Genomic DNA, 60,948 nt, shown 5'->3' on the forward strand with positions numbered 1-60,948 from the left:
AAGGCATGGAATCTAAATAAGAGATTACTGATAAAGAATTTATCTGGGTAAATTGAGATGTTGATTGAAAACCTTACCTTCGTTCCAGGAAATTCATAGTCTTGGATACCAATTCTTTGCAATGAGAATAGAAAAGTGCCCTTATTTGCATTTGACCAAAAGTTGGGTTCGTATTTGTTAGTATAGGAACTTGTATGTTGGCATTCCCTTTATACAAAACTAGAGAGTTCTAGCTTAAGAGTGTGTTTGAGAAGAATGATCTTAATAATTGGAATTAAAGTTCAAGGTGTGAAACGTATGACAAGATCCTACTGACTCGTATGGAAGTTTTCAGGTAAGATTCATTCATTACATTGTGCATGATTGAGTTCTAGGATTGTTAACTACGTTTCAATCCTGAGGTCGTCCGTTCAGTATTCTCTCTGTGTACGTTGTATATGTGTCATGTGTTTAAGGAAAGTCATCAAGTTTTTATTTCAGTCTTTAAGTCACTGATTTGGTCGTAAAGCTTGTATATGTTTTATCTAGGATAAAAATCGTTTTGTTATCTTTTAGGGGATTAGTTTCCTATTAGATATCAATCTACTTTAATTAGTTTTTATCATACCCTAATGGTTTTAGGGGAGTCGGCTCTCATTGCATATATAGGTTTTGCATTAGGTTTCATGGGTGTAGCTTTTACACGATAGAAAAATTCTTTTGTTTCATAAGGCAAAGCTGTGTCTTGATCATTAATTCATTTGCTCCATGTCTAAGTGAATTAGTGAGTCAAGAATTCATTCATACATCATCCATATCATTCGTATGTCTTGGAAGTCCTACGAGTTCAGTTAGGAGACAAGCATATTCAAGAATTGAAGATTGACGAGTTGATACGTGTGAAGTGCATCTAGAGGCAGTGAGCAAATTGGTGTGAAGTAGTTCAACCGGCTTGAATGAGTTTAGCTAGAGGTAACCGCGTCCAGAGTTATCCGAGAGGTTGTAAGTCTACTTTGTAATTTGACTACTATCTTATAGTGTGTGCTTGAGCACTTGGCCTTCAAGAGTTAAGGCCACGCAGTTGTTTACCTCACCTTGAGGATTTTTACTGCGCAAACATCTTCTGTGTTTTTGGTTCTTATATGTGTGTTTGCTTGACACGTTGATTTCTGCTTGATCTATTTTTCATTGTCTTGGGATAGCAGTCTTATTACAATCCTAGAGATCAGTTTAGGTTTTGTGCGTACATCCCAGTGTGTTGCCTATTCACCCCCCCTCTAGGCCATCCTAGTACTTTCATTTGGCATCAGAGCAGTCACTAGTTCTTCTAGTGAGATCCGTGGGTTGTCTAGGATGGATCGTGATAGAGAGCGTTCAGGGTCTATAAATTGTCCACCTTTCTTTGATGGGGAGGATTATTCTCAGTGGAAAGTTATGATGCAGGCTTTCTTGCATTCACAAGATGAACATATCTGGAATATCGTTGAAACTGGGTGGGAACTTCCCACAAAGGAATCTAAGTCTAAAGCTGCTGAGAGTTCTGAGACTGTAAAAGAACTTAAGCCGAGGGATGAGTGGTCAGTAACTGAAGTGCGTGACTATAACAATGATGTTAAAGCACGACACAGCTTGTATACGGCTCTTTCTAAGAAAGAAAAGAAACGTATTGGAACTTGTAAGACTGCAAAGAAGGCATGGGACCTTCTTCAAATGACTTATGAAGGAAACAAAAGGGTTAGGATTCAGAAACTTCAGAAACTAATCACTGAGTTTGAAACCATGACCATGGGAGATGATGAATCCATTGATGATTTTCATTCTAGGCTCATAAATGTGACAAATGAATGTGATAGCCTAGGTGATCCTATTGCTGAGAATAGGATTGTTAAGAAATTCCTTAGGTCCTTGCCTTTGAGCTTTCAAAACAAACAAACTGCCATTGAAGAGGTCCATGATCTAGATACCTATACCTTAGATGAACTTCTTGGGAATCTTCAAACTTTTGAAATGAAAATCAAGCCAGATAGGAAAGTGAAAACCATTGCTTTGAATATTGTTAGGAAAGAGGATGAAAAGCTAAAAGAAATAGTAAAGGATAGTGATTCTGAATTTACTGCTGAAGATTTTGCTCTTTTGTCTAGACAGTATAAAAAATTTCTCAGGTCTGGTAAGTCTTTTCAAGATGCCAAGAACTCCTCTGGGTCTAATTCTAGGAAAAATCTGAGTCGTGACTATTTATCAGAAAAAGACACTATTGCTAGGTTCACTCATAAGAAATCTTCTAATGATAGACCTAAGTGTTTTGAGTGTCAGGGTTTCGGTCATCTTGCAGCTGATTGTGGAAATAAGAGATTCAAGGCTCGGTCAAACAAGGCCATGAACACTACTTGGAGTGACTCTGAGTCTGACTCTCATTCTGAGTATGGAGAAGAAAATGTTGCCTTGACTGCTGCTCTGCATCATCCACCCTCAAGCGAGTCTGAAGGAGAGGATCTTGATGGAGAAGATACAGGTGATCATGCCTTGGCAGACAAATATCAAGAGATGTGCAGAGCCTCAACCAAAATGATGAAGCTCAATAAGTCTTTGAGCGATAAACTGAGTCTGGCAGAACAAGAGAAGGTGGGGATTGCTGGGCGTCTGCAATCCTGTACTGAAAACTGGGAGATTGAGAAAATTGCTTATGTTGATCGTATAAAGAATCTACAAGAAAATTTGAATATTCAAATTAGTCTTGTTAACTCTCTGTCCTCTGAAAAACTGAGTCTAGAGCTTTCCTTGAAAGAATCACAAGAAAGGTTCTCCAAGTTTTCCATAGGTTCTGAAAAAGTTTCAAAAATGATTGGCATTGGAAAAACTGAAGGGGACAAGAAGGGATTAGGATATTCTGCAGGCACTACCTCTAAAGAGCCAAAGCCCATCAGGTTTGTGAAGGGAAATATGACTCCCAACACTGAAAACTTTTCAACGTTTAGAAGGTTTATCCCTGTTTGTCACTACTGTGGCGTATCTGGTCACATTCGACCTAGGTGTAATCTTCTCAGAAAAACCGTCCAGGGGTTGAGTGTGTCTAAGAGGTCAGTTCAAAATCTGTCCTTGCAAGTGAAACTGAAAGAACATTTGAAAGAGGTTAACAGGATTGCTAAGCTTGTTTCAATCCCGAAGTCCTTGACTCCTAAATTGAGACAAATCTGGGTAGAAAAAGGATCAATTTCTTGTCATGTTGCTTCTGTGAATTTTCCTTGTTCTGATTCATTTGTCACTAATAATACTTGCTTGCATACATCTGTGAATTGTAATGATTCGAACTTCATAGAAGCTACGTGTCTTGTTGCCTTAACTGTTTTAGAAGCAAGAAGGGCAGACACTTGGTACATTGATAGTGGTTGCTCTAGACACATGACAGGTGACAAAAGCTGGTTCACTTCATTCTCAAATGAGTTCACATGTGGCTCTGTCACTTTTGGAGATGGGAGGAAAGCAAAGGTAATGGGAAAAGGGAGTGTTTGCACACCCGGCATCCCTAACTTGCAAAATGTTCTGTATGTGGAAGGTTTGCATTCTAACTTGATCAGTGTAAGTCAAATGTGTGATGATTATGAAGGTGTCTATTTCAACAAGAAAAATTGTGTTGTGCTTGATGATGTTGGTAAAAGTATCATGGGAGGAAAGCGCTCCAAAGATAATTGCTTTTGCATTCATGCAAATGAAACTAACATGTCACAGGTATGCATGAAGATCAAAACCTCAGATGATATTTTGGAACTCTGGCACCAGCGGTTGGGACACGTAAACTTTCAAGATCTTGTGAAGTTGTCCAACAAGGAAGGTGTCCGTGGCTTACCAAAATTGAGTGGACAAACATATATTGTTTGTGAAGGGTGCAAGCTAGGTAAGCAGACAAGGAGCTCACACCATGCAATCAATGAAGTCACAACCTCTCAACCATTGGATTTGATGCACATGGATTTAGTTGGGCCCATTCAGATTGAGAGTATAGGAGGTAAGAAGTACATTCTTGTTGTGGTTGATGATTTTACACGATTCACATGGGTAAACTTCTTGAGAGAAAAATCTGATGCCTTTACTAGTTTTAAAGGACTATGCAAAAGAATCTTAAATGAGAAATTCTCTTCCAATACCTGCATTGTTAGGCTTAGAACAGATCATGGTACTGAGTTTAAAAATGCATCTTTTGCTAACTTTTGTGATGAGCTTGGTATTATGCATGAATATTCTGCACCCATCACACCACAGCAAAATGGTATAGTTGAAAGGAAGAACAGGGTTTTGATTGAAATGGCAAGAGTATTGCTGTGTGGTTCTGGAGTAGCACACATGTTTTGGGCAGAGGCTGTCAACACTGCTTGCTACACCACAAACCGTGTTTTTCTTCGTCCAGGTACTGAGAAAACTCCCTATGAATTGTGGAAAGGTAAGAAACCAAATGTGAGTCATCTAAAAACCTTTGGTAGTCCTTGTTTCATTTTTCGTGATCGAGAACATCTTGCAAAGTTTGATGCTCGTAGTGACAATGGTATTTTTCTTGGATATTCTTCAAATAGTCGAGCTTATAGGGTGTACAATAAAAGAACTAAAGCTGTTCTTGAAACGATCAATGTAACTATTGATGACTCTATTGTTCGTTCAGTGCCTTTCTTTGCAGATGAAGATTATCCTCCACTTAACAAGGATCAGGTACAACTTGGGGGAGAAGGTGATAATGACATAAATGAGACACTATTTGGTGATCCTCCAGTACACAGACAAGGACATAAGCAAGTTCAAAAGGATCACTCTGCTTCAGACATCATTGGAGACTTGAATGACGGATTGAAAACTAGGAGTCGAGCAGCCCATGAGGTAAGAGAATCTGCCTTGGTATGCTTTGTGGAAAATAATCTTGAGAAAATTAATGAAGTCTCACACTTTGGTTTTATTTCAATGATTGAACCTAAAAATGTCAAAGAAGCCTTGTGTGATGATGATTGGATTAATGCAATGCATGATGAGCTTAATCAATTCAGTAGGAATGATGTGTGGTTTCTTGTTCCTAGACCAAAAATTGCAATGTTATTGGCACAAAATGGATTTTCAAAAACAAGACTGATGAAAAAGGGGTTGTCACTAGGAACAAAGCTAGACTTGTAGCTCAAGGGTATACACAAGTTGAGGGATTAGATTTTGATGAGACTTTTGCCCCGGTTGCAAGACTCGAATCTATTCGACTTTTGCTTGCTGTTGCTTGTCATCTTAGGTTCAAAGTCTATCAAATGGATGTTAAAAGTGCTTTTTTAAATGGTGTTTTACATGAAGAAGTTTATGTAGAACAGCCACAGGGATTCACAGACCCTCACAATCCCGATCATGTGTATCGACTTAAGAAAGCTTTGTATGGTTTGAAACAAGCCCCTAGGGCTTGGTATGAGCGTTTGTCTGCTCATTTGCTGAGCAAAGGATATGAGCGTGGGACAGTAGATAAAACACTCTTTGTTAAGAGAATTCATAAGCACATAATGATAGCTCAAGTATATGTGGATGACATAATATTTGGGGCTACCTCTGATACTCTTGTGAAAGAGTTCACTAAAGTGATGGAAAGTGAGTTTGAAATGAGCATGTGTGGGGAATTAAATTACTTTCTGGGTCTCCAAGTTCAACAATTGGCAGAAGGTATGTTCTTGTCACAATCCAAGTATGCAAAAAACTTGGTGAAAAAGTTTGGGATGGAAACAGCAACTGCAGTCCCCACACCCATGAGCACTAGCACAAAAATTAGTGAAGATCCTTCTGGAAAGAATGTTGACCAAACACTATATCGAAGCATGATAGGGAGTCTACTATACCTTTCTGCAAGTAGACCAGACATTTCTTTCAGTGTTGGTGTATGTGCTCGACATCAGGCAAATCCCAAGGTATCTCATCTTGAGGCAGTTAAGCGCATCATCAAATATGTCTCAGGTACGTCAGAATTTGGTATCTTTTATACCTTTGAGACTAATGTGGAAGTTGCAGGTTACTCGGACTCAGATTGGGCAGGAAACTTGGATGATCGACGTAGCACCTCTGGTGGCTGTTTCTTTGTGGGCAACAACCTGGTGTCATGGCATAGCATGAAGCAGAATTGTATTTCTCTGTCCACTGCCGAAGCGGAATACGTTGCAGCTGGAAGTTGTTGTACACAGATGTTATGGATGAAGCAGATGCTTATGGATTATGGTTTTTACCAAGGTAAGCTTGCTATTTTTTGTGACAATACAAGTGCCATCAATATATCAAAGAATCCAGTTCAACATTCTCGCACTAAACACATTGATATTAGATATCACTTCATTCGTGATTTGGTTGAAAAAGGCATACTTGAACTTGACTTTGTACCCACTGAACATCAGTTAGCTGATCTGCTTACAAAACCCCTAGATCACACTCGTTTTGCGTCACTTCGTAAAGCTATAGGGGTGTGTGCTAAACTCTGATCTTCTCCCTCCATTCCTGAGCCTAGTTACATTTGCTTGCATGTACTGTGTGTTACATTCAATTAGTATAGGTGCATGTTTTGTCTCGTTATATTGTTTCTTCATTCTAGTATAAGGATTGCATGCATGTCTGCAATCCCTGTGATGGTTATGTGAAAAATTTTGACGTGTGGTTGAGGCATGTGATTTCTGATTTCATGCTCACTGGAAATCCAATGACAAGTGTTCCAACCTTGCTCCACCTGCCAACCTAGGAGTCTAGCCTGGACCAAGGTCTGTGGTCACTCTTGCCCCTTGATCTCATCACATGCACACTTGAATCTCTTGTGGGGATCACACTTTATCCAAAGTTTGTCTAAACTTGAGGTTTCTCAATTACTGGGTTCGTTTCTTTTGTGTATTATCTTGTTCCTTCCAAAATAAAATATACTCTTGAAGGAGTTTGGCCAGGCTATTCCCAAAGTAAACAGGTCTCGGTCGTGACGAACGATATGAGGTTTGGGAAGAAACAGGAATGGTTTGGTCCCCCGGTGGTTGTTTGATATCATACCTAGTGATTCGAGTTGATAAGTCCTTGGGGTATCCTTGATATACTTAGTGCCTTAAGACCACCTGGTCTGAGAGCCACTGATGTAAAACTCGCTACATGGGTCACTAAGGTTGTGCTTAAATGTCAAAAAAAAAAAAAAAAAAAAAAAAAAAAAAAGAGAAGGGTGTTATAAGGATGCGGATTCCATTAAAAACAAAAATGATATGGATCCTTGCATGTGGACATATTTTTGAGGCCTCCGTTTGGCTACTTCGGTAGAGTTCCACCCCACATTGGTTCTTGTTCACTATTCATTCAAGTTGAGTGATCACATATTTTTTGTTCGTGTCTACATTCTCTAGGTTGGCTGGTTGCTCTCGGTTCTCGCTTCTTTTTGTCTAACGTCGTAAGTGAGTAAATTGTTAAAATCTTCGCTTTTGCCCACTTCATTGAGATTCACTACTCTCACAGGGATCTAGTCATGTCTCATTGCTTGCTTCATCATCGGGTTAGTGTTTTGCATCTTATCTTTTGGCTCAGGTTGAGGGGGAGTTGCTCACTACACCATGTTCGCCTATGGTTTGATCCATTCTTCATGTTCCCTCTAGGGTTCTTGGTTGTGTTTGCAGCTTACCGGGTACAATATATCAAATGCACCATTTGACATTGGTCTTCATATTGGGCCTTGATTGTACAATGTCATCTCAGTGCTACATTTTCTTGACGGTCCCTTCGCACCGTTTTCTGTGGCCATGGGCGGCTATCCCTTTGCCATTCCTAGACAAAAAGGGGGAGAGATAGTGTTTCTCTAGCTGATTGCCTTGAACTTTTGCTTAATACACTTTCAGTTGCTTTTCACTTGGTATGTTGGTTCAATGTTTCAGGTGCATGGAAGTGTCAGATATGATGGAAGACGGTTGTGTTGGTTTTAGGATTAGTAGAGTATAGTTTTGTATAGGAATGCCAAAGGGGGAGATTGTTAGTATAGGAACTTGTATGTTGGCATTCCCTTTATACAAAACTAGAGAGTTCTAGCTTAAGAGTGTGTTTGAGAAGAATGATCTTAATAATTGGAATTAAAGTTCAAGGTGTGAAACGTATGACAAGATCCTACTGACTCGTATGGAAGTTTTCAGGTAAGATTCATTCATTACATTGTGCATGATTGAGTTCTAGGATTGTTAACTACGTTTCAATCCTGAGGTCGTCCGTTCAGTATTCTCTCTGTGTACGTTGTATATGTGTCATGTGTTTAAGGAAAGTCATCAAGTTTTTATTTCAGTCTTTAAGTCACTGATTTGGTCGTAAAGCTTGTATATGTTTTATCTAGGATAAAAATCGTTTTGTTATCTTTTAGGGGATTAGTTTCCTATTAGATATCAATCTACTTTAATTAGTTTTTATCATACCCTAATGGTTTTAGGGGGAGTCGGCTCTCATTGCATATATAGGTTTTGCATTAGGTTTCATGGGTGTAGCTTTTACACGATAGAAAAATTCTTTTGTTTCATAAGGCAAAGCTGTGTCTTGATCATTAATTCATTTGCTCCATGTCTAAGTGAATTAGTGAGTCAAGAATTCATTCATACATCATCCATATCATTCGTATGTCTTGGAAGTCCTACGAGTTCAGTTAGGAGACAAGCATATTCAAGAATTGAAGATTGACGAGTTGATACGTGTGAAGTGCATCTAGAGGCAGTGAGCAAATTGGTGTGAAGTAGTTCAACCGGCTTGAATGAGTTTAGCTAGAGGTAACCGCGTCCAGAGTTATCCGAGAGGTTGTAAGTCTACTTTGTAATTTGACTACTATCTTATAGTGTGTGCTTGAGCACTTGGCCTTCAAGAGTTAAGGCCACGCAGTTGTTTACCTCACCTTGAGGATTTTTACTGCGCAAACATCTTCTGTGTTTTTGGTTCTTATATGTGTGTTTGCTTGACACGTTGATTTCTGCTTGATCTATTTTTCATTGTCTTGGGATAGCAGTCTTATTACAATCCTAGAGATCAGTTTAGGTTTTGTGCGTACATCCCAGTGTGTTGCCTATTCACCCCCCCTCTAGGCCATCCTAGTACTTTCAGTATTTAGGAAGCGGCAACTTCTGCCGGAGATGATAAGGCATAGATTCGATAGGACCTATACCAGCAGATAACTTGGCATCTAGGAATGGGATTTTAGGGTTTCACAAAGAGAGATCGAAGGGCTCAAGCTTGGGTTTTTAATTTGCCAAAACCCGAGCAACATGTAACCTCAGCTGACGATAGATCGGGGCCTCGAGATTAAGCGGCTATGAATCAGATCCAGAATGAAAAAGATCAAAGCTGAAGGCTACAGAGAGAGAGAGAGAGAGAGAGAGAGAGTTACATATAAGTGCATCTTTGAATGTTTTTTTAGCCATAAGGCCACCAACAAGTTTTTTCCCTCATAAGGCCACTAGATTAAAAAATGTGTTATATTTTGGATATTAAAAACCAACATATTTACATAAATGCCACTGGAGTAAAAAGTCAACAATCATTCTCTCTCTCCTCTCCGGCAAGGTCTCCGGCCAACTCCGGCGGGTCTCCGGTCGACCTCCGGCCAACTCCGGCGAGTCTCTGATCGACCTCCGGCTAACTCCGGCGGGTCTCCGGCCGACCTCCGGCGACTACAAAACCTACTGTCACTAATACCAAAAGCTACTGTCGCCAGCAATAAAAGCTACTATGGTGAGATTTCCGGCAATCTCTGGCGATGTCACAAAAGCTACTGTCGCCAGCAACAAAAGCTACTATTACCAACAAAATCTACTGTCATTAGCAACAAAAGCTACTCCGGTGAGATTTCCCGCAATGTCACAAAAACTACTATCACCAGCAACAAAAGCTATTGTCACAAACAAAAACTACGCTGGTGAGATTTTCAACGAGGTCAGAAAAGCTACTGTCACTAGCAACAAAAACTACTATTACCACAAAAAAATCTACTGTCACTAGGAACAAAAACTACTGGTGAGATTTCTGGCGAGGTCATAAAAGACTAGTGTTACCAGCAATAAAAGCTACTATGACAAACAAAAGCTACACTCCTCAAAACCAAAATCTACTATCCCCACCAACAAAAGCTACTGTTACAAATACTAAAAGCTACTGTCATCAACAATAATAACTACTGTTATCAACACCAGAAAACTACTATCACCAGTAACAAAAACTACTCTCACCATCACCAAAAGCTACTCTCATAAATGTCAAAAGCTATAACCAAGCAGAGTCCATAAATCAACCACAAAATCTAGTGACAAAAGCCAACAATGCATCAAATCAGGCACATGGAACAAATGAGTTTCTACCTTCTCCAACAACAGTAACAATACAAAATTAAAACCACAAATCTATACCAAAGTAAAAAAACTCAGCAAAATGAATGGCATTGAGGACAACTCGTCACCGGAAAGAAGCCGAACGAAATCGAATCAGGGACCGGTGCCGGAATCTCATTTTCAGATGCGAAGGACGGCGGCGTCAGCCACAATTCTCCCAGGTACACGCTCAATTTCGAGGACGCCACCACATGCGTCGATGACATCCTTCTCCGGTTGCAGCTATCGGCCTTCGCCTCCTGGAGTTTGACCCCGCCGGAGAAGTCGACCACGATCTGGCGTATTCTGGACGACTTTCTAAAGGAAGATGAGGACAACCGGAGCTGGAGGTCACCGATGAGGAACAAAGCAGGAGGTCACCAAAACAGAGGATTCTAGGGCTCCGAAATGAGAATCAGAAGCAAACATAGCCGGAATTGAAGAAAAAGCGAGAAGGAGAGAGGTACTACCTGAGTCAGCTTTTGGTGAACAGAGTCCGAGTTGGCATCGTTGAGGCTTTGTAGGAGGAACTGATAGAATCTGGTTCGCAGTAGTCTTCGAAAACTTCAGCATCGCGGAGACGACGAAGCCTGGTAGAGGGAGATAGGGTTTGCTGAGAGAGCGAGCGAGATTGGGGAAGGCGCCGTGCCCGTGGTCGCCGGAATCGGAGGCGGAGATCACGAGGTGATCTGTGATCAAGGAAAGAGAGAGAGCGCCGTGCCGGTGGTCTCCGGAATCGGAGGCGGAGATCAAGACGTGATCTGTGATCGAACGTTGACGATCAGGTGTTTTTCCGGCGAGCTTGTGAGGTCTAAGGTCTGCAACGGTGAAGGGGAGAGAGAGAGGCAACGACGTCGTGTGGGTTTGTGAAGGGGTCTGCAACTAAAGAGAGAGAGAGAGAGAGAGAGAGAGAGAATGTGTGGAGCAAAATGGTGGCAGTTATTTATCGAAACGAAGGTGGAAGGGCAAATTGGTCAAGCGGGGAAAAAATTGAAGCATCAGGTGGCCTTATGAAGACAAAAAATATAAGGTGGCTTTATGACTAATTAAAGTTTCAAAAGATCACTTGTGTGTAATTTTCATAATTTTTGAAACTACCCAAAAATAAAAATTAGAAAGATGAGAGAATGCGCTAATAGCGTTACGAGGTGTAGGCACAGAGAAATACTGTAATACAGAAAAGTCGAAGCAATGTACCCGGAGAAGCTCAAAAGTCCTCTCTGTGAAGACGAAAGGCTTTTGCTTTGCACGAATGATGAATGTATCATTGCATTTGCTTTGGGAATTTATTCTACATCTGACCTCTCTCAAAGGTCAGGCTATTGACATGGCTTTATTTAAATTCGGTCTAGTGCTGCCAGTTGTCCTCAAAATAAATAAAAATGCTTAGGGTTGAAACTCCCAAGACTGGGTTTTTTAAGATTGAAATTTTAATCATTGGGTTGTCTGTTTTTTTTTTGGCCTGCACTGGGTTATCAGAAATGTTCGAGTATATGTATACTTCTAGGATTCAAGAATTTTATTTGTTGGCTTATGTGTTTTTTTCTTTTGTTTGAATTAAGACTCTGTTTACTAATGTACTAATGGGAGACAATTAACTAGACACAGACCAACAGTTGCTTCTGTTCAAGAAACTCCCACCCAAATATAAGAAATTGATTTCTGGACAAGATGGTATGACCTATTGACCCACTCAAGTCCTCTCAAGTTGATTGGAGAACTTAACAGCCATGTTGCTGCCAAAGTATTCCAAGTTTTATTAGAGGAGTGAAATCCACACATTTCATTTTACAAATTATATTCTTATATTTTTTTTAGTTGAAATTTTGATAAGAAAACAAAATTCAAATCACTAAAAACAAAACTTAAGTGACAAAAAAATAAAATATGGAGTATGGATTATAAAATAAAAAGTGTGAATTTCACTCCCCTTATGTACATTAGTTCTATAAGAGCAAGTTCACTTATTGAGTGACTTGGGTCACTGGATCAATACAATGTTCACTGTTATTGGACATGTGTCTCTGCCCATTGTGTCTCTTGACTAGTCAGTTACTATTAATTGAATATTCTATTAATTTATTTATTATAAAATTAAAATATATTTGATGTAAATATATAGTAGTGATGAACATTATGGATAATATAATGATAAATTAATTAATATTTTACGTGAAAAAAAAGTTAGGAAGGGAATAGCCTTTTTTTTTTTTTTTGAATAAGAGAATAGACTTTGTAACTATGAAAGAAATATATTGGGTGTGGAATGTAAAATCGATACTAAAAATCCTATTTTTTAATATTCTTATCGTCGCATTAATTTCTTTCAAATAAATAAATTCTGGTCGTTCATTTGAATAAAGAAGAAGCAATCAACGGTGCTGATCTTAAATCACTTGGAATTCAAATTCCGAGGTCACCAACAGCCACGTGTTTGTCATTCAAATATATGGGTCAATTATGTGGGAACAAGACTTTTCCTTAAACTAAGTCGCTACGCGACAAAAAAAATGATATGGCCGTCACCCATGATTGGGTTTGGGCCAGCGTGGTAACCAGTCTCCTTGGGTCAGGTTTGGATCAAGAACTTGGCCTCCTTCTTGACCTGGGTCAGGAAATGTCACATAGATGCCAGTCACTAATTCACCGGTGGAATGGATTTTTTAGCCCATCGTGGTCATCACTACAGCTAGCCTAGTTGGAGGCTGGTCAAGAGACAACTGAAGATGCTTTAACAATTGGGAGAAGTTTCCCAATCTTAACAAGTGATAAAGTAATCTGGAGTTCACATCCAAAACCAATTGACAATGGATGGAGTGGCCCAAACTCTAACAATTGGGAGAAGTTTCCCAACCTTAACAAGTGATAAAGTAATCTGGAGTTCACATCCAAAACTAATTGGTAATTGATGGAGTTGCCCAAACTCTTATAAGCTCTCATAGGTAAGGTTATATTTTTCCAATGTGAGAGTTATATTTTTCACATTTTCAACACGCCCCCGCACGTGTGACGATTTCTCAAGCCATACACATGGACAAATTATATTGGCTGACGGTGAGCACCTATGGTCATCGCTGAAACCAAACACTCGAGTAACCCGCTCTGATACCATGATAAAATAATCTGAGGTTCTTATCCAAAACCAATTGGCAATGGATGAAGTGGCTCAAACCCTTATAAGCTCATAGGTAAGGTTATATTTTTCCAATGTGGAAGTTATATTTTTCACATTCTCAACAAACCACCCAACTCAAGTATTCTTGCACATGCTTGATGCAGTTTTTCCTGGTTGAACCTTGACTCGGCTGTAAGCTGTACCTAGCTTTTACTAGTTACTGGTAGGCCTCATCTGCCTTACTTTTCATTTATTTGGATTTCTGTCTTTATAAGGAAAAAAGGGAAAGCAAGATGGACTTTAGTGTCATATCACTCATATCCCCTCCACTCAATTGATACTTTTGAGTCATTTGAAATTTGTTTAATTGATTGAAGGTTCAATTGATACGTTAGTGACGGTTCATGAGTTTTGAAGAAATCAAGATACATTTGTATGGAAATCATTTGGTTAGGACCAAGGATTCAAATTTCGGTGCTTCAAATTTAAAGACATTTCGGAGAAAGTTTCAATTTTAGTGGAAATTTATGTTAAAAATAAAGAAATCACATTAATTTCATTTATAAAATGATATTCTTGAATGAAACTTTTACATAGGCTAAACTAACCTATAATAAACATATTTACAATGTAACCTCTCCAAAACTATACATTATAATAGAATTGTGATATTTAATATGGACGACTAATTAACTAGTATTGTAGTAGGTTGCTAAACTAGTGTTTTTTATTTATGTATAATTATAAGAGAAGTTTTAAATACATATCCCTAATTACTTAATACACACTCCATACTTAATACACCACTCATTTAATTTCTCATTCTAATAATTTACTAAATACACAGCCCAAAGTATCTAAAATAGCCTTAATCGCAAAAATAATGAAATATCCTACTTTTTGACTATATTAAGGTTACTATTTAATATGATTAGTATATTCTAGTATATTGACATTTATTACTTGTGTTAGTTATTGAGAAATCCATAAAGATTTATTATTGTTCCCTTTAAATAGATGCATATAAATGGGCTTTGTGTTATTTGAGCTCTCATCACCAAACACCATGTTAATCAAGTATAAAATTATGAGTTGAACATTCAATCAAAGCTATACCAGTGGTTTCTCCATAGTGGCGGAACTAAATAGTTGTCATTAGAGGGGCTAAAAAAATTAGCAATTACAATGTTTTATATTAGAAAATAAATTGATTAATCATAGCTCTTAGAACAAAAAAGGAAATTAAATAAAAAATGGGAGTAAAGCGATATGCTTTAAAAATATTTAATGCCATTGATTTTGAAATTCTAAATATTATGGTCTCTAACCTCATCTAATTACAATTTATTTAAGGAAAAATTAAATTAGATAGTTTCTAACTTTATTCTTGTATTAAATTGGGAGGCCATGTATAGAAATTTGTTGTGTTTATCTAACTATTTATACATAAATAGAATAATATAAAAGGAAAATATGACTATTTTTTTCTTCTTCTAATGCATAGATGTCTGTTTTGGTCATTTAACCTACCTACAAAATCTAATTTGAAATATAAAATAATAGGGATATGTATTAAGTGAGTAGGGGTGTGTATTTAAAATTTCTCTAATTATAAATGTGTTGTATATTGATAATGTGAATGTGATTTACTTTTTTTTTTTAAATTTTTTTTATGGCTGGAATCCAGTGAGAGGTTTGGCCATCACCTCTTTTTCACTAACAATTAGAAAATTACAACGGGACGAGATTGGGTTGGGGTTACGTAATACCAAAACCCCGTGAATGAAACTGAATAAGTACAATTAATATAAAAGCTACAATAGTATGGCTCGATCTAGCTGGTTGAATTGCTTCCATTTAGTATCATACAATACTGCTCCCAAATACATGAATTTTGGAAATGATTTTGGTACTTCATCACATGGGTATTGTATGTGTGTTGATCGATCTCTTCCCAAATGCAATACATATATCGGATATTATGGAATTACCCAATATGGTGTTTCATTGTATGAATCATATGACATTTGAGATGAAGCAAAAAGAGAATCTTGTTGTGGTTGCAGCACTCAAATTTGTAGCAGATAAAAGCAAAAATATTTTTTGTTGTATTCAACTTGGTTGCAAAAAACAAAAACAAAAAAATCAAAATCATATTTTCTCTATGAAAGTACGAAGTAAAAAATTCATTGTTGGTGAAATACAAATTTCACAGAAATTTTAGTGTGAATTTTTAAATATATTTTGTATGTAGATACTTCGGAAATTAAGAATTTTGAGGAAATATATAGAAAATTTTGGAAAATTTCTGGAAACTCTTGACGGAAATGATATAACATATGAATTTCGTTTTTGTGCTTCAAAATTACAAAAATTTGGACTAAAATTTCGGTAATTTTGGAGAAATTTGAAACCTTGCTTGCAACCCACGTAAGGTTTCACTATGCCAATAATGCCTTCAGACGACAGAAAACTTGTTTTCTGTCGTCTGACATGTTTCAAGTTTTTTAGACGACATAATAAACTAATTGTGTTGTCTGAATAACATGAAAATCCACATTAGTTCATTTTTTCCAGCTTTGAAAAATTCAGACAACAGATAACTATTGTATGAATAAACCAAGAAATTCTCACTTTTAATTGAAAAAATAAGACAACATTTTTATGTTGTCGGAGTGAAATAGGGAAATTACTTCTCATTGTGTGTCCAAAAACAAATTTTTTGTTACAACGTAAACTTATCAAATTAATACCCTAGCAAGCCCGTGCTTTTCCCACAAAAACTCAAACCATCAAAAACACATTCTCTCGCGCCTAACTCTATCTCGAACCAGCAGCAACCCAGAGCAACAAACCCAGCAGCAATCCAATTTATAAAATAGAAAATTACACACAAATAATCTTTTGAAACTTTAATTAGTGAAAAGGCCACTTGGGGAAATATCACCAATGGTCACTGAATTATGACTTATTCGACACTTAACTCACTGTATTTTCAATAATATCACTTAACTCACTCAATTTTACATACGTCTTTCACTTAACTCACTGCCGTTAGTCGCCGTTAAAATTGAGGGTATATTTGTCAAAACACTTAAAAATCATTTTTAACTTTAAAAAACTACATTTATTAGACTTTTTTTTTCAATTTTTTTAAATTTCTAATAAAAAATGATTTTTTTAAAACTTAAATATAATTTGAAAAAAAATGTCTTTTTTTTTTAAAGGTTAGAAATGCATTTTTTTAGTGTTTAGACAAATATCCCTCAATTTACATTTATTAGGCTTTTTTCAATTTTTTTTTAAATTTCTGAAATTTCTAATAAAAAATGATTTTTTTAAAACTTAAATATAATTTGAAAAAAAATGTCTTTTTTTTAAAAGGTTAGAAATGCATTTTTTTAGTGTTTAGACAAATATCTCTCAATTTACATTTATTAGGCTTTTTTCAATTTTTTTTAAATTTCTGAGATTTCTAATAAAAAATAATTTTTTTAACTTAAATATAATTTGAAAAAAAAAATAGTCTTTAAAAAAAAAAGAAGTTAGAAATGCATTTTTTTAGTGTTTAGACAAATATACCCTCAATTTTAATAGCTTTTAACGGCATAATTAACGACAGTGAGTTAAGTGAAAAATGGATGTAAAACTGAGTGAGTTAAGTGATATTGTTTAAAATACAGTGAGTTAAGTGTCGAATAAGCCATAACTCAGTGACCATGGGTGATGTTTTCCCTAATTTTTTTTATACACATAAGGCCACTTGTTTCTACATATTAATTCATTCCTGACAATTTTACCCTCCCACTTAAGAAACCAAATTAATTCCCATCAGTCTACGCCCTCCCCCCCCCCCCCCCCCCCCCTTTCTCTCTCTTTCTCCGATCATAGTCTCTCTCTCTCTCTCTTCGACCACAGAATTTCACGCCTTTGGTCTTTGCCTCCGATTCCGGTGACCACCGGCACGTTGCTCCCCCTCTGATTCCAGCGAGCACCGCTTCCGATCTGGTGAAATTACAATCGATCCAAGCTTGAAAGACCTCGAAACGGTGCCGCCCTACCTGTGTCTGACCTGCGACTCGAAGATCCATGGTGCCAACAAGCTCGCATCACTCCACCAGTGCATGTAGATGTTCAAGGTTTGCGAGCAAGCTCCGGTCGCCGTCACTAACGAGGCCGACGTCGCTGTCCTCTGAATTTGGTGTTGGAGTGCTTCCGGATCTCATTCTCGGTGTAGATCCGAGCGCTGTCGGCGTTTCTTGGTGTTCCGCCATCGATGTTCCTAGCATTCTCGTGCTCCCATGCCTCACCGCCATTGCTCTCACCTCGATTCGGACACCTGCAATTTCAGCTCTCCTCCGACGACGGCCACCGAACCGGTCTCAATCCACGGCTGCGATTGCGTTTTTTCTAGAAGCTCTGGCAATGAGAGCTACCGTGGAGGCTAGGGTTTCGGCAGGGAAGGCTCGATTGAGTCGTTGATATTGCACATGGAGAGGATGACTCAGGCGAAGGCGGGCCCACTCGAAAGGGACATTCACTTGGTAAAGTTTCATTCTCTCTCGAGCTCAATTTCACTTTTCGAGTTGAAATTGGTGGTGATTGTTGACTGAGAAGCTTTGGATACCATCGTTTTTTGCTCGTAATTCTTCTTATAGCTTTGGTAGTTTTCCAGTGCTGCTTAGTTTTGTTTGAGTTTGGACTAGAGCTGTATTGATGAAATAGGTGAGTTAGATATGTTAAAATAGCTTATGCTGGCATTAGTGTTCTCAATAAGTAAAAATTATAATAGATTATTGAACAACGAACTTCGGATATTATCATTTTTATAGCTTAAGCTGCATTGATGAAATAGGTTACTCAAATTTGCTTCACATGACTTATCTTCATATATAAGCAAGTAATTGCACTCTTAATAGCATTTCCTGGACAAACTGTATGGTTTCAGTGTGCCTTATTGGATTCTGGTAGTGAATTTTTTAGGAGCCCTCTATACACCTAGGAGATAACTTAGGTGTTTCTGTCTACATTTCTGTACGACATTTATGGCTGCATGGTTACGCTGCTTCCTTCTGCTATGTGTACATGGTTGTGTGTGTGTGTGTGTGTAAACTCGATGAACAGCTGTGTACATATCCATAAATGGAAAGGCTTCACATGTGATCAAATGAAACTTAGTTTCCTTTTGTTTGTGATTTCGTATATCTAGCATTTCTTGGTTGAGATTTGTGTTGCACTATCAACATGGACAAACATGGACAATCAGCATATGATGTTTTGCAATAAATTTCTTTGTCAATAGCTTTTTATTACTGGTCAAGTAGCTTTGTACATGTGTCATAGTAGGTTTATGTACCTATATCAGTAACTTTTTAGATTACTTGTTTTTGATTATCTAGTTAATAAAGAGTACCACATTTACAGTGCAGCTGCACGCTGCTGATTTTAGTTTGCATTTCAAATATTAATATTTTGTTGTATCTTTGTTCCTGAATTCTTTCCCTTTGCATTTGCAGTGCCAGATTACGAAAATCATGTCAATTGGGTAGTGAAGGCTCCATTGACCAAGAGGTCATTTGGTCAACTAAGAAATGTTGCAATGAAGTCTAGTGTTGAAGGTGGCAAAAAAGGCCTAAGGTTACCGTAGAGTGGTAAAGCTTGACAAGAAGAAATATCAATGGTGACCATTTGAAATATGACACTAGCATTACCACATTGATAGTAGCTTTCTACAACTATTGTAATAGATTTTCACAACTATGGTAGTGTCATTTTACAACTATGAAAGTAGCTTTTTACATAATTATATCATTATTGGACCCTGCATACTTTTTATATCATTGAATTTGTTTTCTTTTTCCGATGTAGTAGCTTTTTTATTTTAGTTGTATCATTTACATTTCCATAACTTTGTTAGTCTCTGAGAATAGTTTTCTCATTATCTGGGAGTAGCTTTTGTTCTGCTTGTTTATTGCTTTTGGCATTGTTGAGAGTAACTTTTAATGATGGTTAGAGTGGCTTTTATTACTGGTGAGAGTAGTTTTCTAGTGTTGGTGACAGTAGTGTTTGTTGCAGGTGAGAGTAGGTTTTGGTGTTGGGGACAGTAACTTTTGTTGGTATGGATAGTAGCTTTTGTTAGTGACAGTAGTTTTTGTTGCTGGTGACAGTAGCTTTTATTGCTGGTGACAGTAGCTTTTGTGACCTCGTTGGAAATTTCACTAGCGTAGCTTTTGTTTGTGATAGTAGCTTTTGTTACTGGTGATAGTAGTTTTTGTGACATCGTCGGAAATCTCACCAGCGTAGCTTTTGTTGCTAGTGATAGTAACTTTTATTGCTAGTGATAGTAGCTTTTGTGACCTCACCGGAGGTTGCCGGAAATCTCATCAAAATAGCTTTTGTTGCTAGCCATAGTAGCTTTTGGTGTTAGTGACAATAGCTTCTGTGGTCGCCGGAGTTCGAGGGAAGTTGGCCGGAGACTCGTCGGAGTTGGCTGGAAGTTAACCGGAGACCCGCCGGAGTTGGCCGGAAGTTGACCCGAGACCAGCCGGAGTTGGCCGGAGGTCCTTGCAAGAGAGAAGAGAGAGAATGATTATTGACTTTTTATTCTAGTGGCATTTATGTAAATATGTTGGTTTTTATATCCAAAATATAACACCCTTTTTAATCTAGTGGCCTTATGAGGGAAAAAATTAATTAGTGGCCTTATGGCTAAAAAAACATTCAAAGATGCACTTGTATGTAATTAACCCTTGATTTTATGTGGTTCGGGAATATTAGGTGGGGATCTGTTTGTGCACAATATCATACAAAGATGAAACATAATTCAAGTGCAGTGGTCGGCGTTGGTTAGGTGAGACTGACAGCGGCGGTGCGGTAGTGTTCTTGGATGCTGGCGGCGGATCAAGTATTAGTCCTCCATTGGAGTTGGGCCTTGGGCATACTTTGATGTTGGGTTTTCTATGGCCTGTTGCAAGTTTTTTAGTGCTGGGCTTTACTACCTTAAAGTTAGGGTTTAGGGTTTGGCCCAATGCGTGTTTAGCCTATTCTTTTATTTTTCTATTGTTTATTTGAGCTTGGGGCCGGTAGCCCCCTCTGCGTAAGAAGGTCATAGGGAGCATGAATAAATTAGGGTTAAATCTTGAAATTTTGGGTGAGAACCCTGGTAGTGTCACGTTGCTAGTTTTTAACGCTTATTTCTAGGATAATATTAAGTAGGTAGCTTTAGGGCTTCTTAAGCAGTGATACAATTCATTCGTGCTCTACATGAGTGGTCCATATGTACTGTTACCCACATTTTCTTTTAATGAACTAATACCCAATGTCCCTTAAAAAAATGCACATAACGATTTACCTTGTACAAGGGTGTTGCAAGTTTCTTGTTACATGTTGTTTGTTATTTTTGTGCGTTTATTTGAAGATTGATGTAGTAAATGAACTAAGAATGAGCAAACGGGGGATTCCCCACCCCCGCCCCCGCATTTGCCATTTTCTCTATATGAACTTTTTTTGTTTTCTATTTTGAAATTTTTTATTTTCTATCTTTTGAAATTTTTTTCCTTTCTTTTTTTGACAAAAAATAATTCACAAATCACAATTATACGACAATCCAACGGTAGGATCCTCACAGATCACCTAGAGGATCATCTTTACCGATTTATACGATGATCCAACGGTTGGATCCTCACGAATCGCCCTTAGGTTCATCCTCTCAAAATTATACGAAGATCCAACGGTCAAATCCTCATGGATCACCTAGAGGATCATCTTTACCGATTTATATAATGATCCAACGGTCAGATCCTCACGGATCGCCCTTAGGTTCATCCTCTCAAAATTATATGAAGGTCCAACGGTTGGATAGTTTTGGATCGCCCTTAGAATCATCCGCACAAAATTATATGACGATCCAACGGTCGGATCCTAACGGATCACCTTTTGAATCATCTTTTCACAATTATACGAAGATCCAACAGTCAGATCCTCACGGATCGCCCTTAGGATCATTCTCTCAAAATTATGTGAAGATCCAACGGTTGGATAGTCCTAGATCGCCTTTAGAATCATCCTCACAAAATTATACGACGAACCAAAGGTCGAATCCTCACGGATCTTCTTTTGAATCATCTTTTCACAATTATACGAAATTCCAACTGTCGAATCCTCATGAGGAATAAGAAAAATTATAAAAATGTCTAGGTTGAAAAAAAAAATAATAATAATGGGGAACCCCACCCCTGCACCCCCTCAGGGGAAATAAGTGGCCCCACCCCCGCCCTCGCACATGTGATGGGGAACCCCGCCCCCGCCCCTGCTTGACAAATGCGAGGAAAACCAGTGGGTACCCCGCCCCCCACCCCCGTTTGCTCATTCCTAAGTAAATCATGTTGTTGATTTGAAAATTAAATAACTTGCATTTCTCATGGAAGTACTTTTCTAAACAATTAATATGCAATAATCAAATCATTGCAATGTATGTGAACCAAAAAAAGAATTGGAAAAAAAGAATCGGGTTGTAAGCAATACAGAATATAGTCTCTATTGAAAGAGAGTGCATGTGTTGTAAATCCTTGATCATTGACACAAAGAAAATAAGGAAAAAAAAAAAGTTATACCACATATGCCAGTACTACTACCACTACCTCACAGAGGGTGGACTTAGCATAGGAATTGAATCGTTAGACATCAGCTCAGTGGAGCTTGTTAATTCAGTTTTATTGTTATGCGTTGTGTTGCCACATATGCCAGTACTACTGCCCATTTGTGTTGCCAAACACTCCTTTAGTTCCATAACCACTTGACTCATAGTTGGCCTTTTAATGGCATGTGGTGAGGCACATGCCATTGCTATCTCTACAGCTTTCCAAACAGAGTTGACAGTGAAATCCCCGTCCAACCTTGGATCGACAATACTGGAAATGTCTCCTCTTACAAGCATGAAACCAACCCATTGGCTAATGTGAATTCTCTCAGCCGTTGTCGATAAAACTGCTGGTTGACCTGTGATAATTTCCAACAACACAATCCCGAAGCTATAAACATCATTTTTCTCATTTAACCTATTTGATAGGTAATACCTGCAAAAAAAATTAAGCCGAACATGCAACTCAGATCAATCAGATACATTTTTCTAATTAAAACATCGGGTTACAGTAAAGAAAATGTCTAGATAGCTTAGTTAGTAATTTTTCGTATTATACGCGAATAAAACACGTACTTACGTTTTATTCAAAAATAATTCTGTGCTTCGTATTTTTGAAAGGGACTCGTTAAATTTTCCATACTTTTAAAGCCAAAAGTATTATACACGTACTATACATGGTTTTTATGTTTTTTTTTCTGTATTTTACACATATTATTGAACAAAAATGAATATAAATTAATATTTTTAATTATTTAATTAATTAAAAATATTTTGCTGAACTTTTCAATGAACTATTTGATAAAATGTCCAAATAATACATGTACGTATTTTTCGCGTACTATAAACGTCCTATTTTTTACTAACTATGCTAGATAGTCATTAATAAAAAAATACTTACTCGGGATCAAGGTACCCGGTAGTTCCTGCAACACCTGTCGATATATGAGTCCCAGCATCTGCAGGGAAATTTCTGGATAGGCCAAAATCTGATACCTTGGCTTCAAAATTATCATCCAGCAAAATGTTTGCTGATTTCACATCCCTATGGATTATTGGTGGCTTAATACCATAGTGCAGGTACTCCAATCCTGCATTTCAAATTCAGACAAGCCATCAATCATAAAAGAAACTCAAAACAATAAAGGTAAGAAGGATTATGTAAATCCTTCGAGTTGCTGACCTTGTGCTGCATCTACTGCAATCCTAAGTCTATCTTCCCAGCTTAAGATACGTGAGCTGCTATCTACATCCATAAAAAAGAAATAAAGAATATAAGAACATGACAATATTTGCTGTCTCTACAGTTTAGATGTACTACGATTCTCCGAAGAAAGATGAGTTCTATGTACCCCTGAGTAATTTCAATTAATTGCAACAAAACCTGATAGTTGTTCTTGTAAGTTTCCATTGGCCATGAACTCGTAGACGAGCCCCAAGTTGGTTTCATCATTGCAATATCCAACAAGGCTTGTCAAGTTTTTATGATGAACTTTAATAAGAAGATCAACCTGCAGTAGTTTATAAATTAGAGGCACAAACACCATATCTTGATTAGTTTACTTTATATGTGTATATAAAAAAGATCTCGAAAACATTGTACTATTCTACTGCATTGTAGAACATGCCTCTGCATGAAATTGTTGAAACCCTTGAACTGATGATGGCGAAAGCATCTTGATAGCTACTTGAATGTTGTCTTTGTGTCCGTGATACACCGTTCCAAATCCACCTTTGCCAAGAATCCTCTGAAAGTTGTTAGTCATCTTGACTATCTCAGAGTGCGCAAACTTTCTTTTTGACCCAAGTTGAATGTTGGCTTTTGCATCTGGTAAGACCATTACCATTTATAGTTTAATCAGCATCGGTTCCTCCATCTTATCCCACCCTCATATATATATATATATATATATATATATATATATATATATCCAAAGCGAAGCTTTGCTCTGAAATTAAAGTGCGCATTTAAAGTGCACATTAGTACCTAAAAACTGGATGGTCGAAATGTAGATTTGCGACTTAAAAGTGACTATAAATTCTAAATCAGCACTTTAATTTCAAATCTGAACTCCGCTATATATATATTCTATCCAGAGCGGAGCTCCGCTTTGAAATTAACGTGTGAAGTTTGAGTTTTCGGTCGCATATCCACATCTCGACCGTTTAATTTTTAGGTACTAATGTATAGATCATCTCTGAAAATTTTTCAGCCAAATTGATGATCCTTAAGGTATCTAACTCGCTTAAACCAATGGACGGACTGAATCTGTCAACCTTAACCATACTAGCTTTAAAGCAGTTATCAATGCCTTAACGATAATCAATTTAGCTAAAAATTTGCAGAGATAATCTATACAGTAATACCTAAAACCTGAACGGTCGAGATGTGGATATGCGACCAAAAAGTGACTGAAAGCTCGAACTTCACACCTTAATTTCAAAGCAGAGCTCCGCTCTAGATAGGATCTGTACACACACACACACACACACACACACACACACACACATAACACATATATAATATTTATCCAGAGCAAAGTCTCGCTCTGAAAGTAAAGTGCGAGGTTAGAGTTTAGGGTCACTTTGCGGTCTCATATCCGTATCTCGACCGTTCAATTTTTAGGTACTAATGTATAAATCATCTCTGCAAAATTTAAGCCAAGTTGATGATCTTTAAGGTATCTAACTCGCTTAAACCAATTGACAAACTGAATATGTCCAACCTGAATCGTACTAGCTTTAAGGTAGTTATCAATGCCTTAATAACCATCATTTGACTGAAATTTTGCAGAGATTATATATATATATATATATATATATATATATATGTTGGCGTCTAGCTTGGCTAAAAATTGTATAATTTACTAGCGTATTAGTACTATTTTTAAGAACAAATGAACATGTATATTTTTAAGGTCAATAATCATATGTCATCGAAAAAAAAAAAGGCCAATAATCTTTTTTGTTACTAGAAATTACAACAAGGAAAGAAAAAGAAAAAGAAAAAGAAAAATTTAACTAATAAATAGCAACGAACAAATGATGGTCTATCAAAATTCAGTTGAGTAACCACCACCGGTGGTCGAGCTGGTAAGAGCCTCCAGGTGTGGAACCCCCACACCCGGGTTCGAATCCCGCCGACGCTTATTGGAGTTGAATCCCAATATATTCTTGGTGGCCAGGGGGGAGGAAGCGTTCTGACAAGATCCCCCAAGCACGAATTAGTCTCTGGGTCTAGGAAGCCTTTGAGGACACCGTGTGATTGACAAATCAAAAAAAAATTCAGTTGAGTATGAAATTTTCTAATGTATGGCTAGATTTTTCGGGACTTGAAAATTTTACTAAAATAGTAAAGAAGAAATAAAGAAAAATATTGAAGGTAAAAAACAAGGAAGGAAGAATAGTGTTCAAAACAAACTCTACAAGCAAGTGAAAATTACATGTCTTTCTTTTCCGGAACAAGAGAAAGACCCTATGAGCACGTAGTATAAAAGCTAAGGATGGAAGGCTAGTCGTCCCTTTTAACTCTACGCAGCTATACCGTAACCCATAATGGATAGAAACCGTAAGGCACAAGCAATTATTAGATACGATTAAATGCATAATTTTAAACTGTTATAACTTTAATCTTTAAATTTATAATATATGTTGTTAATGTCTCTTAAAAATGGTCATTTCGGTGAACACTCTTGATGAAATTGCACCTATTAAGTCTCCTCGTTTGAGTCTTCTTGACTCTAGCTAGAAGTATACGTATATATTGTTTAGGGAATTGTTCAAAATGTTTTGTGTTTATTGTACTAATAATTGGTAAACCTTTAGTGCAATAATGAATTCAGAGACCCTTATTACAATGCATATGAGGATTGTAATATGAGCCTTTGAGGAAACATTTATGAGGATTACAGTAAATGTTTCGGATTACAATGCATATGTGTTTACAAGGAAACATTTTAATCCTCATATTACTTGTAATCCTCATATTACAAGTAAACACATATGTGTTTCCTCAAAGGCTCATATGCATTGTAATCCTCATAATTGTTATGCATTGTAATCCTCATATGCATTGTAATCCTCATAAATATTTCCTTGTATGATTGAGATTCTATGCATTGTAATCCTCATATAAAGAGACCCTTATTATCAATGAGAATACACAACAAATTCCTCTCAAATTCAGTTTCTCTATAACACGTTATCAGCACGAAGTCCTAACCCTGAAACAAATAGCCAAACCTTGAATCCGAAACAAATACCCTAAAAAATACCCGAACCGGCCCCCGGAAATACCGAAAGACTCTCTGCCCGGTTCGAAGCCTTCCTCTCTGCCCCCTGCTGCCATACTCCACCAAAAGCTGCAACCTGATCCCAGATTGCCGGAACCGAAAAATTAATTCTGGAACAGGTCTAAAAATACCCGAACCGCCCTCCTGAAGCGGCTGCTGCACCTTGAACCGCCGCCTGCTTTGTCAATTTTAATTCCTCTATTGCCAGACGAGCCCAGAAGAAAGAAAGAGAGAGAGAGAGAGAGAGAGAGAGAGAGGAGAGAGTCTCGGCCAAAGGAAGAAAAGAAAGGAGGAAGTGGGCCCAGAAAAAAAAAAAAAGTAGTAGCCCACGTGCTGGGCAGAAAGAAGAAAGAAAAAAACAAAAGGGTGAAGGGCCCCGTGGTCCAGTCAACAGAAGAAAAGAAAAAGAAAAGAAAAAAAGAGAAGGGTGCAGCCTAGTGGGCCTGGGCCGAAGCATGAAAAGAAAAAGGGAGGCCCAAGCCGCAGCTCAAGCCCAGAAGCCCCAGCCTGCCACCTTAGCAGCCATGTCAGCAGTCCAACAGCCACGTTAGATCCGACGACTTTTTCCGACCACTTTTTCCTGTCAAATTTTCCGGCTATCTATTTCGAGGTATTTTTTACTAAACGTTCCCGTTTTTTTATAGAGTTTTTAAATTCAAATTCTTTTCTTTTCGGGGACTTGCAACCTCCCTTCTTCTACCCCCCTTTCTTTATCATAGGGGAGACCAAATTAAGATGAACTGTGGGGGTTCGTGCTCACTCCAAGCTTGGAGCTTGTAGAGTTCTCCAAACTTAGAGTTTGTTGAGATAAAACGATGGACCACAAACATCATTGTTTCGATCTAATCCAACCCCTCATGGAATCGAATTTCTTGGAAGCGACTACGCTCGGAAATTCATAATTTCTTGGAAGCGACTACCCTAAGAAATTTTATTTGTTTTCGTGGTATCCTTTTTTGCTCCAAAACTAACCCTAATTTCTTATTCTCTTTCAGGATGAGTAACCTGAACAAATTGGACTTTGCTCCATTTGGAACAACTGGCTTTGAATATCACAGGTGGGTTCGTGATATCCGCCAGCATCTCAAGGCTGATGGAATCTTGGATACGATTTTCGAGCCTAGCTAGAACATGCTAACTGTTGAGCAAGCTCAAGTTTTGGAAGCAAAAAGAGCAGCCTTAGAGGCAAATAAGGCGAAAGCCATCATCCTAATGACTCGTCATATGGATGATTTGCTCTAGTACGAGTGTATGAATGAAGAAGACCCCAGAAGGCTGTGGGTCTCACTTGAAGATAGATTTGGCAACGTTCGTGACTCCCTGCTTCCTGACCTAGAAGTGAGATGGCATAGCCTCCGCTTATGTGATTTCAAGTCAGTTCTTGACTACAACTCGGAAGCACTTCGCATTAAATCCTTAATGGAATTCTGTGGTAAAGAGATCACAAAAGCGATGTTGATTGAGAAGACTCTCTCTACTTTCCTCGTCTCTGCATTGATGGTTACTAAGAACTATCGAATCAATGTTACTGCAAGACGAATCACAAGGTTTCATGAGCTCATTGGAGCTATGAATGTCGCTGAAAAGCATGACAACATCCTTGTGAAGAACTATAATTCGAGATCCGTGGGAATAGAGCATATTCCAGAATCCAATTATAGTCGCGCCCCAAAGAGAGGGCGCCAAAAGCGAAACCCTAATCTTAGGAATACATTTGGACGTTCTGGTCCATATAATCACTCTACTTGGGAAGGTAATCGCCAAAATAGGCGAACACGGAACCGAAGAGGTAAACGTGGAAAGAGAGAGGGAGGCAACACCTCTGGCCATGTTGGTGGCGCCACCAACACTAAGAGCCATCTAAATGACTCTTTCAAAGCGCCTCAATCAATGGAGTTTGAGCAAAGAGATGTATGTTCTAGATGTGCAGTGTCTGATTATTGGGCATACATTTGTAGAGCTCGTGAAGAAATTGTCACCTCCTACAAAGCATATTGTGAAGCAAGAGAATCTCACTATATGGAACAAGAAGATCAAGAAGATGATCTAGAGTGAAGGGTTAAAGACTACAAATCTGGCTGGGATCAATAGATCGCCAATTCTGTTTAAGTCTTTGTTTTTCCAAGAGATGTAATAGGCAATTGCCATATATTTTTGTAGTAAATGCCAATGGTTTAGCTTTTCTTCAAAGTAGGCTCACTTAAAGTAAGTGTGATGTCTAGGAAGGTTATGAGATTAGTGGTACTTAAGCGAGCCTTACTCCACCGACATCTCTCTACTCACCTAATCACATTTATTTTTGAATTACCGAAAGAAGTTAGACGACTACCATTGTTTTGCATTAGCTATCATTTTGGATTAGATTTTGTTTAGTCAAAGAGACAAAGATGTAACTCCGTTGGCTTATGAATAAAATTTCGAGTTTTTTTATGACTCCATTTTGATTCTGAGCATAGGACTTTTGTGACTACGATGGCTGGGCCATTAGTATTAATTCAAGGACATGGAATAGCTCCAGTTCCACTTGCCAAATGGCACCTTAATTACTGTCACAGAAACTTTCTACGCCTCTGGGGCGAATCACACCTCTAAATAGCCAACGGATTCCATGCGAAAGCACATGTAGAGAACGGGAATGTGTTCCTTTGCAATACCTCTAATGATTGCGAACAAAGGCGCATCTTAGAGAAGTTTATGTGTCTCTCTAGTGGATTCTATGTCACTATTCGATCTATTAATCCAATAAAATTATGAGAGAAGATCTCTTGGATTTAGACACATATTGGCTTTATCACGACAGGATAGATCATCCTAGTCATGATATGATGATCCGTCTACTAAAGACTTCACATGGACATCATTCCTTTCGAGAGAAACGAAGCATGAATCAAAAGTTGATTTCTAGACTAAGTGTGACCGACGCTGCTGCCTAGGGCACCGCCTCCGTCCACCACCCGCCTAGGGCTGGCACAGTCCCTATCCATAACACCATGGATAGCGTCCATCATGGTTATGGCTCCCCAGGTGATGCTGTAATCACCAACTTGCTTCAAATAGCGTTTCAGACGCTCAGGCCTAACCAAAATTCTCATTGGTTACTTCTAAAGCATCTCGCTCATTTTACAAAGCCCGTTCCTTAGGGAAATTAGGACTAAGACTGTCCTATGCATAGGAAATGAACATATTCATTATGTTCTTACATAGAATCCATGGAGATTCTGTGGATTGATTCAACCAACTTGCAGACGCTTAAATATTTCATGACGTTGGTTGACATGCAAACACGCTGGTCACGTGTTGTGCCATTGTCCACCTATAAATGCTGCTTATGCTACACTCCTAGCACATATCATATGACAACGGGCTCACTCCCAGGATCATCCTATTCAGTCAATTGGATTTGACTATGCTAGAAAGTTTACATCGAAAGATTTTCGATGGATATTGCAATGGGACTGATGTTGGACATCACATTCCCATGTACACACCCAAATGGTGTTGCGGAAACTACTACGATGATAGTCCGGACATTGGTAATACTCGCCAATCTCCTTATATCTGCTTGAGGTGATGCAATATCGCATGCAGCTATGCTAATTCGTCTACGACCCACTGCCACTCAATGTACTTCTGCGATACAGCCAGTGACTGGGTACAAGTATCGTACTTACGCATATTTGAGTGAGCCATTTATGTACCAATTGCACCGCCACAGCGCTCTATGATGGGTCCTTACAGACGAATGGGCAACTACGTTGGATTTGAGACTCCAACAATCGTCCGCCACTTCATGCCCTTGCAAGGCAATCTCATTACCGCTAGATTTGCGGGTTGTCACTTTGATGAGACAGTCTTTCCGTCGTTAGGGGGAGATAAGAACACGGATGTTCAGCAGGAACGACAGGGACTGTCGTGGCCTGTTTCCACTATGTCTCATCTCAATCCCTGTTAAAGTGACGAGATCACAAAAATATGCTGCAAACAAACCTGCAAGGAATGACGTCCCTACGAGAGGACTTAGCGCCACCCTACACGGAGGTAGGCATGGCACCAACTCCAAAGAGAGTGATACTCTGGCGTTACAGGCCATGGCCCCAGCTAGGATGCATGGGAGGCCCGTAGGTTCGAAGGACACTTTGGCACATTCCAATCCTTTGATCATCAAGACTCAAAATCGGTCTCATGAGAATCTTCCGAGTTAGGGTTATCATTGGGGAACACCTCAACGTCAGAATCTATTCCTAAGAATATAGAGCTCTATAAAAATTACATTAGTGTACTTGAGACGTGGGATAGAAACTCCATCATAATTGATGATGTAGTTGCTTATTTCGTTGCGCATGAGTTTGTTGAGTCAGATGATATCGAACCACGCTCCGTTGATGAATGAATGTCAACGTAGAGAGATTTGGCCCAAATAGAAAGATGCGATCCAGGTTAAGATGGATTCTCTAACGAAGAGGAAGGTTTTCGAGCTAGAGATGCCAACACCTCCTAACATAAAACATGTTGACTAATAGGTCTTCGTTAGAAAGCGTAGTGAGAAAAAGAGATGGTAATCTCGCCTTATGGCTCAAGGATTCTCATAAAACGCCCTGAAATCGACTACGATGAGACATATTCTCTCGTATTGGATGTCATTGCACTCCACTACCCTGTTAGTTTGGTAGTTTCTGAATAACTGAACATGAAGCATACAAATGTGGTCACTACGTATCTCTATAGGGATCTAGATACAGAATATACATGAAGGTTCATGGTGAACTTCATTTACCCAAGTCAAGTGGCTCTAGACCATGGAGCGCGTTTACAAAAAGGTTGAAACGCTAGTTAAAAATGACTACTTGATTGGGAAGGAATATGCCCACACGTTTCCATAACAAGTTTCGGATTCCATTTTGGTTCATGTTGGACATGATCTTCATTAGAAGTCTTTAAAGAGTTAAGGGAAACCACTAAACACTTGAAATCTGATTTTGAGATGAAGGATTATGGGAGAACACGATTATGTCTCAGCTTGGAACTTAAGCATCGTGTCGATAGATGCTTAGACATTTTGACAAGGTCAAACCTTCAAGCAACCCCATGATCGTCCGTAGTCTTGATCCTGAAAATGACCATTTTCGTCTGAAGGATGATGACGAAGATGTGCTAGAGGCAGAAGTGCCTTACTTGAGTACAATAGGAGCATTATTGTACTTAGCTCAATGCACAAGACCGGATATCTCATTTGCAGTGAACTTGTTAGCCAAGGCATAGCTTTGTGCCAAGGCGATGCCATTTTGATTGGTGTAAAAGATATCTTTCAGTACTTGAGATGTACAATTGATATGGGCTTGCTCTATCTCTACAAAGAGATGATGGATTCAGACCCATCACACACTAGGGACGCTGCCAATACTGGCCTGCTTCCTCTATCCCCATCCCAAAACGATATAAGTGTTTTGGAAGGTTTTGCTGATACTGGGTACCTCTCTGACCCACACAAAGGTCGCTCCCAAACTGGTTAAGTGTTCACCATGGGAAAAGACCGTGATATCTTGGAGGTCTACATAACATACCATCGCTATATCTTCAAACCATGCAGAGATTATTTCTCTTCAAGAAGTGGTTTGTGAATGGTTATGGATTGGATCCATAATCACGCATGTTCGAACAATTGTAGTTTGAAGTCTACCACAAGATGAGCCTACGAGCATTTAGGATAATGCTATTCGTTTTGAACAAATGAAGCTAGGCTACATCAAAAGCGACAACACTAAGCATAATCAGCAACAACAGACTCTCCTCAAATACCAAAGTGAACTAGGTTCGATATGAGGATAATGTGGCAGACTTGTTTACTAAGTCATTGCCCAAATCCACGTTCGAGAAACATGTGGCAAGAATTGGCTTGCGCAAATTATCTGAACTCCCATGATCGTAGTAATCAGGGGAAGACGCAGACATCAGGGGGAGATGTTTACATGTTCATCTCGAAACGTGAAGGATGTGTTGTGCTCTTTTTCCTCTTCGACCGAGGTTATTTTTGTCCCACTGGGTTTTTGTTACTCGACAAGGTTTTTAACGAGGCAACGAGAGTAGCACCGTGTTTGAGCAACACAAGGGGGAGTGTTCAAGTAAAACCCTAGTTTGTGTTTGGCCCAAACTCTAGGTTACTTGCTCTAGTGGTAATAGGGTTAAATGAGAAGGATTTAGATTCTTATTCAATGTACGATTACTTTCCTTGTATGATTGAGATTCTATGCATTGTAATCCTCATATAAAGAGGCCCCTATTATCAATGAGAATACACAGCAAATTCCTCTCAAATTCAGTTTCTCTATAACATTCAGAGTATTATAGACAACTTAAAAAATAAAGACAAACAAAAATACACTACAATAAAATGGGCCTGAGGGGACGGATAGACATCTGTGCCTTTTAAGCAAACAAATAGAGACAGATAATGGCATCTGTGCTTCGCGGTGACTGTAAATCGGCACAGAGAAGGTGTTTCGGGTGTCGAATCTATTGTTTGTGGTGTTGGTAGGTTTTGTCTAGATGTGATGGCGGTGTAGCGGTTAGTGGATGTGAGACGGTGGGTGACAACATATTAAAGTAATTCCGATAGAAACCCATCACTACCACGAGCTTACTCAAAATCTCTAAACCCCACGGCCACGAGATTACTGTTCAATTCCCATTTTAGGGTTTTTTATCGATTCATCAAGTAAGTCTGCTCTATACCCGGGTCAGTGCAATTTAGGTAATTCTCTATTAATTATCTGCTAATCGACTAATTTTGGGTATGCATGCAACTGTCTTAAGAAACTGCAATTGCAAATTTTGGGACTTTTTAGAGTCCAATTATTCATATCTCTGTCGATTGCGGTTTTTTTTTTTTCTTTTTCTTTTAATTTGTTCAGTTAATTTGATGACTTTGGAAATGAAGGGCAATAATTCATCTTTACATAGGATCACAGCAGATCTCCTCAATTAATATGCTTTTAATGCTACCGAAAAGATGCTCTCTACAAAGGTGAAAGAACCAAAGGTGTCCACTTTTGTGCCTTTATAGGATTCAATTTTTATATTATGCTTTGTGTTACAAGTAATTTGAATGAGTCGGTGACCTTAGATGATTGGCTAGGTTTTGACTGGAAATTTCAGTGTGAGTAAGTGAACATCTCATACAATAGATGTCTGGGATTTGAAGCCAGTTAACTTGAAACAAACCATGTTAGGAGTAGATTGGACCTTAGATTCCACACAAATTTGATAAGAAGCTTACTAAATGTATATGTACATCATGATGTCTGGAACCAATTTTTGAGTAAAGAGTCCTTTAAGATGAATAGCTACTACGATGCAGGACCAATACGTAAACTGTAGAACTAAGGTTGCTGCAGAGATAATCTGCAGTAGGCTAAGAAAACAGAAAGATAACTACTGGAATCACACCAGTAGGTTCTAGGAGTCACACCTAGGAAGGGGTTTGAGTCACACAACCAAGGATAGCAACCGCTCTCAATTTTATTAATCTTAATCTGAAAATAAAAGACTACAAAGCCCTCAATATATAGAGAAGCTAAAACAACCCTTGAACAACTAGGACCAAGTAATCCTAACATCCCTAGGCTTAAGAAGATTCCCTAAAAATATCTCGTAAGAATAAAACGAATCCTAATAAGAAAAGAAATCATAAAACTTTCCAAAACTTTCCAAATACTTGCTGACCCCAAATCAGTCAAGTTCCCATGTTGACACATCATCGCCTACTGAGTGCCAGATCAAGGCTTGAGCCTTGGAACCTTCTTTGTCATGTCTCTTATAGACTTTCAATGGCCTCTGCCATGTAGATCCTCCATCATACTGTCTCTAATCCGTGTTCTTTCGTTTGATGAATCTATTTCTTTGTTCTGTGTTTTTGCTCTGGATGTGTATATGGATTCTTCACCAGTTGTAATATACAATGTTCATGAACATCTGTGACCAAAGGTAATTAAAAGCTCTCTATATGTGTGAATGCATCTTCAGTTTAATTAAAAAGTGGCTGGGATTCTTCCTTAATGATCAGCTAATTTCTTAGCTTGTTAAAGCGTTAATTATTGTGCTTCATCGTGTAAGTGATGTTAAAAATGGAGGCGTAGTGCTCAGTTGCAGCAAGTTAGTATACTCCCCTCATTTGGGAGTAACTAATGTTCTGTTGTGTTTCATCATTGTCGCGTTTGTAATTACCAATCCCAAAAATGTCCAAGGATGTGGTGCTTTTTTATAGTATATCAGCTTTGTATAGTGTCTTACTAATTATCTGCTTTTCTGACTATAATTTGTAATGTTTTTCTTTTTTCCATGCTTTGTATAATCAACAAAAATGTGAGGTCATTCTAAGGAAGCCGAAGTACCATTGGAGCAGGTACTTCAGAAGTGTTTAGATTCAATGTTTTAAAGTTCAATTAAATTAGTTCTCCTTGATACAATGGCTTCTGCACAATTCTGGTTAATTGGAGTTTAGTTGTTTTTGGGAGAGACTGTAATACTGGGTTTTGGATTTTGTTAATGTATTGTTGAATATCTGAACTTTTAAGATTTCAATGGAAAAGATATAATGAGATTGTGTGATTACTATTCTCTTGTATTATTTACTGTTATGATATTTAATGAATATATATATTTTTTTTAGCAATTATTCCCTATTAGGCAGGGGGAGACACAAGTAATAAAAATCAAGTCAATGGGCACAGATAGCTAAAGTGTCCCCAATAGATGCAATGTATTTGTACAAATGTATGATATTTGTACTCTATTTTGTAGTTTGAGAAACCATGGGGCCCACATTGTTATATAGGGACAGATAAGTTATTTGTTCCATTTAGTAATAGGAACACCTAAAATAAGGACAGATATCTATCCCTATAGGTAGCAATAGGCAAACATAAGTTATGTCCCCTTAGGCCACTTTTGTAGTAGTGATTTCTCCTTGTATATTGCGAAGAGAAAAGATGAACATCAACAAATATTTGTAACTCTTACTGTGTTTTCTTTTTCTCACACAGCTCCACCAGATAAATGCTAAAATTGAGAAGAGGATTGAAACTCCAACAATTGAAATAGCTATGGGATGGAGGAAATTCTTCTTCTTGTTCTTGCAAGTAACATTTCCAAGTAGATTTGGATTTTCGCACAGTCTGGTACAAAACTAATATACAGTGAATAACAACTGCAGTTATATCAAAATAGTGAAATACAAAATTTTGATCAATTATTAGTAAGTTGATGCTCGATAGTTTTACATATTGGGTTTGGTAGACTCATTGTTTAACAACTCAAATTTTCTAAGTGCATAGAATATTTAACAAATTTGAAGGTCATGATTTTCTGTAGAAAGGGACATACCTTAATGACAAGAAACCGCTATTCATTCTTCGAATTAGTCCTTCCGGAATAGAGCCTGTGAGCTTGTTGTTCTCCAAGTTTCTACAAAGGTGTATCACCATGCTTTGTAAGCAAAAATAAATATGCTGTACGTTTAGTTAGCTAACCCCATACAAAACAATTAACTTACAAGATATTTAACTTTGGCATTTGAGAGAAAATATCTGGAATTGGGCCAGTTAATTTGTTGTTTGACAAATCCCTGAAATCATGAACAGCTCAAGTCATTTAGAATAACTGCAATTGTGCAAAATGAAATCGGAGTGTTTATATATATAACTACCAGCTAGCTAGCTTACAGGAAAACCAAGTTTGGCAGTTGAGACAAAACCTTTGGAATTGGTCCTGTCAAATTGTTGTTTGATAGGTTCCTGAAATCACGAGCAGCTCAACTCATTAAACTAAACTGATCGTGCCAGATGAAATTCGCACAGATCAACTCAAGTCATTAATATTGATTGAACAGACATATGAAGGCATGTATGCAGAGCATGTGTGGATGAGGTTAGTATACTTACAAAGATTGTATCATTACAAGTTTAAATATAGAAGGAGTTATCTCCCCTTGTAATCCACTCCAGGGCAAGTGCCTGATCATTTGCATGTTCTCAAGTTAAATCATCCATACATATATTGCACAGTGGTGGACTCTGGATAGATAGATGCGAAAGTAAATAGAATAATGAAAACGAATTTCACGAATAGATTTGTGTAGTTGATTCAGTAATGAAGGATCACTAATTTGGGCCCGTTTTGCACGGACATTTTTTTATATTTTTGTTATTTTTTATTGTTTGTAATTATTTCTTTTAATTGAAAAACTATTTTTAGTCTCAGAAAAACAATCTCCAGCATCCTCTTTATTTTTCAAATATTGTTCACCAATCATAATTTGACCCCTTTACTCTCTCTCTCTCTGAGAACCAATTTCACCCCTTTATTCAATTATTCAAACAGCACATTTGATAAATACTTACAAGGATATGATTCGTGGGGACCCATCACTTTCCTGATAGCTACAATTTAGACCTTCCCATGAGTAATGTTGAGGTGCACATGGATCTCCTTGCCAATTATTTGTAATTTTATAAGTCGACTTGATTCTTGTGATTGTGCTAACTGTCAATGTATTCATGTATAAAAAGAAAATCTTAGCTTGATATATGAAAAGGCGTAGGTATTCTAAGACCGTATGAGTTTAATATATGAAGGGTATGATTAACATCAAAATAACAAAAAAGAAAATTAAAATGAAAATGAATTAAAATAAATACCTATCAAGATAACTTCCCATAGTTGAGAAATTTTAAATACACATCCCTAATCACTTAATACACATCCCTATTATTTTATATTTCAAATTAGATTTTGTAGGTAGGTTGAATGACCAAAACAGACGTCTATGCATTAAAAAGAAAGAAAAAAATAGTCATATTTTCCTTATATAGAATAATTTATGTATAAATAGTTAGATAAACACAACAAATTTCTATGCATGGCCTCCTAATTTAGTACAAGAATAAAGTTAAAAACTATCTAATTTATTTTTTTTCTTAAATAAATTGTAATTAAATGAGGTTAGAAGCCATAATATTTAGAATTGCAAAATCAAAGGTATTAAATGTTTTTAAAACGGATTGTTTTACTCCCTTTTTTGGTTAATTTCATTTTCTTTCATTTTTCTAAGAGATACGATTAATCCATTTATTTTCTAATATAAAACATCACTAGTGAAAAAAAAACTTTGTAATTGTTAATTTGTTTGGCCCCTCTAATGACAACTTTGTAGTTCCACCATTGGAGAGAAACTAGTGATATAGTTTTGGTTAAATGTTCAACTCATAATTTTATACTTGGTCAACATGGTGTTTGGTGGATGAGAACGTACTCAAATAATATAAAACCTATTTATATGCATCTATTTAAAGGGAACAATAATAAATCTTTATGGATTTCTAAATAAGTAACACAAGTAATCAATATGGTCATTTAAAAGCATCAATATACTAGAATATACTAATCATATTAAATAGTAGCCTTAATATAGTCAAATAATAGGATATTTCATGATTTTTGAGATTAAGGATATTTTAGGTACTTTAAGTTGTGTATTTAGTAGAATATTAGAATGAGAAATTAAATGGGTGGTGTATTAAGTATGGAGTGTGTATTAAGTAATTAGGGGTGTGTATTTAAAACTTCTCCCCATAGTTCTTTAATATATACTAGCCTCATACCTTGAAATTGTTGAAAGGAGGAAAAAGGCTAAAGTTTTCTTCTCACCCACTTCTTCAATTTAATGTCTTTATCTTCTTTTTTTTAATCATAGTAACATTTTTAGATGATTTTATTAAAAGGTTTTTTTTTTCTCTGAATGGTTTTGTAGGTACTCCATATTTTGTTGAAGTCTTAGACACAAAAACTCCAGGCTTTCCTTTATGTATAGAGATCAACAGTAGTGTTCTAAAAAAAAAAAAAAGTATTATAGTAGACATGTAGACCTGACTGTTGAGAATAAATACACAATTTAATTTGTTAAAATTTCAAGCTTTGAATTTAACACATGTGGTTAAGATATACTTGTCGCTCACAGTCTCTTAGGTATGTGAGTGTATAGTATACCTATCTTCACCCCACCTCACTCCACACATCTGATAATACTAATAAGGGTTTTTGTCCATTTACACCATTTCTAGGGATTTTTTTTCCTACTTACCCCATTAAGTTTTTTTAATTCTCTCTTACCCAATACATTCTAAGGGAGTCTTCTCTAATACCCCATTAAGATTTTTTTTTTTTTTTAATTTTTTTTAATACCATTTTACCCCTCACCCTTTTGTTACTTAGAGAGAGAGAGAGAGAAAATGGAAGAGAGAGAAACCATAGGAGACTTCGCCGGAGCCCGTCACCGGCCGCAGGAATCCGGTCACTGGCCGCCGGAATCTGGTCAACTTTCGCAAAAATCCGGCCACTGGTTGCCGGATTCCGGCCAACTTTCGCCAGATTCGGGTCACCGGCTGCCGCCACCGGACTTTTTAGAAAACCTCACCGGAAAGGTTTATTGCTCCAATAGACATCTATTGCCCTCCAATAGAGGGGTAATAGACCTCTATTGCCCCCAATAGACGAATATTGCCCCAATAGTCTATTGCCCTCCAACAGACGTATATCAACCATGTATTGCCCCCTAATAGACGTTTCGATTACCGAAATGGGAACTAATCTTCTTAAGATTACACAAATAAAACTTTGATTAAAGAAAAAAATGAGGTGATTACATCAATTCAAAACGTCTATTGCCCCCCAATAGACCTTTATTACTTTCTAATATTCTCTACATAATATTATTGGTCAACAATAACGTTGAATGAATACTATATTAGCTAAAACTATATTTGAACAGATGCAATTCCTTGCCAAAAAAACCCAAAACAAAAATACCTTTCAAGAAAAAAAAAAAACACAAACAGAACAACAAATTCGGCTATAGCAAAGTCCAAGTTCATAGGGGACTTTCGTCGAACATGTGGTGGGCAGACTTGAAAGCCACATTGTGCCATTTCGGGCCTTCTGCCCCATTTCATCAATTAATCATGTACATGCAACTTCATGTTAATCATTCATTAAAACATGAATCAACTCACTAGATGGCATAGTTCATCATTCTATTCCTACCTCTGTTTGGTCTAGTTATATACACATATAGGTAGAGAAAGACCAAAACAAACATCATTAGTTGAAATTAAAATATGGTAGGAAGAGATGGAGATCTAGATCTAGGTTTCGCAATGTCACATACACTTATGCGAAGATTATGAACCTCTTGTTGCAAGATCTCAAACTGCAAACCCAAATTAATTAGTTACATATGGAATCTGGGCTAGATGTCTAACCACGCCGGAGCTGGAGATCAGGGAGCAAATCGACGCCGGCCAGAGGTGGAGAGAGAGAGAGAGAGGATCAACGCCTGTCGAAGGTGGAGATTGGACCGAATCGACGCCGGCCGGAGGTGGAGAGAGAGAGAGAGAAAGAGGATCGACGCCTGCGGGAGATGGAGATTGGACCGAATCAACGCCGGCCGGAGGTGGAGAGAGAAAGAGAGAGAGGATCGACGCCTGCGGGAGGTGGAGATTGGACCGAATCGTCGCCGGCTCAAGGTGGAGAGAGAGAGAGAGAGTTTTAGATCGGGAGGAGAGAGAGAGAGAGGGGTTGATGTTGATGATGTCATTGTAATTTTTTAATTAGTTTGAGGGAAAAATAGTCATTTTCTATTAATTTGGGTAGGTGGGAACAAAAATCTCTTGCTGGGGTAAGTGGGATAAATTTCCCTCATTTTTGGGCTTTGGGTCAAGGACCCTACTAATAAAATTTGAATCCATGATCTCCACAATGTCGGTTATTTTAGATAGGATTAAATTCAGTTTACGCCCTCGAGGTTTGGGGGGGTAATTTAATGTTAGTCCCTGTCCTTTCAATTTAATAAGTTTACTCCCCAAGCTTGTCAATTCTCCTCAACCTGTCCATTCCATCCAATTTGGACGTTAAGTCTGGCTTTTGAGGGCTAAAATAGTCATTTCAAGACAACAACAAAAACTTTTTAAACAAAAGGAATTTTTTAATTTTTTTTCTTCCTGTTTTTTTTTCCTTCTGTTTTTTTGTTTTTTCATTTTTTTTATTTATTTTTTTTCTTTGTCTTCAACCTATACACCACAAGTTATAATAGGTTTATAAGAACAAAAAGATACTATAGGTGGTTCAAAGCCGATAGCTGATCTACGATATTTGTGATATATTTCCGATATTTGTGATATATTTTAGGAGATATCCCCAATAAAGTAAAGAAATATCTGAAAAAACCGATTTTACACTTTATCTATAAATATCTGTAAAAAATAATTTTACACAGATATTTCTTCACGATTTTACACTTCATCTGTAAATATCTGTAAAAAATAATTTTACACAGACATTTCTTCACTTTATTGGGGATATATCCTAAAATTATTCTCTTTATCGAAGATATATCATAAATCATAAATATCGTAGATCAGCGAGTGACTTTCAACCACCTAGAGTATCTTTTTGTTTTTATAAACCTATTATAACTTGTGGTGTATAAGTTGAAGACAAAATTTATATAAAAATAAAAAAAGATGGAAAAAAAATTTCAAATGAAAAAAAAAAACAGAAAAAAACAATAACAAAATTCCTTTTTTTTTTGTCTTGAAATGACCATTTTAGCCCTCAAAAGTCATATTTAACGGTCCAAATTGGACACGGCTGATTAAAACTTGAAAGCTTGGGGGGTAAATTGATTAAATTGAAAGGACAGGGACTAACATGAAATTACCCCCAAACCTTAAGGAGTAAACTGAATTTAATCATTTTAAGATAACTAACCAATAAGTCACAACTCATCGACATCATTCTCTATACATAATTATATAATTTCCTACTATTTTTTCTTTTTCTTCAAAAGAATAAATACTTCCTCACACTACATAGCATAGCATTCGTCAATAAAGCTAGTATTAGTATTCATGTAAGTTTAATGAGTTTTGTTGAGTAAGAAGTAATTACTTACCATCTTCTTGGTTTGTTTCTGACTCTGAGAACTTTTTTAGCATGTAAATCTCGAAGGCATTGAGAATAGGCGGAAGGGTAGCATTACCAGTCATGGAGATTGTAAAATTCTCTTGTCCTCCACTTAGAGCCTCACGGTTATAAAAAGTTTCACTCATGTAATATTGAGGAACATATGGCCCAAATAATAGTCTTCCATACATAGTCATCTTGAATTGCCTGGACTGGTTGCACATGCTTTGGAGTCTTTCAACTTCAGCCAAGTGCAAGTAAATGTAATACTGTCCATTTTTAGCTTCAGGCGGCCAGAAATTATTCAATGCACCATTCCTATTTCTGGGCGTGGCAGCAGTACTCATAACCACAAAAGGTAATTTATAATCAGAGTCAGTACCAGAATCCGTAGATGGCATAAAAGCCGAGCTTGTGTTGGTTGAGGCACTCAATTGCGTCCAATTATTCCAGTCACTATCGTACGGATACCAGAAGCGATCGAGGATATCGAACGGATACCTAAAACAAATAGTTCACAATAGAGGAACACAAAATTTGAACACATGCATTCCGATTATTGAATGGCCTTCCAGAGATTAAAAAAAGAAACAGAATGGCCGGGCTGGCACATAAAAATTTGTTTGTTGTGAATATTATCGGTATGTGATATTCTCGGTCAATAAGGAGATGACTCACCTGTATTTTGTCAAATTAGGGGCTATTTGACCAGTGTCAAACCGTGAGACAAGTGCCAATGACCCCTCTTCAGTTGAATAAGTTGAGTTGGGAAGACGCCTCAACTCTATTGCTGATATAAATGGAATTCCAGAGAGCTTGTTCACCAGACAAAGTTGTATATAGTTTCTGGGTCTTGGGACATAATGTATGAGCTCCTTGGTTACGCCAATGGATGCATTCATAAGCTTCACTGAATCCCACAAATTTGGTCCAACATACAGATCAAATTTTGGTAACTTGTCCTGCCCATCATAATTCCCATACACGAACACTGCTCGGATCAAATATTTCGTTCCACTTCTAATGTTTATTTTGTAGCAGTTCCTGATGCCTTGAGGGAAGCTCCTGAGAGATTGGTATGGCTGTTGATAGGCATCCAAATATTTATCCAAAATGAAGTTACTTTCACCTGTGTCGACGAAGTTTGAGTCCGAAATGTAAGTAATTCCAGTAACTTTTTCAGTATAGCTAGAACCCGATTTGCCACAATCTATGCTAATGAAGCCTGAGAGAGACATATAAAAAAGTGATTACCACTCCCGGTCATCCTTGTGCACTCCTATCCACAATAGTAAGATGGATGATGGTAACGAAATACAAGAGAAAGGAGTACGTTAAGAAGTAGAAGGCTTATGTTCAAAACAGAAAAACCAAAAAACAAAAAAGAAGTTGGGGGCTAAAAAATCATTTCATCAATATTTATATTTCTATTTTTCTTTCGATTCAATTCAATACATGTCTAGAGGCTAGAGTGTACATATATACATGTATATCATATATATGTATTAGTCGTACCTGACTGATCATCCAGTGCATGAACAAGGAGCAGAAGATTAAGAGCAAACCAAAGAAGTAGTAATGAAAAGATGAACTGATTGAATGTCGGCAACATCAAGACGCGAGTACTTTTGGGGAGTGAGGGATCGACTGCTAATGAAGTAGAAGAGAAGCAGCGGCAACGTCTTTGCTAGCTATAAAGCATAAAGCAGGCCGGGCAAACAATTTGGCAATTTTTGCAGAAACCAACAAGCAGATAAAGGTCTGGTATGAATGGTGTGGGACAAAAATCTGCAAGTAGAGCTAGCTAATAATGCTGATAGATGGAGATTGAATAGCCTTGAATGGGGCAAGGCATGTATCATATATGTATATCAACGTCTAGCCAGGCAGTAGTAATAACGTGTAACCAGTTTTCTTTTGGTCATGTGGTCGAGCTTCCGAGACTAATGAATGCAGTGGGGAAGGCTTGGAAGGACATGGCTATTAGCAATTGACTAGTAAATGAGATGTTTCCTTTTGTTAGAGAAGCCAATTTATCATAAAAGGGACCATAACAGAAGAGTCATGCTCACTTAAATAACAAATTTTTAGAGATTTTTCCTTTTTCATAAGGGGACTATCATTTTTAGTGCCTAAATTTTAATTTTCTTAATTCGTTTTGTTACATGATTTGTATTTTTTTTTTTTTGAAATGAACCTTGTATTTTTTTTTTTTAATAAAAGGACTGGTGCGGCTGCCCTCAAGTCTTGATTAATGAAACTATCGAATACAAGGGGGGACAATGAGCCTAAACCACTTATTACAATAAGCACCTAGAAAACATCCTGAATTACTAATAGGAGTCTCTACCAAATAACTGTATTCAACTAGGCACCAACTAGCAAAGAGCGCTCTACTGGCGACTCTATTTGCTTTGAAGTAGCGGTGACATAATGGAAAGATAACTCAATATATAACACGATTACAACATAGCATAATAACCATACGCACAGTTTTCCTACTATGTTGCCGCCGGAGGATAAATCCGACGACACTTAGCTTCACCCTGCCACTAGGTGGTAGCGACCATTTGACGAAGCAAAAAACTTGCTGCCTACTCAGAGCAGACAAGACACTTAGAGTGCATACACAGGCACAAGACCCGATTAGCCCTACACAAGAAGTGTAGGAAATTACTGCAAGCAAAAAGCGCATCCAAACGAGAAAACATAAATAGATAAAAACTGTAAATAAATAAGCAGCCAAGGTACCGCCCAAAAATTGAGCCCTAACCCAAGCACAAGCCCAGACGGGGCCCACTAGCAATGTCCAGTCCCAAGAGACCAAAACAACAAGGAGCCCAAATCCCTTCTCAGCTCAAATCAACACCTGCATCCACGCCTCCGCCCAACCTCTGAACTCGGGCCCCCTCCACCGGCGCATTCCCGCTGGCCTGTCGTGCCTCACTACTATTGAAACGCCCAAACTTCCACCATGGAGCTATGCCACGATTCGAATCAAGGGCCATCGAGCCGCCTTCATCCAATCCATCAAGCCAACGCTCCAACCCAGCAAACCACCGATCCCACCCTGCCTTCCACATACAGCCACGAGCCACTCTGTTCTGGTTTAGATCGATCTCCAGTTCGGTCCCCATCCCCAGCGACAACACAAATACAGCCATCTCTTTACACCGAGAGAACCAACTCGAAGCCCCCTCCAACCTCAGCCTCCACGCACTGGACAAGCCTACAACCAGACTTCCCGTCGAGGCGGCCAGAGGCCGTCAATAGGGCCACGACACAACCGGACAAGAATGACGGGAAAACTCAAGTATGGGCTCTAGGGTTTTAGCGCGTGAGGCGCGTTCTCATAAATTAATTTGAAATGAACCTTGTATCTTTCTATTATAATTTTGATTAATCACATAGATTTTCATTGATAAAAAGATCAGACCAAAATAGTGTGGGAATGGCCAACTTTTGTTGGGCCCGCAATTAAAGCGATTAACTCCGTAGTTAGTATGGCGATAAATTCAATTCATGAATGCGGCGATTATTATGGCCTTAACGATGATAATAACTACACGCAGTGATTACAGTTATGAATGCGCGATGAATGACCATCGTAAATGAGTCATGATTAACCATTGTTAATGCAGCAATGATCATTATCATAAGTGAGTAAGTAAATGCATACATAAAAGCGAGAATAATGACGGGTTGTCCCCCAAGTAAGTCATCGCCTATATAAAGGCAGCCCGACGTTAAGGTAAACGATCCCATTCTGACTTGTTTTACTCCACTCGACTAAGAAACGTATTGACTTAGGCATCATAGGGTTTTTTGCGGGTACCTCCCCTCCTCTTTGAGCCGACTGTCAAACTTCCTAGTCAACCCTCCAAGGAAGCCTTTCGATCTTTCCTGGTCAGCTCTTGCTCCAGTCCGCAATATTCATTGGTGAGTCAATATGCTCTAAGGAATTTTTCGTCACCAATAAGTGGCTCATGAGCTGTAACTTGTTGGTAAGTTACAATTCCAACATTGTAAGGGTTATGGGTTCGATTCTCTCTGACATATGTAAGGATGGGTGGGCTAAAGGCAGGGGTGAGATGATGGACCACACCCTCGCTTTTAACGAGGGGTGGGATGGAGTGCCTCACCCTCGCTGCAGGCGGGGGTGAGATGTTGGATCACAGCCTTGCTGCAGGCGGGGGTGGGATGATGAGCCTCGCTCTTGCTGCAAGCAAGGGTGGGACGAGATATTGGATCTTCTCTTTACAGGGCGTAGAGGTTATGAGATTGGTAATGAATCTGAGCCCCTCAGGGCATGGAGGCAATCCTATCGTCAGAAGATGATAAAAGCAATCCGTGGATGGAGAATCGTTTATATGGATTGGTTTCAAATTCTCCAATACATTGTTTTGGTTTAAATGGCTCATCGCCCAGGATATTGGCTCTTATTTTCGAATTTTCAGTTGCACTATGTTTTTGTTTTGTTTTTCTTTTTAAGCGTCTGTGCGCACAGAAAAGAAAAACAAGGGGGCAAGTAACGAAGTGAAATATGAATCGAAAGCATGGAAAAGCCGATGACGGTCATCGAGGCTGACGTTATTGTCGTTTGGACCGGCGTCGCTGCAGTCGAGGTAGGCGTCACCGACGTCGCGTTCATTGAGAAAGGCGTCACCCACAACCTTAATGTCACCGACATCGTAATCGATGAGAAAGGCATCAAAGGCCGACATTGTGGTCATTAAGAAAGGCGTCATCGAAGTCAAGGCAAACATCGCGGAATGTTCTAGGAGCTAAGCGATTGAGAAGGTCAGACCATAACTTCTTCATACGAACTCCGATTCTCGCGTTCCGCATGTCCACGAACTCGTATCGACACGTTCTACAAGTAGATTTTCATATCCAAAACAAAACTCTCATCAAAATCAATCTCATATGTACTAAATGGACCGGTAATAGTAAGCTTGTGTAAGAAAAGAATTACTAACTGTCGTCATGGTTTGTCGCTGATTGGGGAGCTGGCTTGACCATATATATTTCATAAGCATTGAGGCTAGGTGGTAGGGTATAGTTCTCATCCTTGAAGATGGAAAAATTTATATATTGTCATGTTGGACTCCAAGCCTCTCGGCTATAAATAGTGGTGGCGGACATGTATCCAGGAGAAGAGGGCCCATAAAAGGGCTCTCTATTAAAAGTAATATTGAATTGTCTAGACTCGTTCGCTTGGAGCTTTTCTACTTCTGCAAAGTGCACGTAAATATGATACTGTGCATTGCTATCAGAAGGTAGCCAGAAAATATTCAAGGAATCCTCTGCATTTTTGGGTGTGGCAGCAGTACACATGACAATAGATGGAACTTGGTAACTATTGTCCTCGGTAGTGCTGCTTAATGAGGTATTTAATTGCGTCCAATCATCGCGGTCAAAGGGATACCATAGACGATCATGAAGATCACTTGGATACCTAAATAGAGATATTTCACCATTAAATTTTATCTGATAAACAAATGAAGAACAATCCGTTGGATCTAGTTGACTGGAAAGGAAAAAAAATATCAATGTAATTTGGATATATATGATCTAGTGACACTTTTATTCAAAAGTAGTGATTTCCCAGCAAATGACTGACCTGTATTGTTTAGCAGTTTGACCAATGTCATATCGCCAGATTAGTGCCAAGGAGTAGTCCCCTACGTTATAATTTTCATCAGGTAAAGGCCTTAACTCTATTGCTGATATAAATGGAATTCCTTTGTTTGACTTCACCAGACAATTAAACATGTATATAGTTCCGGAGTGGGTAATGTAAGAGCTCCTTGTGTGTTGTAGTGTCTGAATCCTTCAACCTCACTGTATCCCAGTAATTAGGCCCAAGATGTAGGTCGAATTCTGGCAACTCATTTTGACCGTCATAATTCCCATAGTAAAAACTGGCTCTGATCAAATATTTGGTGCCGTTTGCAACGCTTATTTTGTAGCAGTTCCTGGTTCCATTGGGAAAACTCCTAAAAGACAAGTAAGGATGTTGATAACTATCTCTGTTGTCATGCAATACCAGTTTACTTTCACCGGTGTCCGTGAATATCGCATCTGAAATGTAATAGATGCCGGTTGCTTTTTCAGTATAGCTTGAATTTTCTGGTAGGCCACAGTCTATGCTAATGAAGCCTTGGACAGACAGACATAAAAAGAGAGGCGTTAGTCTAAGTGATGATACGCATGTATCAAATTCGCCACTTTCAAAATTGAATAAAGTCAAATTTTACTCGATCAAAAAAAATATATACACACACACACTATTATTAAGAGAACAGGTTTTGTAAACCAACCTTTTTATCACATTTTGGCATCTCAACCGTTTCGTTTTTAGGTCCTAATGTGTAGATCATTTCTGCAAATTTTCAGCTAAATCAGTGATCGTTAAGATAGTAAACTAGATAAAATCAATCGACGAACCAAATCTGTCAAACTTGAACCGTTCATACTTATAATCTTAAATTGCAGTTTTGAATGCCTTAACGATCATCGATTTGACTGAAAATTTGTAGAAATGATCTACATATTAGGACATAAAAACTGAACAGTTGAGATGCCAAAATGTGATCGAAAAGTTGGTCTATGACATATCCCTATAAAAGACCAAAAAAAATAGATCCCTCACTAGAAAGATCTTGATATATATATATTGAGCAAAAGTTTACAATGTACAAAATACTACTACGATTAGTTCATGTACCGCTGATATCATACCTGATTGATCATCTTGAGCATGAACTTGGTCATGATTAAGAGCAAAACAACCAAGCAATGCAAAGAGGAAGAATTGCTTGAATCTCCGCCACATCATTACACCTACGCACAATGAAACAATTCAGACTCGAATTTGGGAACTTCTAGATGGGGGACTGCAACTAGTCAGGTCAAGGTATGTTCAGACTTGATCATGAGTTTGGTCATCTATGCTGAAACCCCTAAGGTGGATTACTTTCAACAAACAAGATGATCATCAGGGGCTCAAGGCACTATTAGTTTTTCAACCAAGATAAGCTTGCTGTAAACTGTAGTGAACTAGACAAAGTTTTTTATTCTTTTATTTGGGGGATCGTGGCTTTGAAGACAACTCACTAGTCTACGAAGCTGTTTGGCAACTTGGAATGAATGGTAAAGGAGAAACTTCTTCCAATGGTTCTTCCTCTAGACGGTGTAAGTGACCGACAGCCAATATGCAATCTCAGCCATTCATTTGATCTAACCGTCCATGTGACATGTTAAACACAGTTAAACAGAATTGAAACCCAGAAAATGTGAAAAGAAAATAATATTCAATTATCCAATTAAATCAGGTTAAAATCTAGAAGTAGGACGCACTCGAAGAGGAGGTTCTCTGATTGTCGCTACTGCCACCACCTCCTCCGCAGGCACCGTTGCTTCCATTGATGCAGGAAAACGAAAGGTCGGGCCTTCCGTCCCTACTGGGTTTGGGGTCGAAGGATAGAGCTTATAGATTCTTCCCTCGAAGTCAACGGTCTTTACTTGTCTCTCATGGCTTCCAATGGCATTCAGAAAACGCATTACCTCATCCGACATGAGCGATGAGGAGGCGAGAAATTGAGGGAATTGTATATATTTATATAAGCGTTTCTTGTTTTGTCAATTGTGGCTTTGGGAGTTGAAGTGATTGCTCGTTACAATAACTGGAATTTGAATCTGATTTCATCAGCCTTGGGAGGTTCAGGGTCTGCTGCACTGGTCCTATATGGCATATATATGGTTGTCTTTCAGAGTTGACTATATTGCCCCTGTGGCTATATTCCTCTCTAAATTCTGCATTGTACTGTTCTTGATTCAATCTCTTAAAAGATTGGTTCTGTGTCTTGGATGTTTCTGGATCAAGTTAAAAAAGGTTAAGCCAAGAACTGAGCCAGATGCTTATGTTGTTGAAGGCCCTTCTAGCTTCCCAAAGGTCATTCAGATTCCCATGTGCAATGAAAGAGATGTCAGATAACAACGTTAATTCAGCTGTTAGTGCACGTGACTTGCACACTGCTGGTGGTGCAAGTGAACCTTGGTGTATGGAATCCTCTCCAAAATGATTGAATGTGAATAATATTATCTATGTGGCTGTCCACGTAAATACTCATCAGTTATGTATTTTGATGTAAACCATACGTCTATATAAAAGAGACTAATGAGACTGAATGAGAACACTTCTACTTCCTCTCAACTATTCTCTATTCATCTTCTCTCTACTTGATAACACGTTATGAGCACACTGCTATTTTTTTTAAACTCTATGATGATCTACGAGTTTATAGTGCAATGTTGTTGTTCTCTTAACTATAATTCATGATCTATGAATTTATCTATAATCTATGTCAGATATGCATATCAAGGTTTACAAAGATAATATAGCTATGATTATCCAGCCGATGTTTGTTAATTACTCAATGCCACGAGCACTGTTCCGTATATATGCTATGTGTTTGCTATGACTAGATTCCATTTTTAGATATAGGAATTGCAGCCCACTTTGCCCTTAATCATAAGGCCATCGATTCCTACTTCATATACTGATATACATATGTTTATTTATTATAGACTAGTCTTTATTGACACATGCTATGCATGTGTTAAACAGTTTTATTCTTATTTTTATTTTTTAGAAGAAAAAAAAGTAGGAAGTTACAATTGTAAGATGTGGGAAGTTATATCGGTAGAAAGTGGGATGAATTTCTTTTTTTTTTCCCTAAATTTTTATTTATATTTTGCTATTTACCATAATATATCTCTCATATATTAAAAAGTATTTCAATTAACCTATAGTCTAAGGATATTTACGTAAATTCACACTCACTTTGGCTAACAAAGTGGGTTCTCTTAATAATAGTATAGATATATGTTATTTATCTATAGCACAATGACATTTCTTTCTTTTGTTTTTGTTTTCAAGTCCGATATGTCTCCTATGAGCATTATCATATTTATTCTTATGTAATATATATCTTCCATTTCCTTAAGGTTTGAGATTTAATATGTGAAAATACAAGGACAGAATGTGTTTTTCTTGAAAATGGGGATTGCAAGGCACATATCAATCCCTACTGGGCAGAAACCCAAAATAACCAACTGAACACCAGATTTTTGGTTACGCAGTGAAAATCTCAACTTCTGAGATTAAAAACATTGTGGGGCTCTTACTCTTGAGAACCCAAAATAAGAATTAACTTATGATAAAGGATATGTTCTTTACAAACTTGAATAACACTAGCTCGGCTACAATGATTAGATGAAAACTAATACCAAGTTTGTCTTCCGTCTTGAACTCCTTCTTCACTTGAACGATCACCAAATATCACTCTCCTCTCTTCGCAGCTCCTCTACTGATCTCAAGAGAAGTTATGCATATGAAACAATTATCAAGAACACTTAAACATGGACTAAGTGTTTTGACTCTTTGGAAGACTCAATTAGCAAACATGCAAGACGCCTCAAGATCTTCTTGCGTTCCAAGTTCCCCTCTTATGCCGTCTGTTTTTCCACTCACTGAGATTAGCTGCCGTCTCCTTATAAAAACAATCCAACAGCTTTTTACCCTAATACACCTTCCACAAGGAAAAACAAATCTTTTTGTGTTAAAAGAAATATAAACAAGGACTAAATACTGTTTAGTCCTTTAGATTTTGACCATAAAACATTTCAATCCCTAACCTTCTAATTTCACACATTTAGTCCCTGTACTTCAAAATGTCAGACCAATAGGTCATTGCCTTCTAAAAGTCGCGGAGAAATGTCTATTATGCCCTTAGTTCTTTTTTTTAAATTAATTAATTTTTTTTTTTGGAAAAGGAATTTTTTTTCCCTTTCTTTCTTTCTGTTTATTTTTTTTTCTATTTTTTTTTCCTTTCTTTCTTTCTGTTTGAAAAAAAAATAAATAAATAAATAAAGAAAAAAGAATATAAAAAAAGAGAAAGGAATAAATTTCTTTAAAAAAAAAAGAACTGAGGGCATAATAGACATTTAGCCACGACTTTTAGGCGGTAAGGACCTATTGGTCTGAAATTTTGAAGTACAGGGACTAAACGTGTGAAATTAGAAGGTCAGGGACTAAAGTGTTTTATGGTCAAAAGCTCAAGGACTAAATAGTATGTAGTCATATTGTTCGCTCAAAAAATCGTCTCGACCTCATGTCACTGGGCCGAGGGCTTCTTTGGCTTACACGTGTCCTTCTGGAGTGGTGACTTTTGCGAGGGCGTGCCAACTCGCTACCGGTAGGCCAAGCGAGGTTTTGTTCTAGATTGTAGATTTTGCGCCAATCTGACTTCTGATCAGTTAATTGTGGGCCAAGGAAGGATCGATCTCGGCCGCGAGGTTCTCTCTGCCTTGAATGCAAGGACTTTAGCACAGATCGGCCTTATCTAGCCGCAGTGCTGTGTGACACAGTGATTGAGGTGCAAGTGAAGTGATGATGATTCTTTTTGTGATTTTGTATTTTGAATAAAGTAAATAACGTAAAGTAAACAACACGAAATAAATAACATAAACAAAAGTGCAGGTAAAGACAAAGTAAAGTGCAGGAAAGATAAATACCGGTAAAGAAATCGATAAGATAAACAAGTAAAGATTGATAAGTGTTGCTGAATTGTTGAATTGTATTGAGATAAAATTTGAGTAATGGCGTAGAGCGTTTGGTCGAGACATGAGTACTAGTGAATTCAAGACATGAGTACTAGTGAATTCAGACATGAGTACTAGGTCTTCTGTTGTCTGATGAAATCAAGGCATGAGTACTACTGAATTCAGACGACAGATAAATGTGATGTGATCTGAAAACAAATAACAGTTCCTTGTAATTTCTATGATCTAATGCTTATTCGAAAGACAAAAAATGGTCATTTATGTGGTTTGAATGCACCAAAGTAGAAGATATGAAATCGTATATGTTGTCTGAATGGACTTATAATAACAGTTTAGTGTTCTTTTATTCAAATTCCAATAACAGTTAACTGTCATTAGCATTTAGTTCAGATTACATTTATCTATTGTCTTTAGTAGCCTACAATAACATTTATCTGTTGTTTTAGTGCACAAGTAACAACATATTTTTTCTTGTATCTGTTGTTCTTAGATATATCCAACAACATATTTGGATTTAATTTTGTCGTTGCTTTTTATTTCAGATGACAATTTTGTGTTGTTTGAGTGCACAAGTAACAACATATGGTTTCTTGTTTCTGTTGTTCTTAGATATGTCTAACAACATATTTGAATTTCATTTTGTCGTTGTTTTTCTATTTAAGATGACAATTTTTTGTAGTTTGAGTGCACACGTAACAACATATTTTTTCTTGTTTCTGTTGTTCTTAGATATGTCCAACAACATATTTGGATTTCATTTTGTTGTTGCCTTCTAATTCAGATGACATATTTGTATTCTCGTTGTGCCACAATTATGTAAATCTGGAAACTACCCAATGCATTCATCAAATATGGAATCCATTCATAAAAAATACCAATATTTGATTAATCTGTTACTGCAGCTATACATACATCCATAATGGAGCTAAACGTAGTAAACATCAGTTCAATAACCCATAGCAGTTGGCATGATCAGCAAATGAAACCCAAAAAACACTAATATCTCATACTATTGATCATGTTTGGTGAAGGCAGATTTAGGTGGTGCATAAGTCTTTTCAACAGCTGGTTTCGACACTGTTTTTTTACCTCTTTTGATTTGCAGTGCCTTCATCCTTAGAGCCTGAAAGAAACAGATCAATAGTCAGCAGTATGTATCAATAAATGGTTGAAAACACACAATTAAGTTAAGGAACCAAATGTCAAAAACTTAACAGCCACATCAACTCACCAAGTAAACAAATATCAAGAAGAGAAACACAATCCAGACAATAGAAGCCACTCACCAAAAAGAAACTGAACCCAAGACCAAGTTCTTGCCTTTTAACTTCAAACAAACTCTCCTCTCTCCTTCTCTCTCATTTCTGATCCCCTCTGGAAAAAAAGTATTCTTCTTCCCTCTTCCTATTCCTTCTTCTTTTCTTTTTTTCTCCTCTTCTCTCTGTCATCGACTTTTCCATCTGCTCCTCTCTTTCTTTCTGTCTTTCCTCTTTCTTTCCCTTGTTACTCTTTCTTTCTTCACCTCCCTCTATTTCCTTCTTTCTCATCACTTTGCCGACCCATCTTTCTTTTCTTTTCTTTTTTCTCTTTTTTTTTTCTTTTTCTTTCTTCTTCTCGGCCACCAAAAACGGAACTTCTCCTTTTCAAATAAAAGCCCACACCCCAAAACAAACTAAAAAAGAGAAATAAACTTAATATCTAATAATCTAAGTAATTGACAAACTGAAAGACAAAACCAACTAACCAAGTAAAACAATAGCACCTAACTAAATAAGTAAAAGAAATAAACCTTTAACAAGGCTTATAAAAATGTAAACCCAAACACAAAAGAAGAGATATAAATTGGATGAGGGATATCACAAAAACTGTGAGGTAGACTAGCAACAGAGCTTTTTTTTTTTTTTTTTAATAGACTAGCAACTAAATCCATTTCCTTGCAGTCATCCACAGGGAAGTCATGACACAAATACATCACTCAGCTCTATCAACTGCAGTAAAAGTGCAGTATCATAACTTTAGAGTAGAAACCTATATAGAACAACTACTGTCCTCACAATTTAGTGCACTACAAGATGAATATCAAGGAAAACCGGTATACTATTAGAAGATGATAAAACCTGGCAATTGACACCACAATCTGGCATTAGTTCTATTGCAGCTGGTACAAATTCTTTCCCATATTTAGATACAAATAATAGCATTTGAACTTGAAGCAACTCTGGCAGATCAACACATCTTGGTGCAGCAAAACACACACTGGATATTGCTTCTTTCAAGTCTAGAGGGCACTCCCTATATCAGATCAAAGTTTAGTTCTTAAATATCTAAAGATTGGGTGAGTAATAAACTGCATAAAACTGCAAACCCTTAAATGATAAACAATCAAATCAAGGAGCATAGCCTCCAAAAAGAAACAAAATTTACAGCAACTGAAACCATGGTTAAATCGACCACATGAACCTTTTAAATCTATAAAACAGATCATAAGCTGAGGCCCTTAAAACCCAACAACAAAAATCAGAGAGAAAACGAACAAAACCAAACAAGTGACACTAACCGACTAAAACATTTACTACAAGCTAACAGGGCTCACAATGACAGCAAAAATGTATATTTTTAGAAAGCTCTTCCTAGGCATTTGCAAAAACACAAGCAGAAAGTGAAAATTAAATGAGGAGAAATAAAACAAGTTCTCTACTCTCTATTGACTTTGTCAGACAAAAACAAAACACATAACTCTTCAAAGTAAAAGTTAACTGGAAAACCCAAAATAGTTTTACAAGATTGCGAACGCTAATAAATCAAAGTAACAACAACTAAACACCATCAGTTCTAACTTGAAGTCACAACCAATTGGAATTCAACTTTTCCACCAACATCAAATCAATAAACAGCCAACATAAGACTCAAAAGTCCTCTGACCTTAGAAATATAATCACAACACTAAGCTTTTTGCAATAAAATCTAAACCCCGTAAGGATTGAGGGAAAAGAAACAAACATTCCCTTAATCACTTAATTACCGAACGCAAGAACTGTCACACCAACCTAATTTCAAAGGCTAAAATAAATTGAAGAACACTTCTAACAAGTATAATATCCAAAACTAATCCCAAAACAGTTCACATCAGTTCCAAGTACAAAAGAACATAGAGGATTAATACAATAAATTTGATAGGCATCGTAGAACCAAAGTGTCAGAAGGAAACAGAACAAACTTTACCGAGCAATTACTTACCCTTACTAGTCTGAAAAAAAAAACATGTGGGAAACTAGAGATGTAGAAATTAATCAGAAATCACCATCTAAGTTCACAACCAAAAATTCATAGAACATTGAATCCGAAACCTCACATTCACAAGACCAATCTCATAAAGAGCATAACAAAAACAGTAAAAACAAAATCAGGAAAAGCTTATTCTCAAGGAAACACAAATTCAGATATAGGAGTCACTGACCTATAGCAAAACAACCATATATACTGAACAGCCCAAATGGAAACCCTTCACTTATGAAATCTTCCTCCCTTTGCCTTCCCACAGTTCCGTTTCCCATTCTCCTTTGTTCATCTCTTTCTTCTTCTTCTTCTAACACCCAAATCGAAACTCACACCATTCTATAGCTTTACTCTCCTTCACTTATGTTTTCCTTCTTTTTCCTCTTTTCATCTCTCTCTTCTTCCTTTTCTTTTCCTTACTTTCTTTCTTTTCCCATGCTCCCTCTTTTCTCTTCTTCTTCTTCTCTCTCCCTGATTGCCTTGCTTTTCTCCTCCTCCCTCTCTTCTCTTTCTTTTCTCTTCCTTCCTCTCTGTTCTCTTTCTTTTTATTCGATCGGTCTCCCCCTTCTTCTTCTCTTTCTCTTTCTTCTTCTTCTTCCTACTTCCCTTTTCTTTCCTGTCCCCTTCCCCTCTCTTTAGTCGGCCGCTCCCTTCTTATCTTCCTAGAATAAAAGAGAACAAAATAACACTAAAATAAAATAAAAAAATTATCTAATAACCACCCAAAACATATCAATCATTATATATATATATATATATATATATGCTACAACAGGAGTCCTAAATAAAGAAAAATATCACAATAAAAGATCTAACTCAAAGACAATAAATCAAAATCGTCTTGTTTAAGACGTCAGTAGATATAAAAGTGAAGACATCAGCAAAGCAACTCACCAAAAATCTTTAATTTCTCGTAAAAGAAACCCTGGACAGTTGAAAGTGCAAGGTTGACAATAAGAAGCTCAGTGACTCAGAAAAAGAGTTCAAGGTAATTGCATGTTGAGGTGTAAACAACGCTGTTAATCAATAACCCAATCAAGAGTCATTTAAAAGATACAATACACAAAAAAAAACAAAAAAAAAACAAAAAAAACAAAAAAAAAAACTGCAAGCTTGATTTTAATTGAATACTACTCTAAACTCCTGAAGCATTTCCCAACGATTCGTCATGATACACCACTAAAGATGCATGCCCACTAAGGAACATAATATCCATTCAGAGAAACAAAACTAAGACAATGAGTGACTTATCACAAACTACACTGCTATCTGTTGTGCTAGATTTTGATTCCCAGACGACTTATTTTCCTAGATGACTAATCCAAAAGTTTTCCTTTATTTACTATACTGAGGATACTGACAATGTAACCAAATTAACCATACATGATGACATCATTCTTGGACTTTGCTATAATGAAAAGGCTTTTTTTTTTTTTTTTTAACAAGTCCAAGGGTTTTCCTTTAAGAACTATAGTAAGGATATTGATGGCAGTAATCATAACAAACATATGTGATGATATCAGTCAGGGACTTAGATGCAGATATGGAGCTTCTAACTATGATAAATGCACTAACAGGATTATCACTGCTCAATTCAGATTAGAAAAGGCATGTCTCTTTGCATATTATGGATTCCAAAAGTATGCAATACTGAAAACTTGTCTCAGCAAAACAATTATGACTCAGGAACTTATACCTGTTAACACTCGGAGTTTCGATTCTTCTGATGTAAGAGGGACATCAACATATTCTCTTCCCAAATCAACTTCGGCGAGTTTTACATCCCCATTTGGTACAAAGTGAGGAAGCAAAGACACAAACTTCTCCAATGCATTGTGTAAATTAATAACCTGTTACAAAGATAATTTAGTGACAACATGTATAATAACTGCGCATTCAAGAAGTAATGCTATAACTATCACAAGAGTTTAGCATGTCTGCAAAGTATATTAACCGGGTATAGAGAAACAAACTAAAACTCACAGTTTCAGCATTGCTGTCTCTTTGTTTAAGGGAGTCTCTGAAAAAATAATTCACGACAGGAACCTATATATAGTGAAAGAACATAAGTTAAATGTTAAAATCCAAATTGTTCAAAAAAAAAAAGAAAAAAGGACGTGCTAAAATAAAAGCTTGATATCAACCATTCACATAATACCTACATGCTCCAAAATGAGTACACTAAACTATGAACTATGTAACTCTTAGCCCCTTCTCACTATAACAACAGCAAAAGAACTCTTGCTTCTATTTAACCATTATGACATTAGTTTTTACTTTGTCCATTCCATTTAACTGATGGTTCATAAATGAAGGGAAAAAAATGTTAAATACGTATTTAATAACATTTTCTGGTAATATGATGGCTTAACCAAAAAATGTTATTGTTGGCTTAATATTCAATTCTATAGGCTATATGATGGTTCACAAATGAAGAAAAAAAGAGGTTTCTAGCTTTCCATTGTTTGGTTATTCACGAAATTGAAACAGAAACTAAAACAAAGAGAAATAACTCTCAAATATTGTTTTCAAAAGAGGTGAAGAAAGCCTTACATCTTTTGCTTTCCTATCTTTATACATGGTCTTCCTAAGTGGAAGGAACATTGCAGCATAAAAGGAGAGCCTTCTTTGTTCGTCCTGAAAAACAAAAACACAGGAATAGAATTTGAAGAGTTGTAAAAACTAACAAAAAACCATTGAATAACTACTACTTTAAGATGATAATAAATAAATAAATAAGAAAAACTGCTAAAGGGATAGAAAAGAACATTATTGTATTAAAAACCAGGCTATCACTCACATTGAAGGTAGAGTGCCCAACTAATTGAATAAGATTCCAAGTACAATCCAAGTATGCAACACAATCGCTGGAACACAAAGATATAGCAGCACAAAATAAATGAAAATAACGAAGCTTTAATCACCTAGAACAAAGAAATAAATTAGTTTGACTTGAAAGCAAGAAGCAATGGAAAAAAATTAAATGAAGAACATCAAACACCAAACCTGAAAACACACCGCAGAGCAAACCAAGTACAATTTAACAAAAATGTGTAAACTATATCACAAAATTACAACCTCAAATCAAATCGAATCAAGCATTGATTCAATTATTCAGTACCTCGGCCACGTCCACATGCTTCCAGCAACTGGGCTGGTCTCCGTCTCAAGCAGCCTCGTCATCTTTGGGTTTGGCAATACCAGGAGAGCCGCGGAACTGCATAATTTCTCCTCCTTTGGGTTTCTCTTGGATTGAATAAGAAACCTAAGATTCGGTGATGGCTTCCATCTTCCGGAGACGAAGCTCACCATCCTTGGAGCCGGAGAGAGCGAACTGACAGTAGGGATTGACAGATGCTAGGAACGGAGCGAGATCCCCTTTCTACATCCTTTGGTCCTTCCAATTACAATTAATCCTTTGAGAGATGAGATATGGGTTTGAGGCACGGCTAAGGTAGAGAGAGAGAGAGAATCGGGAAATTTAGGTTAAGATAGGAACATGATTTGAGAGAGAGGGGGAGAGTATTTAGGAGATGGCGGTAGAGATCGATTTGGGTGGTCTTCTTCTCAAAGATGGAAAGCAAGGAGAAGGACGACGTTGACTCCATTAATTGTGATCAGATTTGAACAAGGACTGAGAGAAATTGATCATAAGGATTAAAGGGGATTATGTCACTGAAGGTGAAAAAGAGAGAGGGAGAGCAAGTGAGCACAGATATATGGGAAATGGTGAATGAGTGTTATGCCAAAAGAGACTTTGAAACAAAAATAGTCAAGTTCACCTTGTTCAGACAACATAATTAAGAAATTGTGTAGTCTAAATAACACTCCATTAAGTAGTCAGCTACTCAGCTATAGGGTTTGAGCATTTGAGAGGGAAAAGACTAAAATTTGTTGGAGGGAATTTGAAAATTTCAGCTAGGGTTGAATATAGAAAATTTCAATCTTTTCAAATGACATTTAACTGTCGTCTGAATCTAACCATATCTTCAAATTGAAACAAGTATGGTTTTTCTATGTATTCAGACAACACATTTAGTATATCTGTCGTCTGATAGCTTTTTTGGCATAGTGATTATAGGTGTTGTTGATATTTGTCCACTCACCGCGGCTATTCAACTATTCAAGTGCGGCCTTATGTCAAATTTGGGACTTACCCAGTCGTTTGCCATGTAGCTCACATCGATCAACAAATATGATTAAAATCACGGCAATAACATCGTAGATTTGGCTACCAAATAGTTAATAACATCATTGATCCCTAATTAATTATCAAAGTCATGGTTGCCAATCAATTAAAAGAATCAAGGGTGCCAATTAATTATGAAGATCATGGCCACCAAAAAAGAATCATGGCGGCCAATTATGCAACTAAATCTTGGTTTCCCAATTAACTATGGCATATTGGCCGCCAATTAATTGTGAACTTCATGGTTTTAATCAATGAACGAAACCATGTTTTGTCAATTAATTGATAGAAAACATGATTTTCAAGCTTACTCCTTCACGACCATTTAACTACGATCCATTAAATTATGGACACTTAGCTGCAGTCCTTTACGAGCCGCGATCATTTGATAGCCATGGCTATTCAACCAAGCTGCGGTCCTTTGCTAGCCACGATCATTTAATAGCCGCGGCTATTCAACCGTTCGTTTCAAAATTACTGATTCACTGCCATTTAATCACAATCCATTAAATTATGGGCATTTAGCTACGGTCCTTTACTAGCCGTGATCATTTGATAACCGCGGCTATTCAACCGAGCCGCGGTCCTTTGCTAGCCGCAATCATTTAATAGCCGCGGCTATTCTATCGTTGGTTACTGCCAAAAGCTAGAAAAACTCACAACTCGCTGGTACCAACCAAAGAGTTGAGGATTATATATTATACGTTCTATATGCCCAGTAGACAATTATTTACCACGGTCCTTTATTAACCCCGTCCATTCAAGTGCGGCTCTTCAATATCCGCGGTTCTCGTGATACTAACTAGCCGTTCACTTACCGACTAAACAATTATTCAACCGTTGTCCTTTGCCGGCTACGGTTATTCATAAAAGTGGATCCTGAATCAAATTTTCTTGTTTGATGACGACTACCATGCGGCTTTTGTCAATTCTCTCTCTCCCACCATCCACGAAACCTTTGTGTGTTGCTTCTATCCTCAAGTTGCTTTTGTGCCTCTTGATCTTTTCTCGCCAATGCCAACCTTCTAGCCAAGGCAAGCTCTCGTTGCTGCCGGCGTTTCTGGGTTTTGGATAAAGGCTTAATGTGGTGATCTCTAGACACTCTGCCGTACCACCTATTGTCATGGGTGACCGGAGGCTTGTATGTCCGTGGCCTCCTTTCATCATATCCCCGGGTGCCTCCATTATTCGGAGTAGAATTCCTGCTAGCCCAACTAGGGCGGCTAGTACGGTCATACACCACATGAGATTTTCCTTTTTCTCGATCAGTCTGACCATGCTTTATTGGAGAACTTTCCTTCTTGCTGCTGTCATAAGGAGGGTTATCATAATAAAGCCTTCTACAGACAGGCTTTGGCTCAACCTTTGAGGTTATCGGTCTGTCTCTCTTAGCGTACTCTTCTCCATGCCTTCTATAATAACTTGGTTATGCGGCCGAAGATCTTCTCTGACCGCCTTGCACTTGTGACTGA

At 37.5% G+C, this 60,948-nt stretch overlaps 2 protein-coding genes and 1 long non-coding RNA gene across 16 annotated transcripts; all 3 read right to left on the reverse strand.

Moving 5' to 3' along the window:
* Window positions 1-21,931: 21,931 nt before the first annotated feature.
* Window positions 21,932-43,224, reverse strand: LOC112184505 (probable LRR receptor-like serine/threonine-protein kinase At1g51860). Of its 7 annotated transcripts, none has more exons than XM_024322769.2 (14): window positions 42,898-43,224; window positions 42,061-42,661; window positions 41,372-41,883; window positions 36,765-36,906; window positions 36,306-36,377; window positions 36,087-36,158; window positions 35,918-35,989; window positions 35,749-35,829; window positions 35,386-35,540; window positions 23,707-23,906; window positions 23,463-23,589; window positions 23,262-23,324; window positions 22,980-23,169; window positions 21,932-22,514 (listed from the first exon to the last, which is right to left on the reverse strand). In XM_024322769.2, exons 2-14 carry the CDS (start codon window positions 42,618-42,620, stop codon window positions 22,076-22,078), a joined length of 2,685 nt encoding a protein of 894 aa, XP_024178537.1. In that variant the 5' UTR covers window positions 42,621-42,661; window positions 42,898-43,224; the 3' UTR covers window positions 21,932-22,075. The 7 variants fall into 7 exon arrangements, with proteins under 7 accessions (XP_024178537.1, XP_024178536.1, XP_040371623.1 ...); XM_024322768.2 differs by having other exon boundaries at window positions 42,061-42,607; window positions 42,898-43,223; XM_040515689.1 differs by lacking the exon at window positions 36,306-36,377 and having other exon boundaries at window positions 42,061-42,607.
* Window positions 43,225-52,839: 9,615 nt separating this feature from the next.
* On the reverse strand, window positions 52,840-59,024 carry LOC112184508. 8 transcript variants are annotated; one of them, XM_040515699.1, is made up of 7 exons: window positions 58,409-59,024; window positions 58,088-58,154; window positions 57,841-57,924; window positions 57,271-57,333; window positions 56,984-57,137; window positions 56,182-56,212; window positions 52,840-53,134 (listed from the first exon to the last, which is right to left on the reverse strand). In XM_040515699.1, the coding sequence occupies exons 1-7, from the start codon at window positions 58,597-58,599 to the stop codon at window positions 53,128-53,130; spliced, it is 597 nt and encodes a 198-aa protein (XP_040371633.1). In that variant the 5' UTR covers window positions 58,600-59,024; the 3' UTR covers window positions 52,840-53,127. The 8 variants fall into 8 exon arrangements, with proteins under 8 accessions (XP_040371633.1, XP_024178543.1, XP_040371632.1 ...); XM_024322775.2 differs by having other exon boundaries at window positions 56,182-56,303; window positions 58,409-59,023; XM_040515696.1 differs by lacking the exon at window positions 52,840-53,134 and adding an exon at window positions 55,787-55,949.
* Window positions 53,368-55,760, reverse strand: LOC121051966. Its single transcript, XR_005807660.1, has 2 exons — window positions 55,469-55,760; window positions 53,368-54,303 (listed from the first exon to the last, which is right to left on the reverse strand). It is a non-coding gene; the product is annotated as an uncharacterized LOC121051966 (long non-coding RNA).
* Window positions 59,025-60,948: the final 1,924 nt, after the last annotated feature.

Source organism: Rosa chinensis, chromosome 2, assembly GCF_002994745.2.
Source record: "Rosa chinensis cultivar Old Blush chromosome 2, RchiOBHm-V2, whole genome shotgun sequence".
Lineage (NCBI taxonomy): Eukaryota > Viridiplantae > Streptophyta > Magnoliopsida > Rosales > Rosaceae > Rosa > Rosa chinensis.

Bases quoted from the DNA above. Each gene is read 5' to 3' on its own strand.
- LOC112184508 (XM_024322775.2), bottom strand. From the start codon at position 58,599: ATGGTGAGCTTCGTCTCCGGAAGATGGAAGCCATCACCGAATCTTAGG. The intron at 57,925-58,087 runs GTGAGTGATAGC...TTTGTTTTTCAG, and splicing joins TTGGGCACTCTACCTTCAAT to GACGAACAAAGAAGGCTCTC. The intron at 56,304-56,983 runs GTATAAGTTCCT...ATTGATTAACAG, and splicing joins GAAACTCCGAGTGTTAACAG to CGTTGTTTACACCTCAACAT.
- LOC112184505 (XM_024322768.2), bottom strand. From the start codon at position 42,994: ATGTTGCCGACATTCAATCAGTTCATCTTTTCATTACTACTTCTTTGG. The intron at 35,541-35,748 runs GTATGTCCCTTT...GTTTTGTACCAG, and splicing joins AGCGGTTTCTTGTCATTAAG to ACTGTGCGAAAATCCAAATC. The intron at 23,170-23,261 runs GTCAGCAACTCG...TTTGAAATGCAG, and splicing joins TGCAGTAGATGCAGCACAAG to GATTGGAGTACCTGCACTAT.